Here is a 70,075-nt window from a genome sequence, read left to right on the forward strand (position 1 = left end):
CTCAAAGGCAAAAGGCACTGGGAGGGACCCCCAGATTCCCCAGAGAGTCTGGCAAAAGGCCATTGCCCTAGAACATGCTCCCTGGTGTGGGCAACGCTAATATTCACTCACTGGGGCAATTACAGGACTATTTACTCCTGGGGCAGAGGATGGATTTCTAGTGAGTGAAGTCTGGGAAATGACCTGGGAGTCACCACGCACAGATGTCCGCTCCAAGGGAATCTTGGGCTTACTTGGTGGAGCGCCCCTTGGAAGGGCAAACCATCCATGAGCCCGAGAGCCAGCAGTCTGTCCAAACCAGAAGACTCATCATCATCATTATCATCACGCTGTCTGACACTCCCCAGGATTCTGTACTCCCTCTCTGCCCTCCCAACACAGCTGAGCACAAAGATGGAGACTGTTTATCCTATATCACAAGAGTTAACCCCTGTCTTTGTCCATTGGGGCTGCAGGTTCCGTGCCTGGTGAAGACCCACATCCTGGGTCAAAGATAGTGGTCTTCTAGCTGCAACCTCACAATGGAGGAGGGGGCGAGGGAGCTCTGTGTGGTTCCTTTTATAAGAACACTAATCCCGTTCATGAGGGCTCCACCCTCATGATCTAATCACCTCCCAAAGGCCCCACCTCCAAGTACTATTACATTGGCAATTAGCTTTCAACATATGAATTTGGAGGGAACACAAACATTCAGTGTATAGTACCCCACAACCAAAGACAGTCAGGCTAGGAGCTGCCCAGGCCCTTAGCCTTCACTTATTCCTCCTACTCACCACTGCTGGGAAACTGACTTTCTGCCGAAAGACTGTCCCAACCAGGGTCTGAATCCCTGGTGTTGACAGGGAGGTGCTGGGAGTGGTCCCTTATAGGATTTATTATACATCACATCCTCTTTCATCTCATCCTCTTTCATCAGTCATAGCCATTATGAATCCTTAGGGCACCTGCACCTATATACACACCTCCATCCTTTTCCAAGATGTTTACCTTCTTCTCCTTTGCACTTGCAAATTCAGCTACAAATGGTCCCATGGACTCAGCCCACTAGGGCAACCATTCTGGAAGCTCAGGTGCCTGTGACATCGCCAGCTGCCAACAGCCCCCTGTGACCTCACCACCTGGACAACTCGGCCCAGCAGGGGCATGGCCACTCCCTCAACCAGCAGAAGTGACAGAGGGCCTAGATGACCACCGTGCCCTCAGGAAATGCCAGCGTCTCCAGCATCCCCACACATGATGACAACAGGTCTTCAGACAGCCCAACAGGAGGGTCCCAAAATCAGGTCCCCCTCCTTGCAGTGCCTGATGGTGCTGCAGTGTCAGCTGAATGGCAGGATGTAAGTCAGGCCTCCATCAAGCCAGCCACCTCCGAGGCCATATCAGTGTCTGGGGACAAGGACAAGCATGAAGATGATGCAGAGCACAGCCAGGAGCCCAAGAAGCCCAAAGCCCAGCTTGCCCACCCAGCCCCAGATGCCCTGCAAACATCCAAGAGCCTCCAGAACCCAGTATGGGACAGGCCAGTGCAAGATTCAAGGATGACTCAGAGTCTTCAGACTTTCCAACATGATTCACTGGTTAAGGAGGAGATACCACAAGCGGTAGGTGCCCTGGACAGGAAGCAGGAGTTAGCTCCATTGACCCCAAGTGCTGAGGTACAGTCTCCCCAAAATGTGCCCACTGTGAGCACTGCAGATGCCAACAGCCAGCTTGACACTCCGGCCACAGGCATCACTGAAGCTGTTGAGAAGAAACCTGAAAGTCCGGAGGCCTTGCATCCTGACACTGAAGCTTTGCCATCGGCTGAGTCCCAGGTAGTGACTGAGGGGGATTTGGTGGACCACTCAGGAGACCTGCAGGCTCAGCCAGTCCCTCCCTCCCCAGGGAGCAGTGCCTCCCACTCACCTGGAGCCCCCACGGTGGCCCTGAGGAGGACACCGCTGGACCTCAGCCTGTACATGGCCAGAGAGGAGGACGACTACATGCGCTCCATGACCAGCTTGCTAAACATCAGCTCCCTGGCAGACATCCTGGTGTGGTCTGAGGCCACCATGGGCGTGGCCTCGGGTTTGCTGGCCTTTGGCCATAGCTCCCTGTCAGAACTGCTACACAGCCAGGGCCCCAGGCTGCACTCTGTCTCCAGCATTCTGGGGAACGTCAGGTTGGCCTTCTCCTCCGGGCTGGTCGCAGGCACCGACTTGGTCCTGCGCTCTGTCACCCACATGCTAGAGAGGATGGAGCAGAGGACTGTAGAGGGCATCCACTCGGCCGTGCACTACCTCACCAGCCACCTCACCCCACACCATACTGGCTGCAACTGTGACTAGACCCTGTGCAGGGAGCCCCAAAGGACTGGCTTAGTAACCTCCCAAGGCCCTGAGACCTTCACACCCCTCTCCCTTGCCCACCCCTGCCCTGGACAGCTCTCCCTAGACCAGGCAATAAATCACCAGCAATATTTATTTTCTAAGTGCCGGCCTTATCCCCTGTCCGTGCAGTGGGCACAGGGTGGAGGAACAGGAGCAAATTAGGGAGTTCTGGAAACAGAAAGGTATCCTCTGAACGCTTCCCAGGTGGTCCCATTCAGAGGCTGGGGCCAAGCATGTAAAGAATAGAGTCTGCGCAGGGCTCAGGGTCAGGCGTGGGAGTCTCAGACCTGCAAAAATTGATCCTCGCTGGACTGCCAACCAGGTAAGTGCATTCCTGAGGAAGTGAGACCTGACCCTTCCCCAGGGCCTACTGGCCTAGCGGGCTCAGGTTGCCCCCCTGCTAGGGCCCTCTGAGAGAGGGTGAGGGCACGGAGCCATTCACTTCACCCTCTGAATCTCTGACTCTCCTCCATACAACAGATAATGAATCTACACCATGAAGACATTATAAGACGTAAGGGAAACCATGCAGGTCCTAACACATGGTGTCCAGCATTTAATGAGCCCAAACATTTCAGGTGCCATGTTATGATCCTCCAGCAAGCCAGGGATAGGTGGGAACAGGGATCTAATGAGGGTGACTGACAGTCCCGGTTTTCCTGGGACCAGGAGAGTTCCTAGAATGTGGGAATTCCAGATTTTAAACCAGGCAAACCAGGACAAAGTGGGGCACCCCAGACCCAGGTCTCCTTACATGGCTTTTGCTCTTGTCTATGACTCTGTCACCTTGGAAAGGCAGCCGCCTGCTTTGAAGAGCCACCAGCCCACCTTCTGGCTGGACACAGTGCCACACCAGTCATGTCACTTGGTGAATGAAGTTCTAACTGGACATCAGCCCCAACTTCTGCCCCTGGCCAGGGCTTTACACAGTCACACCCCACACACTTCATGCTGCAGGCCTGGCCATGGATTCATTCGTTCATCCATTAGTCATTTCTAACAGCATCTCCAAAAGGGGCCCTTGGCCGACACCAGCCCATTGATGGATTTTTTTGCCCTATATGGTGTTTCTCAAATTGTGAATTCGTTGCCAATGTTTAAAAACTCAGAGATTTTGCATAAAAATATGGATTTCTGCTTCTCTTGGAAAATCTAGGGGTCTTATTTCTTCAGAGCAACTGGTAGCAAAGCTGCCCGCTTTAGAAGGACCTATCTTGCCTGCATCAGTGATTGATGTCACCTGTCTGGCCCCAGAGGCACACAATTGCCACTCCTCCCCTGCAGGCGGCTCATATGAGGAAATCTGATGCCAGGCCCAAGGGGATACAAGGATAAACCAGGTGTGTCTACCCCTTCCCTCAAGGAGCTGCCACTTTCTGTAGGTGAGATGTTAACTGTTTCCATGCAGTGAAAGCAAAGAATTCAGGAGGGAGATTGTCAGTTCAGATCCCAGTAAGCACCCCCCACCCACTGCCCCCAGAAGCGATTGAGTCAGACCTAAACAGAGAGGAGAGATGGTGTCCCCCCGACAGAGACCAGAGGCGTAAGAACAAAGGCAGCTGTAACTGGTGCTGGGTGTGGGGGGCGGGGATCAAGCAGCTCAACCTGGCCAGAGCCCAGAGCACAGAATGGGCAACAAAGATGCCAGGGTAGACCCCAAATGCTGTCAACAAATATTTTTTGAACCAGGTAAATGCCACTATGTGCCAGCTACTGCTAGATACTGAAACTGCAATGGTAAAAGAAAGATCAGAGGAACAGAAACCAAACCTGATTAGGTGGAGGGATTAGCCAGCTAGCACAATTGCCAAGTGTGGGCGTGGTGGGACCCAGCTGTCTTTCCAGCTCTGCCCCCATCCCCCCACCCCACCCCCGTCTGTGCTGGCTTCATTCTCAGGTGGCTCAGCCACCTTCCTGGAAAGACAGAGTCCCTTGTTCCCACTGGCTCTGGCAGGAAAGTCCCGAGGGAGGGTACTGCTGGGCCTAGCTTGGCTCCCATGCGTTCTACTGAACCAATCACTGAGGCCCTGGCAATGAGATACCTCATTACCTGGCCTGGGCCTCATTCCTACCTCTGGGGCCAGGGTCACTGAGAATTGGGGGATCCCCTTAGGAAGTGTGTTAAAGCTGGCAGAGCTATAAAGAGCACGGCCTTGGGGTCCAGGCTGCCTTGAATCCTGGCTCTACCTCCTACTAGCTATATTACTTTGAATCCCTCTGGGCCTCAGTTCCCTCATCTGTAAAGTGACTATAATAACACCTCCTGCATCGGACTATTGTGAGGATTAAATGAGTTAATGAGTAAAGTGCTCACAACAGTGTCCAGGGCATAATTGGGTGCTATACGCACATAAGTGTTAGCGGTCATTAGGATTATTGTGGAGTGTTCTGTGAAGCCATGTGCTAAGGACTGACTTTCCCTGCTTGTTCCCAGCCTTCCTCTTGCTGTGGGATAAACAGTTGTGTTGGCAAATCTGCCTGGCAACACACCTTCTCTGCAGGTGGGACCCCCAGGCATCCCGGTGCCAGTGCACCTCGGGAGAAGGTCAGAGCTGCACACTCAGGGCCCAACGTGGAGAGAAGTGGGTGCACCCCAGCTCTGGATAAGGTGTCCCGAGTGAGAAAGGAAAGGCACAGCACAGGGGTGTAGGTCACCATGTGTGATGGAGAAAAATTGAACACTATTGGGGAGAGGTAGTTAGTAGAGGCAGAAGGTGTGTAAGGAGACAAAGAATAAGCAGTTGTCAGGATAACGGGGTGCCTGTATGTAGGGTACTCTCTGGTGCTGAGAATAACTCAGTTACAAATTCACCCCTACAAAGCTGCCTTCTCCTCTTCACGCCTTCTCCTTTATTTACCATGGTTAACACCTGACAGTGTTTCTCTAGGATTGATAACGATCTTTCTGGGTGTGGGTTCTGCTGGTAAGAAGAGGATCTGCTTAAAGAAACATTGAGGCTGGGCCAAGAGCCAGCAGGGCGGGCACAGCATCCTAACATCTGAGCCCAGCAGGGGCTTGGCTAAGGGAAGGGCTCCAACAAGTTCTGGCAGACGGCAGAAGGGATACTGTGGCCTCTACCCCAAGGTGGATTGCCCCCTTCAGTGAAGGACTTGTTCCCCCAGCTGCTGTGAGCACTGCCAGGGGACAGCCTTCAGCACCAGCCCCTTCAAAGAGCCACCTGGCCCAACGTCATGCCCTCCTGGGGAGCCCGATCCCGTGACTGGTTTATGCAGGAGTCTAAGGCCTGACTATCCTGGGCCAACTTAGGACAACTCCAGCTCCAGAGCACCCAGGGAGCTGGCTGGGGTGATGTGGGGTCTGCATCACAGGTTCCATCCCCCGTCCACCCACTGTGGCTTTCTTCTAGCTCAGAGTCTATGTTCCAGAGAACCGAACCTGTGACCTGAGACTGCTCAACCCCCTCCAACCCCCCCGTGCATGCCCAGATGTGTGTGTGTGTGTGTGTGTGTGTGTGTGTCCCACAAATTCAAATCACGTTAAAAGTTCAAATTTTTTTTAAAGAATTTTTTTATAATAACAGAAATTTAAGACCACTTTGAATATGGTAAAAAAAATAAAATAAAAATAAATCTTTGTCCGTGTTTTTACTTATTTTGTAAGGACAATATTCTTGTTTAGTCTACAGCCACTTGGCTAATTGGTTGAAGTCACTGCATGACTGTGGTCAAGTTTATAGGTTTGGCTGGATGAGACACAGATTCGATCCAGGAAAGGGTGTCTCCAAAAGAAAGCGATCATAGATTAGGGCAGTCCCCCAGGGAAATGTGATAAACTGTAAAGGTAAACTAAGGTCTTAAGTACATACTTAAATATTTAAATGAAAAACTGGACCCTCTCTGGACTAAGAGGAAGCCCTATTTCTTGGGCCTGGATCTTGAGCTTTGAGTCCCCAAGAATGGGGGAGCACAGCGCCCTCTGCTGGAGGGAAGGCACCACTAGCTTGCAGCAGGAGGGCCACAAGACCACAGCCCTGACATTAGGGGATTTGAGGTCCACTTGTGAAAGAAATGAGTTAAATGATAATTATTTTTCTACTCACAACACTTCTGACACCAAATGTGTGGGTTTTCCACACCAATTCTCCAATTCTCTATGGACACCACCTGGGTGTCATATAATTAAATTCAATTCTGACACTAACCACCTCAAATTAGCACAGACCCCACAGGTTAAGGGCTCAGTCCCACAAGCCTGCACCACCAAAGATGCCAGTTGTATGTAGTGGGCCCCTAGGTTACCCACACTTCTGTCCAATTTTGAAACAGGCCAACAAGTAGCCCCTCCCACTGAAAACTTGTTTTCTTTCCTATAGAAATTTTAAGTTTCCTTCTCCTTAAGTTTCCTTTTCCCCAGTTTTTTAGCTCCTACCCCCTGCTTTAGATAATTACCCTAAAACTTGTGATTCATACTTGTTGATTGTAATCATTGAAGCCTAATGTTCTTTCCTACTCGTTCCCAGCCTAACTCCTGGACAATTAACGACTCCTGAGTGACTGGTTGAACGGCCACAGGCTCTATAGAGCTAACGGATTTAATAATTAAAATCTATTTTTCCTCATTCAGGGGACTTGGGGATACAGAGGATACCCCAGCAAGGTTGCCAGTAGGTAGGGACAGCTCGAAACCAAAGCCAACACGGTCTTCTAGGCAGATCTCGAGACCCCTTCCTCTCATCTGAGATCAGATAGGGCGAGAGTTCCATGAATCTCCCAATATGGGGATCATGTCTCTCAAGGGGAAAACTAGGGAGGCAGTTAGAGACAGGCATCGGGTCTCTGCATTCCTGCACAACCCACAGAATGCGACCGCCCAAAAGACCTCCCCTCTCCACCCAAAACTTCCCCTTTTTATTGATTATCTACCCCTATGAGGAACAAATGGGTACAAAATACCCAACTAGATTAAACCAGCCACTCACACCTGCGCAGTAAAGGCCACAACGACCTTCATTTCACCTGGGCCTCATTATACCATCATTATAATATCATACATATACGCGGAAGTCCGTTACTATATAACAGATTGCATTCTGGGAAGGAACATGCACAGTCTAAAAAGATGAGGTAAGAACCCCTCAGCTGCCATCTCGCACTCCATGTCAACCCCCAGTCCAGGTCCTTCCTGGAAATGACTGATGTGGGGGAGGGGCGAGGTAGTGGGTGGAAGACTCAAAGGTAGTACAGCAAGGGGAAGAGAGAAACAAAACGGGAAAGGGATCCAATAGTACATTTTATCCCTGTCCTAATACTTATAACACTGTACTATGGAAGCTTTCTTTCTTATCCGATTCTGCACTAACCTCTGAACTTTTGATGGTATCAGCTGGGTAACATTCCAGGTACAGAACAGGCCCTCAAACGATAGTTGTTTAAGGGTCTATATGAGTGATTGAACAAACAAATCAGCAAATGCGAGTCCTGAAACCCTAAAGTGGACATACAGAATTACTACGTATCTCATAAACTGACAATTCTGGAAAAAGACCTGTAAAACATTATAAGATGCCTTTGGCCACTTTATTTCAGACACATCATCCACTCTGTAAAAAAAAATTAAAAAATTAAAAATTAAATAAATAAAAATAAAAAGATGAGGTAATAGCCTCTTGTCAATCACAGGTGTCAATCATGTGGTCCCACGGAAAGGAACAGCCCATTCTAGGGAAAAAAGGATAAAAACTCCAAGTCCTCACCAGTCCGATCCCTTTGAGCCTCTTGAGCTTTGGCTTTGCTCTGGGCCCTCTCCAAATCCTTTGGATTGTACTATTTCTCCCAATAATGCCACCTTGGGCCCTTGAACCATTCTCTGCTTGGGTCCACTCCTATTTCTTTGGAGTGTACTATCTCTTCTAATAAACTACTCTTTCACCATTTTATTTCTGTGTCTCATTCAATTCTTTGCGCGAGACACCAAGAACCTGGACACCTCACCAAGAAGAGCCCATTCTCCGGTAACAATTTGACTACAATTCATGGGTTCCCATGACTCCCTACTCAGGTTGGATAATTTGCTATAACAGCTCACAGAATTCCGGAAACAACCTTACTCACTATCACCAGTTTATTATGAAGGGTATTATAAAGGATACAAAAGAACAGCCTGATGAAAAGGTACATAGGGCGAGGTCCAGAAGGGTCCAGGGAGCAAGAGCTTCTGCCTCCGAGGAGTTGGGGTGCCTTACCCTTCTGGCACATGGATGTGTTCAACAACCCAGAAGCAATCTGGACCTTGTTGTTCATGGGTTTTATGGAATTTCCATTAGGTAGGCATGACTGATTAAATAAAATATTGGTTATCGGTGATTAACTCACTCTCCATCCCTTCTCTTCCCAAAGGCCAGGGGTGGGGCTGAAAGTTCCAATCCCAAGGTTGGTTCCTCAGGCGAGCAGCCCCCATCCTCCAAGAGTTACCCCTATCACTCAGGAAATTCCAAGTGTTTTAAAAACTTCCAGGAACCAGGGGGTAGAGACCAATATATTTCTTATGTCACAGGGGTTCAGAATATACCCTGAGATGCCACCAGTTGAGCTGACAAAGGCTGGAAATATGTCACTAGGAAGCTCTGAGGAGGAAGAGCAGGAGGTCAGAAGAGCACAGACTCTCCAACTGGAGTTGCTTTGAGCCCAACATCACGGCCATGATTGTATAACAGTACTCCAGACTCAGATCACAGCAGGCCCAGAGCCCTCCAGGAAGCACCCAACCATGGCAAAGGCCTTCAAGGGTTAGGCTTGGCTGAGGGGACTCTAGACAGGCAGTATCCATTGAGCCGCCATTGGCTTGCCCTATGGAGTCCTCCAAACCTCAGTTTCCTCACCTATAAAATAGGGATCAATAATGCATATTAAAAAGAAACAAACAGCATTTAACAGTAAGCATGTGACAAATGTCAGTTTTCTTCCTTTCTTGGGGTGTTCTGCTTTGCCTGTGTATTAGTCAGAAGTCCCTTAACTGGAAGTGACAGAAACCTAACGTGAAGTAGCTTACTTAATTAAGCACCAATGGATTGATGGGCTGGGCGGAGAAGGGCTAGGAGGGAACTAGCTTTGGAGACATCTGGTATCAGAAACTCAAAGCTGTAAGAACTATTTCCATCGCTTGTGTCCTCTACCTCCCATGGCAACTCTGCCTCTTGAGGAAAGGAGTGAAGAAATAAAATGGGGTCACTATAGCCAAGCTGCTATATCACTAAAATCAAGAAGGTTGAGCCCTGGTCGGCCTGGTGGCTCAGGTGGTTGGAGCTCCATGCTCCTAACTCTGAAGGCTGCCAGTTCGATTCCTACATGGGCCAGTGAGCTCTCAACCACAAGGTTGTCAGTTCAATTCCTCGAGTCCCACAAGGGATGGTGGGCAGCACCCCCTGCAACTAAGATTGAACACGGCATCTTGAGCTGAGCTCCCTCCGGGATGGCTCAGTTGGTTGGAGCGCGTCCTCTCAACCACAATGTTGCCGTTCAACTCCCGCAAGAGATGGTGGGCTGGGCTCCCTGCAACTAGTAACAGCAACTGGACCTGGAGCTGAGCTGCGCCCTCCACAACTAAGACTGAAAGGACAACAACTTGAAGCTGAACGGCACCCTCCACAACTAAGATTGAAAGGACAATTTGACTTGGAAAAAAAGTCCTGGAAGTACACACTGTTCCCCAATAAAGTCCTGTTCCCCTTCCCCAATAAAATAATAATAATAATAATAATTTAAAAAAGAAGAAGGTTGAGCCCTGAGGAAACTATTCTATTCTTGTTTTAACTAGCCTGAGAACTTGACCGTTTGAACTTTCCAGTCCTGGGTCAATGTCTAGATAGACATCAGACCTCCAGATAACCTGCTGATTACACTCTGAAAGACAGGAAGAATGTTCATGTATCCAGACCACTGGTCATCGACAGGATTACCATCTTGGACCAATCCTGAGCCTAAAAATGCAGGATCCATTCTTCTCAAGAACATACCTTTTATTATAAGAACCCTCAGTTTTTCTTCTTTGGCACTCTCTAGGTATTGCCTAGTTGTGTTTCTGGTTTGCAAATCCTAAGACTCTTGAATAAATCTTTATCATTTATTTCTAGCCAAAGCCTCCAGACTCTTTCTGAGTTTGTTCAACACTCTCCTCCAGGCTTCTGCTCCTTGCAGGAAATGTGGCTCCAGGCCCACAAGCTCACAGTTCCACGACGAAGAGGAAAGGCCTGTTTCCTTGCTCCAGTCTGATAGATCCCCAGGGGAAGGATCTGGTTGGCCCAGCCTGGATCACATGTTGGAAATCCCTCCTCTTCGGTGCTCCCAATACCATTCTGACCAGGCATCTGTGCACACCGAGCCACACCCCTCCCAGAGAGGGGAAGAAGGGAGCCGAGGCAGCCTGTCCCCTCCTGGCACCCCTAGGTCCGGCACTGTAGGTGGCATTGTCTTAACCTTACCCACTCCAGCATCTGAACACTCTTCAGCAGATAAAAGTTACCTTTCCCACAGAAACAGGCCAGGATTCCAGATGAGGTCAGATGTTTGCCCAGTCCTAGGCTCTGAGCTCTGGGGTGTGCTCACCCAGTACACATAAGTTTGTCTGTGACTGTTCTACCCATAGTCAGAACTTCCCTTTAACAGAGTGCTTTGGAAAGATCTGAGGCATTCTTAGGTGAACTCCCCTCAACTCCACAGATTAAAAAAACACCTCTGCATCTCTGAATTTTAAAATCGACCAGTGAGAAAATAGGATTCACCTAAAACACCTAGATTCATTTCTGATGGCCTTTATTTTATTAGTACTTGTCAAAATACAGTTTTTGGTGAGGAAAACCACCTCCCACAGATGGCCTCTACGACGTTGAGCTGGAACAAGACAAGCAAGGTCCTCTGGCAGCGAAGGTGGCTGGGATTGCCCCAGCCAAAGGTGGGTGAGTCGAGGTAGAGCAGGGCACAACGGCAGGTTGCTGCTGGCCCTCTGCGTGAGGTTCTGAGTCTCTGCTGCCTCCCAGCCTGGGCTGCGGGATTCAGCAGATGATCACAGGCTGTGGTGTGCAATAGACATGGGCAGGGGATGGAGCAGCCTAAGAACAAGGCCCACACTAGAAATTCAGGGAGGTGGTCAGGCAGGCCCCTTCGTCCCCACTCCCTGGACCAGAGCTGGCTCCTCAGCCCAGGCAAGGAGATGGATGTCATAGCACAGACGCCTTGGTTAGACGCAGGACTAGAGGAAGGCATGAGCACAGCCCAGTGTCTACACTTCCAAGGCAGGTGGCCAAGCTCGGCAGAGATTTTCTGGGCGATTGGAGGGGTGGGGAATGAAAACACCCCGCGCTGCCACCTGCTCCTTGGCCTGGTAAGAACAGAAAATCAGACAATCAGACGGGTGACTGCGAACAAGGACCTCTCTCTGCGAGAGAAATCCTGGCTGGCTGCAGCCACACTTAGGCCACAACGGGGCCCTACACGACCGGCCTGGGGCCAGGCGGCGCCGTTTCCTCCGCTGGGGCTGGTCCCCTTCCGTTGCAAGGAGATACAGCTCCGGGATCACGGCCGCAGCTCCAGAGCAGGACACACGGCGCAGCCTGGCGGGCAAAAGGCAGCAAGGACAGGGGGGCCAGACGGGGGCGTCACCGCCCCCGCCGCCTCCGTAGCTACCACGACCTCAGCGCCTGGGCTGGGAGAGGGAGAGTCTGTGCCGGTTGCTACGCAACGGCCCGGTGACGTCAGGCGATTGAGTTTGGTTTCCAAGGTAACTGGCCCGGCAGCTGGGCTTGGAACTATTTGTGTACGTCCCCAGAGGGGCTGCTGAGCCTCCCGGGTCTGGCGCAGCTGAGGAAATGTGCTCCCAGCCCGCGGGCAGGCGGGGGACAGAACACAGAAGCCCTTTCAGTTCTCGGAGGCCGGCGACCAGAACGGGGCAGGGCCGAACCGGCAGGAGGACGCCCCTCCTCCGCTCCCTGCCGCCAGGGTTTTCTCCCCGCTCCTGCGGGTGAGGCCCCTGGACCGCCAGGTTTTGCCCTACTTATAAACGCTCTCCTGGGTAAACTCCTTGAAGAAAGGGGCTTCTGTTTGCACCAGCCAGGCCAGCACTGCTACCCTCAATGGCACACAGTAGGCATTCAGCACCGCATTCCCATGGGACTGTGGCTGACCTTTCAGAGTTGTCAGACACCTCCAGCACTCAGAACCTCTTGTCAGGTTCTGGTCTCTAACACCTGTGTATCTGTTCTCTCTGCCCTGGTGAGCAGATCAGCAGATGGGCTCCATAATTTGGGGCCACAATGCAAAAACAAAATGAGAGGCTCCTTGTTCATAAATGACTGAGGAGGACCGGCCAGGTGGTTAGAGCTCCATGCTCTTAACTCCGAAGGCTGCCAGTTCAATTCCCACATGGGACCAGAGGGCTCTCAACCACAAGGTTGCCGGTTCAACATCTTGAGTCCCGCAAGGGATGGTGGGCTGCGCCAACTAACAACGGCAACTGGACCTGGAGCTGAGCTGTGCCCTCCACAACTAAGACTGAAAGGACAACAACTTGACTTGGAAAAAAAAAAAAAATGACTGAGGAATAAAGTAGGAAACAGGCCCTAGCTCTGCCCACTGAGAGTGAACTGCAAGAGAAAGTAACAAGTACATGGGTAAATTGAGGCAGATGGTATCAGTCACAGAGGAGAGAGGAGGTTTGAACCTAGTTGAGGGACAAGACACAACAGGAGCAGAAAGACCATCAAGTGTGCAAAGACAAAGCAGTGACCTAAATTTGGGCCTGGGGGGGGGGGCCCTTAGGACTCTGGGCGCTGCAACTGGGTCTTGCTCTTTGTGGCACCTGTCACAACAGGACATCATCCAAGCTTCTCACAGTCTTCTCCAAGGAGCTGCCACCACCTTTCCCCAGACCAATGAGCCAGGCCAGGCTGAATTGAGGGTCACAGAGATCCAGGCCCAGGCCTCAGAGAACCGGCCTAATATTGACATCCAGAGCAGCTGTCTGCCCAGGAGCCAGGCCACGCTCTGCCTGTCCTGCCCAAGGGAGGCATCTCCCCAGCCCTGTAAACCCTAGCGTCTTGTCAGCAGTCTGACAGCTAACCAGGCGCTATGAGGGTGGGAGGCTTGTGGCATCTGTAAAAGAGTGGCCTCAGCCTCAGGGCTGGCTTCCCCCACCCCTGAATGAATCTCCACAGCCTGATCAGCAGTTGGGAAAAGGCTCTAGCCCTTGTCCTCTCCTCTCCTCTGGGTGAAGCAGGCTCCATGATTTCTGATTCACATGCAGAATCCGTTCAAGAATGCACCTGGGCTCACCTCCCAACCAGATTCCTCAGTCTTTCCCAGACGATCCCTGGGGAACCAGCCCTGGGCCCAGGCACCAGAGCTGGTAAGCAGAACCAGCTACATAATTTGCCGGGGCCCAGTGCAAATTGAAAATGCAAAGCCCCTTGCTCCAAATGTATTGACAATGTCAAGAAGGTGAATGCAAAGCATTAAGCCAATCATGGGGCTCTGTGTGACTGCACAGGTTGTACGCTCATGAAGCCGGCCCAGCTAGTGAATCCTAGATACCAAGCATACCTCTTTCTTGGGCACTGTTCCATCTCTCAGGGTCCATCTGTTGGTCTCTCCCCCACACTGCTGCTGGCTACTTCTTAACCATCCATTCAATACAATCTGGGCATCCAGGGGGTCTTCAGAGAGGCCCACCAGACACCACATGGGGGGATGTGCCCAGTGCTTGCCCATCAAAGGACCAAAAACACAGAATCCTTTCAGAAATGCTCATTTTTGCAAATGCTGGATGTTTGGTTTTCTATTCAGCTGAAGAACACTTGCTCTTGAAGAAAATATAGGAGAGGTGTCTACATAAGGTGATTAAATATGCTTAGCAGCTGATTGATGAGAATTTGGCACTGACCAACACTAAAACAATATATAAGAATAAAAGTCAAGGACATGTTTGCAGCCTCCTAAGGTCTTCATCCTACCCATGATTCATCTCACTCTGCCCTCAGGGTATGAGGAGAGAGAACTCCTGCCCCAGCCCTCTGGTTCATCTCCACCTGGGATCCGGCCCTGCAAACTCCCTGCCTGGGTTTCTGCTGGGCTCTCTGCACCACCCGGCTCCTCCTTCCAGCTTACCTGTCAGTGAGTCCCCAACTGCAGCCCGACTTCTCCCTCTGCCTGCTCCTGCTGCCTTCCTGACCCTTCCACAGATACTGACCCCAGGAGAGCTCCGATAATTCTCTTCTGCACATGAGCTTTCTGTGATGTCTCCTCTCACCCACTGAGGCACCACAGGTGTCTCTCACCTCTTTAAACACCCTTTAACACTCATTCTTTCGTTCACTCAACAGATCCTCAATGAAGGCCGATTCTGGGCCCGATGCTGTTCTTGGGGCTGGGCATAAAGCAGAATAAGACAGGCAGACACCTCTGTCCTCACGGAGCTCCAGCAATAAATGCCAAAACATCAAACTTGGGCATTGTGGGGACAGAGCCCCAAAGAGCAGTTTCCAGGCTCTTGGCCTCACATAGAAAGGTGCTGACTCAGGTAATAAATGGCCATCAACTGTGATTGGATGACCATCAGCTGTGGCTAGTTGGCCGTCAGCTGTAACCAGTGAGCCATTGGCCACTAATATGACTGCTATGGCTACGCTAGCAGGAAAGAATGGGGGCTAGCAAGAAGATGGTGGCTGAGCTAGTAAGCAGCGGAGTGTGGATTGTGGATTGCAGAGAGGCGGATTGCAGCTAGCAAGTGGAGAGTGGGTCGGTTGGCAGAAAAGCGGACAGCAGGTCACACGTTGTGTGAATCCAACCTCCAGTAAGACTATAGTGGTATGACTCCCCTACCTATGGTTCCGTGGGTGTTCCTTTTTGGCCTAGCCACATCCTGTGTTCTTATGTGGGGAGCGGGAGCTGAGACCCCGCAGGCCGCCCCGCACGACAGAAAGTTCTATTAAAAAAACAAAACAAAACAAAAAACCAGGATGATACAGTATAGACTATCTGATCGCGACTTGGGGCAGCTACTTTAGATCAATTGCCTTTAGTCAAGGAGTCTCTCTGGGAGGCAATAGAGGCTGAATAAGAGGCCAGGCATTCACCAGTTTGAAGGACAAACATTAACCAGGCAAATTTAAAGGCTCTCAGGTAGGAAGGAAGTTGGGTATCGGGTTCAAGGGAACAAAAGGTGAGTTTAGAATGGAGCTGAGTGATGGGAGATGAAGTCAGAAGCAAGACAAGATGATGCAGTGCCTGGAAAAATCCAGGAGAATTCGGCTTTTATACTGAATGAGGTGGGAGCCATTGGACAGCTGTAAGCAGGGCAGTTATGGACTCCTTTAGAGCATCATTCTGACTACTGGGCAGAGAATGGATTCACCACCTACTGTTCGGCACATTTGCTCCTTGGCCTGATTTTTTAGTTTTAACCTGTGTTTGTGCAATAGCCAGCCTGTCTGCTACGTGGGGTTGGAATCCAGCCCTAATACTGAGCAGGTGTTCAATAAACATTTACAGATCCATCAGGTGACACTTGTTTCTGCAATGAACTTCTGGACTCTTGCTTCTGAAACCAGCATCAGCACCACCTGGGAGCTTGTAGGAACTGTAGAATCCCCACCCACCTCTCCTCAATCAGAACTTGTAATTTAACAAGATCCCCCAGAAGTTCATATGCATTGTAAAATTTGAGAACTTCTAAAGAGTAGAATAACAGGAGGGCCAACCAAGTTGGCATGGAAAACCGGAGGTGAGCTAGGAAGTGAGCCCAGGTACACACATGGGCTCATTTGGGGAGTCTCCCTTAAAAGTGAGAATCATCCTTTCACTGAGTCTGCGAGGAGACAGGACCAGTAATAAAGCTAATTCTTACTGGGTGCTTTCTATGTGCCAGACACTGGTTTCTCAATCTTTTGTACACATTAGCTAAGTTAGTCTACACAACAGCCCTCTAAACTGGTACTATTACAGTGGCCATGCCCATTATTGCAGATGGAGAAACCAAGGCCCAGTGAGGTTGGGATTATTCCAGAATCTTCAGCAGATATGCACTCATTTGGCTATACCTGGTGTTTGCAGCGGGATCTGTTCTGATTGGTCGCTGCCAGTCCTACTGGTTAGTCAATGTTTTGAATGTCGCCCTGGTTACGCAGCTGGATGGAGGAGGCAGGATCCAAACCGTGCTGGAGCCAGGCTGTAAACCACGATCTTCTATCCATCTAGCCCCGTCACCACCCAGAAACAGCACACCGCAGGGACAAGCAGTGTGTCAAAGTGCTTGTAAGCTCTAACGCACAGTATAAATGCCAAGTACATGGATTCCTCAGGGGCAGAAGAGAAGATTGTTAAAGCTGGAGAAGCTGAGCTGTGAGAGGGCAGAGGAGAGGCTACTGTGGGGAAGCAGCATGCTCTCTGCCTGCTCGAGGGGGTAACTGAGTCAGAAGGAAAGGTTTGGCTTCCCTGAGTGGCTTCCCTTGGCTTCCCCCACGATCATCCCCTGGTGTTTCCAGATTGCCAGACGCCATTAGAAACTAACCAGGTTAGCCCGCGTGCTTCTTCACGGACTGACCGGGGCCTCCCGATATAGACCACCAGGGGGCGCTGTCCCCCAGCCTTTGTCCCACTGGACCCCACCTGCTCACAGTAAATGAACTTGGAAGGAACCCTAGGGACCAGGGATTTTGAGCCGTGGAAAAGGAGGGAAGGCAGGATGGAAGGGGGACTTATATCCACTTTCAATCCCCCAAGTACCCTCATGGAAGAGCTCTTGTTTCCATTTTACAGATGAGGAACTTGAGGGCCAAAGATGTTGGTTAAGATCCCTCAAACCAGAAAGCTAGGGAGAGGCAGGGCTGGGTCATTTGATTCCAACCTCAGTTCCCAAAGGGACCACAAGTAGATGTCAGCTCATTTGACCCTATTGTCTCACTGGTGTCCCTGCTTCTGTTGACCCTGTATTCTACGTAGTGGCCAGAACCTCAACCACAACTGTGTTCCCACAATTCAAACATCCAAGTGGGTAAAGGCAGTCCCTTCTTCATCATGAACCTTTTGAAGTCATGAGAGCATGCTTCATTGTCCTCTGGCCTTCAGGAACCCCACCTGCTACCCAAACTCAGCAGCCTCCCCATTCAGGTACAGCCTGGGGTCTCCTGCTCCCAGAAGCTGGCTCTTGGCCCTCAGAGTCGTGTCCTAGTCTACATCTCTTCCCCACTCCAGGGACACCACAGGTTCAGGCTTTGCCTCGACACCCCACGGCACAAATACACAAGGGGACATTTGAACCAGGAAGAGCCTGTGGCTGAGGCCAAACCAGGCACCAAGGTTTTTATTCTCAACTCCCACCAACTCCATTTATGGCCTCTAGGTCCAGTTCCTTCCTCATAAGTCAGAATTGGAAAAGGCCTCAGGAGTCACTGGGTCCAACTTACTTCAACACTTTCGTTTTCTACAAAAAAAACCACGGCGTGCCGCCTCCTCATGTCCAGGCAGGTTCACGAGACCAGGGCAGGGTAGGCAGCGTCCTGCACCGGTCGGAAACTCCAGCCCTGGGGCGGGCCCTTGGCACGTCGGGCCCTGGGAGGCCCAGTTCCAACACCTGTAAAATGGGGCGGGAATAGGGGACCGGTTTCGCGGCTTCTTCTAAGGGCGGGGCCTTATCTGGCCCCGGGGACCACCATAAAGAGCATCTATTTCGGCCCCCTTCTTCGGTGGGACCCATTCCTTCCCTCTGCCCAGGGAGCTGCGGGCAGCTCGCGTGTCTGGGCGCACGAGCGTGTAAACGATCTTGTGTGTGCAGGAGCACATGCGTCCGCGCCATTGCCGGGTCTGTGCGCGCCCCCTAAGGGCCGGCCACCACAGGCTGCCGCAGCTGCCAAGTGGCCGTGTGCAGCGCTGCGTGTGCCCCGCGTGTGGCCACCCTCCCCCGCGGCCGAGATCACGGGGTGTGCACCGCGGGCAGGCTGGCGCACAGCATCCAAAGCACGGGGGCCCTGGCTCCCGGTGCCCAGCCCAGCCCAACCTTCCCCGCCTGGCATTTTCTGTCTTCTTCGGCCTCCCTCTCCACCCGCGAAGAGCGCTCCGGGGCAGGGCCCGAGAGCAGCCCCGCCCCGGCAGGCCAGCGAGGGTGGCAGGGCCGCCCCCACCCCGGCGCCCCGGCGCCCCGATGGGTTTTTCCATGACTGCATCCGGCCGCGGGCCGCCTTTGTTCCCGTTGTCCCGGGCGGCAGCCCGCCTCTCCCCCGCGCGCCGGGGTTTTTCCAGGGCTCAATTGGAGCATGGCAGAGCAGCCTCCCCGCCCCCGGTCTCCAGAACCCAGGCTCGGGCGGCGCCCTCCTCAGGAACCTAAGATCACCTGCGGGGAGCCGAGCACTCTCCAGACTGCCGCTCGGTCCCTCTGGTCCCCGCCGCCAAGACTTGCGGCCACTGAGCCCCACATTTGTGCGCAAAGTTGACGGTCTCTCGGCCTGCGCGCCTCCGCGCTTCGTGAGGCGCTTTTGGTTCTCCGAGTCCCTCCCCGCTGCACGTTGCGGGACGGGGATCAGGCGAGTGCAGTCTGCAGATCCGGAGCCGGGCCGCCTATACCTCCAGATTGTGGAAGGGGCCTCACGTTTCTTCCAAGGGGCAGACGACGCAGTCCCGGCGTTAGCAGTCCCTACCTCGGAGGGGAACCCAGGCGCGCACACACGGCCTGGCAGAGCGGGGAGATCACCGGGGGTCCACCAAGCTCTGGCAGATGCCAGGTGGAAACGCGCCAGCCCCCGCGGGAAAATGGGCACACTCGAGGGCTGTAAGCGCCAGAGCTCTGGGACTCCTGTATTCCCGGAATCCCCTCCCGGCCTTCAGGAAGGACAGATAGGCAGGCAGAAAAGGTCGGTGGAGAGATGCGGGGTCGGGGGAATGTTTGAGGCAGTGAGGGCAGGCCAGAAACCCCAGACCACGCCTCGGGCAGATCCCCATGTATGCCTTAGGGACTGTGTGTCCGGGGCTCCGATCCTGTCCGTGCTGAGCTGCGTTCAGTTTGTGCATATCTCCGCCACTAGCGCAGCTTTCCGGCTATTACCCGGCCATGTTGGCGGGAAAAGTGGAAGAAACGATGTGTTTGCTTTCCAGTAAGGCTTGCTAAACCCTACCAGAGAAGCCAGAAAGAAGAGTGGTCTCCAAACTAGGATACAGGGGTGAGGCTGCGTATGTGCAGAGGAAGGGACTAAGAAAGAGGGTGTCTGGTTCTGTGGGGGTTTTGGAATCCTTGCTGGTCTGCTTCCCACAGCCCAAACAGGAGGTGGCCTCACACAGCTAAAGAGGTGAGGGTGTGAGGAGGATACAATACGGGACACTTAGGTCTATGGAGACCCAGAGTTATCTTCTCTGTAGGGGGTGGGAGGGATTGTCCCTAAAGCCCTTTGAGTGCCAGCAGCTTTCCCCCCTCCCCTGTGCATTCTCCTGTTTCCTAAGCAGTAATGGGGAGCCCAACTGCTCTGAAAGGGCCCTTGCTCCAGATGCATCTTAGTCACCTGAGCCTGCTTTGCCCCTGTGTTGAGGTCCACTCGCTCTCAACCCTCTTTGCTCTTCAGAGGCTGAACACCCACCTCCCCAAGCTATACCCATGAGGAAGCCTTGGTCCCACAAAGCTGGGCTCTCTCCTGCTCACAGACTAACTCAGATGCCCTTTGCCCTTGTGAAGTTGGTGGGAAGTTCCAGAAGCTGAAACAGAGCCCCTTGATTGGGCACCAGTCCATCAAATAGGGGAATTTTCACTGAGTTAACAGCTATCCTGCAACACCAGACCCTCAGTGTGTACAGCTTCTCACCCAGCGCTGCCACCTAATATATTGACTGGAACTGTCAGACAAGCAGGCCTCCCCAGACCCACCTAAACATATTGAGGTGAGGGTGGCATAAGCAGGATGCAATCCAGTTCCCCAAATGATGGCATTTTGGCTTCTCCTTTCTTCTCTCCACACCCTGCACAGAGGTGCAAATCATTTTCAAGATCTTCGTCAACACAAGTGGTTCAAATAGTAAACCACACAGTTTTACTTATCCTCCCGGGTGGGGGTTGATAATGGGGAGGGCAGGTTAGAAAGCATCTGCTGGCATAAGCATCCTGCTTGCTGTTCCTTTGTCCTCAGTCGTCTTGTCCACCATTTACCCTTCATTCTCCCTGTTCTTGCCCAGGCTGAGAATCTTAAGCCCAGGCCTTCACCATTATCCCTCAGTTTCCTCAGCTATAAAATGGGGATACTAGTGGTGCCTACCTCCCAGGGTGGTAATATGAGTTAAATGAATTTACATGAATTTAATACATGTAAAGAGCCTGCATGTAGCAAATACTAAATAAGCATTCGGTATTATTAGAAGTTAAGCAATTTGTCCAAGGTCATACAGTGAGCAGCTGAATTTGATATCAGTCCAAACCACCTGGCTCCAGAGCTCAGGTACTTATACTGTGCTCGTGAAATTGAGCACTAGCAGAACCGGGCAAGGGTATTCATGTACATAGCTCTGTAAAGTAGGACAAACTGCGGGGGGTTAGGAGACATTTTTGTAGGGAAGAGCCCATTCGTAACGTTGATGTCTGACCTTATTCCCACTTTGTGGCTATTACAATTGTTTTATGGGGGTTTTAAATTACATAACGTCAATAGAGAAAATTATGAAATCAGATAATCACCTTGATGGTAGAAAACTTGGTTCTTCCAGCAGTGATGTGACTCCTAAAACATTTCTTCATTTCCATATTTGTTGTCTTGCTCGTCTGTGCCCAGCACTGTAGTGGATGCTGTGGGGGTAGGAAGACCATTTTACCAGGAAGAGATCTCACTTCACTCTCTTCCTCAGGAGACAATAGGTATGTCTATGGCACAATGATACCTTTAGTTGCCAAAAGGAGTAGTTCACTTAACTAATGGTGATATCTGACGAGCACCTGTGGTCTTCATGCCCTTGTGTAACCCCCTCCCGAATGTGGGTGGGACTTATTCCAACCCATAGAAGGGGACAAAGGTCATGGGATGGATGTGATTATGTGCACATGAGTATGGTACACAAAATTCTAACCACCTTCTGCTACGATATCTCCTCCACTGCTGGCTTTGAAGACCAAGCTGCCATGCTGTGGCCTGCCTTACAGAGAGGGTAAGATTCTGAAGTACCAGCTGACACCCAGCAAGAAACAGGCCTCGGCCTGAGGCTGACAAGGAAGTGAATTCTGCCAACCACTCCGTGAGTTTGCTAGCAGATCCTTCCCCAGTCATGACTCAGATGAGACCCCAGCCCTGGCCAACACCTTGACTGCAGCCCTGCAGAAGGCCCAGTCAAGCCTTGTCCAGACTTCTGTGAGAAACTGTGATGTATAATAAATAATACTATGTTAAACTTCTATGTTTGTTGTTATATTATTATGCAGCAATACAGAACTAATACAGGATCTATTAGGTGAAAAGTCCCGCATGGGACTTTTAGGAGATACACAAAAGTGTAAGGAACCCAGCACTTCAGGAGCTTCCCGGCAGTCAAGGTGAGAAAGGAAACAGCATGGTTTCACAATTTAACAAAAACGAAAGTAATCTTCTAAAGAGGTAGCTTGGCTCCTGATTCTAAGAATTTGTCATATGGACAGTGGACTCTATAAACAGAGCAAACGGCCTGGACTTACCTGCAGTTCAAGATCCCTCCTTATCTTGCCTTCCTTCCTGCGTGACCTCTTGCCATGTCATGCCCTCTTGTTTGCCGCCCTCTTTCTGGATTGCTCCTCTTGCTTTTCTGCCCATTGACTACTACATTTCAGGACCAGCTTGGCCCTGTCACCTCTTCTGCGAAGCTTTCTTTAGTTCCGTAACAGAGTCAACCTCTTCCTCCTGATCTCTCAAATCTTTGTTTTCAAAGGCATTGTGTTGTATTATTCATTTCCAATTTTGTATTGAACACCTACTAAGTGCTATGCTTCCTGTTAGGTGCAAGATATACTGTCACAAATGCAGCAGAGGGCTGTTCTTGGGGTCTGCAGCCTGGGGGTGGCACTGCAGTCATGGGCCCATCTTCTCCACGTAAGGCCAGGCCCTCTCTGCATCCTTGGAGCTCAACACCACACAGCAGCCACAGGCCTCATTGTTGGTTAGGTGAATGACAGAGGCTGGGCCGGCCTTCCTCTTATTACCTCTTGATGGGTTGCTGGCTTCCTGATAGCCTTTTGGGGATGAATTAGCTGTAAAACTTGAGGGTTCAAGTAGCTGAATCGGTTGGATGTTATGATGTAAGAAAGTCCACCATTCAACACGTAAATGTCCCCAGAAACCGACTTAGTTTACCTGTAATTGATATGGGGCTCCAGGAGCTGACTGTAATTAATCAGTAGGTTCAGCAGCATTTTAAGGTTGTTCCTGGTTTATTGTCACCAGGTTTCAGCAGTATGGAGACAGGGAACATCTTGTACCAGTGATAGGAGATTTATGCATCTAATTTATCTAGAAAATGAAGGACTTTAGCAGCAAGTTAAAAAGAAAGGGGGGCAAGTCAGGGCATTATTATTTCTGGTTGCTTGGTACCACCCCTAGGTGTTTATAAGACGGGATTTCAATTCCCTTGTAACCAGTGGCAGCCTCAGTTGACAAGACTACAGAGAGTGCTGCCCGCACTGTCAGGTGGAGTTTGGAAATGTCTGAGGGCCCCGGAGGGCATAGACTGTGGCATTTGGCTGTTACCATGGGGCGCAGCCCACTGCATCCTCCCACTGTCCCCCTACACACTCACACACAAACTTCCTGGCCATCCTAGGCAAATAAATGCATGGCCCCCTATGTTCAGTTACCTGGAAAGTCTTCTTCCCCAAACATCCTGGCCCGAAAGGAGGGATGGCGTGCTGCCCCAAGGTCCCCCTCAGTGGGGTCCTGCCAGCCTGTTCTGGGGTTGCCCTCTAGATCCTGCATCTCAGATGGATTTTCCTGGCTGTGACTCATCCCTGTACCTGGGGCTTCTGTTATTATCTCTGCTCAGAATTTCCAAGCCACTCTAAAATCCTCCGATGAGAACCCCTGCCCCACCCACAGACATTAGCCAGGGCGTCTAGGGGTCCTTTCTGCAGTATGACTAGGTTCCTGGAATCCGCCTAGAGTTCTGCTTCATTCCCTGGAGCTTGTTTACGGTGGACTGCAGTCTCTCCCCTGGGTGTTGTGGCCTTTCCCAAGTGTTGAACCTGTCTCTACTTGTTTCCTCACTGCCCCAGTTTGCCCTCCTTCCCTCCTGGGCAGAGCTGATGTCCCCTTATTAATTTAAGCTGCAGGGGACATGGTCTCAGGAATGGTCTAAAAAGTTGCTCTCCAGCCCCAAAATTTAAAATATTCTCCTGTGAACTGTGCCCTTTGTATCAGGGCTCTGCCTGCTCCATCCTCCCTAGGACGGCACCATTTTTGGTGTCCTGTCTTCATACACATTTTTCTGTTTGATTCTTGGGATTTGGTGACCTGAATTTTGGTCTGCTGTCTTGGCTGAGAGCCTGGCATTACGCTGGCTCCCCCTTCACTCTTGGCAGGCAGTTACAGAAGGACTGCCTGCTGTTGTCCCTATGTCTTCAGGGCCCTGATCTGCCCAGCCCAACTCCTGTCCCAGGTTGTTGTTCCATTGGGGCCACTACGATGATACCTCTCCAGGCTCTGATCTCCTCCTCAACCAGACAGCTCGGCCCCAGGCAGTTTCCAGTTGATGGTATGGGATTAATAAACACTGCAGGAGGTCTTTGTTCTTAATAAGGAAAGTTCTCTTTTAAAAAAATATAGCTATGAACATGCTAAAATGTTCAAAAACAAAAAAAAAAAAGTCTCTCCAATACCCTTGCTTTCCAGTTCCACTCTGCGTGGGTAACTATTTTTGGTGTTTCTTGTTTCTTCCAGGCATTTTTCTAAGTACTCACCCTCCCCCGCCCCCACTACCCAACAAAAAGCCCTGATTTGTAATATTTGCCAATTTTTGTGGAGTAAGTACTCCCACCAAAGCTCATTTCAAGCTTCCAACGTGACGTCAGTGAAGGCTGAGTTGAGGAGAAATGTGCACAATTAGCTAAGGATGAGAGCCAGCTCCAGCTCACCATGGTAAAATTACATGCACGTCATTAAACACACAGCCAGACACACACACGTGGGATCATAGGACACCTACACCTTGCTTGTGATATTGTACTTAACCAACTTCGTAAGACAAAGCCAAGTATAGCAACCACAGCGGAATGGATGTATCCACCCATCTGGTCCTCTTGTAAGACTACCGATTGGAAAGGTCTGTCCGACAGTTGTGGGGAAATGTGTGGCAGAAAACTTTGAAGGGTCATCAGGTAAACTACGGGGTAAGTGATTTTAAGAAGCAATTAGTGGGGTGTCATTTTTTAAAAATAAAAACCTTGGTTTGAGTAAATCTCAAAAAAACAGTATCTTCATTTCTAACGGAGTAATTAGGAGTTAAGTGAACCCTTAATATAGGATATAAACTGTTCTGTCGGGGATGGAAGGGCAATCTCCTAGCTCTTTTTAAAACTTCAGATGATTGATCAAATTTCTCTTCCAGAGAGAATTCAGGAATCTACAAAATCTGGAGAGAGGAGTGCAATGAGAGATGTCACATGCAGGCGTGTGACCGTGTGTCCGTGAGCTTCCTCGGTCTTTTCAGAAGCTATGAACAACCTCATCCTGACATCCGCCTAATTACCCACCTTGGTGGCTGCCCAGGACTCCCTCTGAGCTCCATTAGGAAACATTTGTTTTTTTGAAAACAGGCACTTGAGAAGAGGATTTCAACTCCCTGTGTTTCTGAGTGACTTCCTCTGTGATTGGCTTGTCACTTTGCCTCCTGGCAGTTCCATCAGGCATTTTGAGCTTCCAGCAGTCTTTGTCAGACGGGGGACAATTAGAGCTGGTGTCCACCTGGGCTCTGTTGGTCTGGGTTATTCTCTGCAAAGCTGCTTCTGATAGATGAAATGGAGTTTTACATATACTTTAGATGAGAAGGTTACCCCTGGGGCCCAAAGTGGCCTCATGTCATGCTGGCCACTGTGAACCCCTCACCTCCCAGTCTCAATCCTGGGAACAGTCAGACAAGGGAACACAATGTTGAGATTTAGAACCAAAAACCATTTGTTTATGGGGAAAATGATAGCTTTTAAAGTACCCATCTCATGCCTGGAACCAAGCAGGGGATTCATTCTAAATGCTAAGGAGTGCGAGTGTAGGGACCGCTAGATGCATCCCACTGGCCACTGTTCGGCAGCAGGAGGTGACGGATGACTGACAGCAGGACTCAGGGTTCCCCTAGAAGCAGGTGGCTGATCCCCACCTTAGGAAGCACTCCTTCAGGCCCCATCTTTTCCAGGGATACATCTTGGGCAAAGCCATCGCTAATGATACAAAGTTCACAAGACTATCAGCTGAGAAATCTCTTCAGCTTCTCATAGATACACAGGACTATGTCGTTTCAGTTTGTTTAGGGAGCAGCAGGAGGAGAAATGGATCATTCTGAGGGCCAGGTAACTCCCTGATGAGCTCGGGATAGGTAGCCCATCTATCTTGAAGCGGGGAGGAGGGGTTAAAAACCTAGACAGGAAGGAGATTTGGTGCCTGAAAGCCCCAGGCTGATAAAGAAATGAGGCTAACCCCGGGAAGAAAGGTCACGTTCTTCAGATGTATTCACCATCCTGCCACGTTCAGGATTTGGGTTTTAGTTCACTGGCGGGTATGTGTTTCAGAACACCTTTGGGGACAGAAGAAATGAAACCATTTCTTTTTTTGGAGTTCAGGACTGAAGTGGGTATACTCACATTGTCAGGGTAAGACACGCCTCATCCATTTAGGCAGAAGGGCAGCAATGCAGAAGACTGCACTCCTCCCAGCGAGAGAATCCGGCACATTCCAAGGCTTTCTGTGGGGAGAGCAGGGAGTTCCAGAATCATCTAGGAGCAGGTCTTCTAGGGCTAGCAGAAATAAAACTCAGCCCTCTGCAATGGGGAACTTCACAGAGAGCAAATCTGGGGACAGGGTACCACACAGAGCATAGAGGTCCTGGGTGGATTTGTCACTCAAGGTCAAGATAAAGGAAAGATCCTAGATGTATAAACACATCAAGAAAAAAATGGGAGCAGAACAGACTGACAGGAAAATATACACGGACAATCTTTTTTTTTTTTAAATAGTAAATCTGAAAAGATGCTGGTGAGGATGTGGGGGAAAGGAGTACTTTTAAACACTGTTGTTGGGAGGTACTTTGGGACCACGTGGCAATACTGAGAAAAGCAGAAGGTATGCATATCCCAGACCCAGCCATACCGTGCCCAGGTGTTTCCCACTGAGGTCTGTAGCACAGGTGTTCCAGGAAACAAAGATATTTATTGAAGCACAGTTTGTAATGGCAAAAAAAAAAAAAAAAGTGAAAACAATTTGTGCCTCAGCAAAAGAAAGGACAAAGTGAATTCTAAGTTGCTCATGGTAGATAGTCTATACTGCAGTTAAAATGAATGTATAATCTCAAAAACATATTGAGTTAAAAAAGCAGGTTGCAAAATGGTCCACACAGTGATTCCTTTCACATGAAGTTTCTAAACACACACAAGAACACTTCTGTTCTGTTTAGAAATACATTTATAATATGTAGCAGAGAACAGACATACATGGGGATTATTTTCACCAACCTCATGAGAGTGGTTATCTCTGAGGAGAAAGGGAGGGAAAAGCGACATAAGGTTTTAGCTATTTCCATAAAGCTTTATTTCTTAAAAGAAAAGCTGAAGAAAATAAGGCAAATTATTAGCATCTGTTTAATGTTGATGGTAAATACAGGTGTCCATTCATATTACATTTTACACTGTGTGAGGCTAAATAATGGCCCCCAAAGATGTCCATCCATGTCCTAACCCCAGAACCTATGAATATGCTACCTCATGTGGTAAAAGGGAGTTTGCAGATATGACTAATTTTAGGATTTTGAAGTGGGGAGATTATCCTGCATTATCCGAGTGGGCCTAATGTAATCACAAGCGTCCTTATAAGAGAGAGGCAGGAGGGTCAGAGTCAGAGAGGAGAATCGACAATGGACGTAGAAGTTAGAGGGATGCGCTTTGAAGACGGAAGAAGGAGCTACAAGCCAAGGAATGCGTATGGTCAAGCTGGAAAAGGCAAGGAAACAGTCTTCCCCCAGGGCTCCAGAAGGAACATAGCCCTGCCGGCACCCTGATTTTAGACTTCTGACCTAAAACAACAAATCTATGTTGTTTAAGTCACTAAATTTGTGGTAACTTGGTAGCTTGGCAATAGGAAACTAATAGTTCTTGTTGGGGAATGTTTCATAGTTTACAATTTTGTTTGCTTTTCTTGGATGGTAGTGAGTCAGGAGGTGGTAGTAAGGCCTACGACCATCTTCCTGCTCCTCTCCTTTGGAAGAGGAAGAGCTCTCCAGGAATGCTTCTCTCAGCCCGCCGTTGTACTGTGTGCCCATCTCAGGTGGGCCCTGGGGTTCTGGAAGCCCTGGGTGTCAGAACATGTCCAGGCTGTTGGGGTGAGCCACTGTGGGGGCAGAGCCCCAGAAAGTAGTTTCCAGGCTCTCGGCCTCACATAGACAGGTGCTGGCTCAGGTAGTAAATGGCCAACTGTGATTGCATGGCCATCAGCTGTGGCTAGTTGGCCGTCAGCTGTAACCAGTGAGCCATTGGCCACAATATAACTGCTGTGGCTACGCTAGCAGAGGGAGAAGGAGGAGAGAGAAAAAATGGGGGCTAGCAAGAAGATGGCGGCTGGGCTGGCGAGTGTGGGCGGTTTGCGGACAGTGTGGATCCAGCCTCCAGTGAGAGTATAGTGCCGCCAGAGAGAATATAGTGATATGACTCCCCTACCTATGGCTCCGTGGGTGTTCCTTTTTGGCCTCACCATATCCTGCGTTCTTGTATGGGGAGCGGGAGCAGAGACCCCGCAGGCCGCCCCGCACAACAAATGGCGCAGCGAGCAGGGTCTCCCGCATGATACATGGCGCAGCGAGCAGGGTGTGGTGCCGTCCAAAGCTCTCCGAAGAGTGGTGGAGCAGTTTGTGTGTATGAACACTCAGTCTCAGGAAGACCAGGAGGAGCAGCTGCCAGAGAGCTGGACCCCCGTGGAGGGGTGGGAGGACGTGGACGGTTCTCCCACCAGCACAGGAAAAGCCATGCAGCTGCTGGAGAGATGGAGCCCCGTGGAGAGGTGGAAAGATGTGGACATTTCCCCAACCAGCACAGGCCGGAGAAAGCGAAGGTCGCTGCAGCCCTGTGGGCCGGGGAAGTTCCTGCTCAGGCAGCCCGGATGCAGTACTTGTAGTCCCAGGAGGTAACGCTTGCTGAGTCCTCCGTGGGAGATAAGGGCGAGGTCAAGGTCATCCCTCACCCCCAGGACAGCCCTGGCGAATGACTATGGACTATGGGGAATTGCCTTCCATCCCTAATTTAATGGACAGCTTGACTATTTGTTTGGGAACATACCACCATGTAGTGGAACTGGGGGATATTTGCTTTTGTGTCTTGACTGGCTACCATTGAGAATATGTAAGCACCTTGATTGTGAGTCGCTGTTGTTCCAGCAGGGTACCCTGAGAGGCCCAGAGAGAGTGGCAGTGCCCTGAGAGCCCTGGCCGAGCCCAGGAAGTGTGGCTGTGCCCACAGAGAGTGGCAGTGCCCTGAGAGCCCTGGCTGAGTCCAGGAAGTCTGGCTGTGCCCTGAAGATGCCCTGGCTGTGCCCAGGAAGTCGGGCTGTTCCCAGAGAGAGTGGCAGTGCCCTGAGAAATCCTAGCTGTGCCCGGGGAAACTAGTGGTACCCTAAGAAATCCAGGAAGTCTGGCCGTGCCCAGAAGCACTGGTGGTGCCCTGAGAAACCCTGGCTGTGCCCAGAGAGCCTGGCTATGTCCAGGATATTGCATTCACCCCCAGGTTCCTCGCACAGGTCCCCTCGCGCGGAAGACGCTTGTCATGCGGGAGACCCTGCTCGCTGCGCCATTTGTCATGCAGGGAGGCCTGTGGGGTCTCTGCTCCCGCTCCCCACACAAGAACGCAGGATATGGTGAGGCCAAAAAGGAACACCCACGGAGCCATAGGTAGGGGAGTCATACCACTATATTCTCTCTGGCGGCACTATACTCTCACTGGAGGCTGGATCCACACTGTCCGCAAACCGCCATCCACACTTGCCAGCCCAGCCGCCATCTTCTTGCTAGCCCCCATTCTCTCCCTCTCTTCTCTCTCTGCTAGCGTAGCCACAGCAGTTATATTAGTGGCCAATGGCTCACTGGTTACAGCTGACGGCCAACTAGCCACAGCTGATGGCCATGCAATCACAGTTGGCCATTTACTACCTGAGCCAGCACCTTTCTATGTGAGGCCGAGAGCCTGGAAACTACTTTCTGGGGCTCTGCCCCCACACTCCACCCCTACAGGCTCTCGCCTCACAATCTACGCAACAAGCGTCTTCCGCGAGGGGACCTGTGCGAGGAGCCTGGGGGTGAATGCAATATCCTGGACATAGCCAGGCTCTCTGGGCACAGCCAGGGTTTCTCAGGGCACCACCAGTGCTTCTGGGCATGGCCAGACTTCCTGGACTTCTTAGGGTACCACCTGTCTTCCCGGACACAGCCAGGGTTTCTCAGGGCACCACCAGTGCTTCTGGGCACGGCCAGACTTCCTGGACTTCTTAGGGTACCACCTGTCTTCCCGGACACAGCCAGGGTTTCTCAGGGCACCACCAGTGCTTCTGGGCACGGCCAGACTTCCTGGACTTCTTAGGGTACCACTAGTTTCCCCGGGCACAGCTAGGATTTCTCAGGGCACTGCCACTCTCTGTGGGCACAGCCACACTTCCTGGACACAGCCAGGGCTCTCAGGGCACTGCCACTCTCTGTGGGCACAGCCACACTTCCTGGACACAGCCAGGGCTCTCAGGGCACTGCCACTCTCTGTGGGCACAGCCATACTTCCTGGACACAGCCAGGGCTCTCAGGGCACTGCCATTCTCTCTGGGAACAGCCCGACTTCCTGGGCACAGCCAGGGTATCTTCAGGGCTCAGCCACACTTCCTGGACTCAGCCAGGGCTCTCAGGGCACTGCCACTCTCTCTGTGCCTCTCAGGGTACCCTGCTGGAACAACAGCGACTCACAATCAAGGTGCTTACATATTCTCAATGGTAGCCAGTCAAGACACAAAAGCAAATATCCCCCAGTTCCACTAACACCAGTTCCCAAACAAACAGTCAAGCGGTCCATTAAATTAGGGATGGGAGGCAATTCCCCATAGTCCATAGTCATTCACCAGGGCTGTCCTGGGAGTGAGGAACGACCGTGACCTCACCCTCATCTCCCACGGAGGACTCAGCAAGTGTTACCTCCTGGGACTATAAGTCCTGTATCTGGGCTGCCTGAGCAGGAACTTCCCCGGCCCACAGGGCTGCAACGACCTTCGCTTTCTCCGGCCTGTGCTGGTTGGGGAACCATCCACATCTTTCCACGTCTCCGCGGGGCTCCATCTCTCCAGCAGCTGCATGGCTTTTCCTGTGCTGGTGGGAGAACCGTCCACGTCCTCCCACCCCTCCACGGGGGTCCAGCTCTCCGGCAGCTGCTCCTCCTGGTCTTCCTCAGACTGGGTGTTCATACACACAAACTGCTCCACCACTCTTCGGAGAGCTTTGGACGGCACCATACCCTGCTCGCTGCGCCATTTGTCATGCGGGAGACCCTGCTCGCTGCGCCATTTGTCATGCAGGGAGGCCTGTGGGGTCTCTGCTCCCGCTCCCCACACAAGAACGCAGGATATGGTGAGGCCAAAAAGGAACACGCACAGGGCCATAGGTAGGGGAGTCATACCACTATATTCTCTCTGGCGGCACTATACTCTCACTGGAGGCTGGATCCACACTGTCCGCAAACCGCCATCCACACTTGCCAGCCCAGCCGCCATCTTCTTGCTAGCCCCCATTCTCTCCCTCTCTTCTCCCTCTGCTAGCGTAGCCACAGCAGTTATATTAGTGGCCAATGGCTCACTGGTTACAGCTGACGGCCAACTAGCCACAGCTGATGGCCATGCAATCACAGTTGGCCATTTACTACCTGAGCCAACACCTTTCTATGTGAGGCTGAGAGCCTGGAAACTACTTTCTGGGGCTCTGCCCCCACAACGCTTGTCGCGTAGATTGTGAGGCGAGAGCCTGTAGGGGTGGAGTGTGGGGGCAGAGCCCCAGAAAGTAGTTTCCAGGCTCTCGGCCTCACATAGACAGGTGCTGGCTCAGGTAGTAAATGGCCATCAGCTGTGGCTAGTTGGCTGTCAGCTGTAACCAGTGAGCCATTGGCCACAATATAACTGCTGTGGCTACGAGAGAGAAGGAAGAGAAGAGAAGAATGGGGGCTAGCAAGAAGATGGCGGCTGGGCTGGCAAGTGTGGATGGCGGTTTGCGGACAGTGTGGATCCAGCCTCCAGTGAGAGTATAGTGGTATGACTCCCCCATCTATGGCTCCGTGGGTGTTCCTTTTTGGCCTCACCATATCCTGCGTTCTTATGTGGGGAGCGGGAGCAGAGACCTCGCAGGCCACCCTGCATGACACCCTGCATGACAAATGGCGCAGCGAGCAGGGTCTCCTGCACGACAGTCTCCCACACGACAGTGGATTCAGCCTCCAGTGAGAGTATAGTGCCGCCAGAGAGAATATAGTGGTATGACTCCCCTACCTATGGCTCCGTGGGTGTTCCTTTTTGGCCTCACCATATCCTGCGTTCTTGTATGGGGAGCGGGAGCAGAGACCCCGCAGGCCGCCCTGCACAACAAATGGCGCAGCGAGCAGGGTCTCCCGCATGACAGCATCCCTAAGACACTCTGGACCCCTTCATCCACCCCCAAAAGAGACCAGTGTCGAGAGGCTCTTCCTGGGACTGGAAAGTCCAGATGTCGGCCGGCCAGGCTCTCCTCCAAAGCCAGAGCACCTCTGCAGTGGGGGAGGGGCAGCATTGTGCTCAGTAGAGCCTGCAGCCCTCTCCACCCCTGGACTGGGTCAGTGGCCTCCCAGGCACCATCAGCAGGAGGGAGCAGCCTGGGATCTGAGCTGCTACGGGTGTGAAATATTCAGGAAGGGGGCACTTGTTGAGCAAGTTGGACTTCAAAGGAAGGAGACTGATAGGAAAGTGGGGTAAAATGCATGCAAGGCTCCTGAGATAGTCTCAAGAAAAGAAACGTGCACACACACACACACACACACACACACACGGTAAGGGGGGCTGTGGAGGGGAGAGAAGCTGGAAAGGGTGGGGGGGTCCAGGCCGCAGGCTGTAGTGGAGGCTGCAGGGCCCAGAACACAGCATGGGCTGAAGAGGAGAGGCCTTGGGCAGGAGGAAAGATGGTTCTTCTCTTTCCAGATCTGGAAACTTGGCAGGAAATACATGTACAAGGGGACTGGGGTGCGGGTTGGGGGCTGCCATGTCAGGAGGGCTCCAGGTCTCACTCCTCCTCCAACCAAGGCAGCTCAGCTTTTATATTCTACAAGGAAGCAGCCAAAAACCTGGCTCCATGGCTAAACAATAAAATAGGTTAGAACCAGAGAGTGGCAATGGTTGTGTCTCTGTGACGTAAACTGGCTTGTACTCAACATGACCATGTTTCTGACCAGCCAGGCAACTCTTGAGAAGCCCTAAGAGAAGAGGCCAGGATGAGGATGTGAGTGGAGAAGAAATGGCAGGGCCAAGGGACGTTTTAGGAGAAGCAGAGGAAATGACCTGCTCTGTGGGGGGTGCCCACAGACTGATGAGAAAGAGAACCTTGAGGCCTGCGCCCCCAGAGCTGGGCTTTATCACCGGGACCAGGTGCTCCAGCGGCAGCCGTATTACGGGAAAGGTTCCGAGTTAGGGGTGATGGGACACAGTAGCTGGAAATCTAGGCCAGGGTAAATCTGCTTTCATGGCTGCCTTGAAGATGCATATGTCCTGCTGGGGAGAGGCTCGCTGGAGAGCCCGGTGCCACTTTAGGGAGCTTAAGGGAGACAGTAAGAGAAGGCGGGAACTCAGTGAGCTCACTCACAGAGGAAAGTTCAGGTGATGTGGCAGCTTTCCCATAAAAAGGGTATTCTCCCAGTCACCTTTCCTTGTGGCAGTGGTGTGAAGGTTCCAAGAGACTGAGACCTTTACCCTAGGAAGGCCTGGGACGACAGCCCAGCACCATGGCGACAGCAGGGTGGGTGGCAGGGGAGGCAGAGCTCGGGAAATCCTAACACAGTCTGTTGATCCCAGCCTCCTGTAAGGGACTTCTCGCCCAGACATATGGCTCAGCATCGAGGTTCTGGTTACCTATAATCCAACCTCTAGGCTACTTCCTGGGAGCCTGCTGCCACCTCCTCTGCCAACTTCTCTCCACCGAGTCCTGGCCCATCTCCTGGGCCTCACTCAGCCCAAGGTCCCACACACCTCAAAGCAGGAAACTGAAGGGGAAGGCCCTTTCCATGTGTCACAGGGCCAGGGAGGGACTGAGCTAACCCTCAGACTCACCCCAACTCAGAATATTTCTTATCAACTGCATTTTTTTATTAAGGTACTGAAATACAAAATAACATTCTGGCACAGTGTGTTGAGAATTTAAACAAATATAACATAAACCAGGCCCAGAAGAATTGGGTATACAGTCAAAAAAGAGGAAAAAATTATGAATGCATTGTTTTCTTTTTGTTTAGCAACAGTACTGCAATGAGTATTTTTTTTTCTTAATAAATTTTATTGGGGAACAATATGTTTCTCCAGGGACCATCAGCTCCGAGTCGTTGTCCTCCAATCTAGTTGTGGAGGGCGCAGCTCTCAGCTCCAAGTCCAGTCGCTGTTTTCAATCTTTAGTTGCAGTGGGCACAGCCCACCATCCCATGTGGGAATTGAACTGGCAGCTTAGTTGAGAGCTCGCATTCCTAGCAGCTCATTCTCTTCACTCTAGTTGTGGAGGGCGCAGCTCACTGGCCCATGTGGGAATCGAACCCGCAACCCTGTTGTTCAGAGCTCAAGCTCTAAAAATCGGAGCCATCCAACCACACCTGCAATGAGTATTTTTGTAGCAATACATTTTGGATACCTTAAAGATTCCTTCCAGGAACTTCTAGAGGTGAAACTGACAAGTCAAACGGTACTGGTAATTTTAAGGCTTAATTTTCTTCCAAAAGGCTCTTCCAATAATTGTGCATTCCTAGACGTAATTAATGAGAAGACCCGTGCTCAACAATAGGCATTCAGTTGCTGGTCCAATAGGCGACAAGGGGAAATGTTACCTCACATGGTTTCCTTTTGCCTTGCTTTGAGTATTAAGAAGGTTGAAAATTTTCTTCTTTTATTAACCATGTGTTTCATTGTTTTGATGGCTCTGCCTGCTCACATCCTCCGTCCTCTTTGGTGCCCCATACTTTATAAAAGCCCTTTGAGATTAAGAATATTTGTCTCTGTTGCCACCTAGTAGGCTTTTTTTGTTGTTTATTTCTGTCTTGGGTGAGGCACTGATTAATCTTTTCAGGTATAAACAGTAAGAATAGAAAGGAATTCTGGTGGGGAGGGAGAGGATTTCATCTCTGGGAGGACAAATTAAGTATGTGAGGCCCCAGTTCACTAAGGGTAGCTCCCTGTTGGGGCAGGAAGGGAGAGAGAGAGAGAGAGGGAGGGAGGGAGGGAGGAGAAAAGGGGGAAAGGGACAGATGGCAGAAGGATAAGCATGGCAGGGGAGGGCCTGGCCAGACCCAGGGTGTAGACAGAAGATGTCTCTAGGTTGGTCCTGTCTGGTGATGGTTCTGGAAAGAAGCCTGCCATGGCCAGCAAGACCAGATTATCTCATCTCAAAACCAGCATAGTGTCTGAAACACAGAGAAGGGGACAGAATCTACACAAGGGGGCTGTCCTTGGACCCAGCTGAGGTCACAACTGTCCACTATATGCCCGGAAGTTCTGCCTGATCACAAATAAAGTCACAGTGACACCAGACCACGGTCCAGTCCTCAGTTTATACCCATTCCTAACAAGTGAGGGGCGCTGCCCAGAAGGGGTCTTTTCCTGTTGTTTCTGCTATACTTTTCGACTCCGACGCTGCTGCTGTGTTCCTGTTTACCAAGCAGGAATTGTAAGAATCACTGAAAAGTTGGTAAACTTGCCTTTCTCCTACATCCAAAAGTTGAAAACACCTCCAGCATGGTCTGTCTGTGAAATTTAAAAATTATCCTCTAAATTGTCAAATTGTGAGTTCAGTGCTTGCACGGCTAAATTTGAAAACAAAGGTCAGGGTGGGGGGTGGGAGATAAGAGTAGGGGGATCAAATATATGGTGATGGAAGGAGAACTGACTCTGGGTGGTGAACACACAATGGGATTTATAGATGATGTAATACAGAATTGTACACCTGAAGTCTATGTAATTTTACTAACAATTGTCACCCCAATAAATTAAAAAAAAAAAAAAAAGAAAGCAAAGGTCAGAGGCATTCTTTGTAACTTACCTTAGACATTTCAAAAGAACAATCTTTGGTTAATACTAAGAAGTTACAGAAATAGACTGTTTGGTCACTGGCTGATTACAATGGAAAAGCCAAAAGTTTTCCTAGAGAAAACAAAAGGAGGGGAGGCGTCTAGGCTGACCACCGGTATGTGTCACTGAGATGGGACTGGAAGTTGAGGGGGCTTACCTCGCTGTCTAAATCTGGGTGAGTGTTTTGGGGTGTGAATGAGCAGGCTCTGAAGTTACACAGCTGTTTCTGATTTGCAGGCTTTTCCTGGTGGGCATATTCCCATGGCATGACGGTCTGCATTGGGCAGCCTGCTTCCTGCGAACCTCCCGTGTGGAAACAGCGTGAGTGCGTCTCAGGGCCTGGCATTCGGGGTTGCTGGGCAACCCAATGTGTCTGGGTGTGTCCCCTCAGCGCTGCTGATATCTGTGGGTACAGTCTGCACGCTGGCTTCTGGGCTGTGACTGTCCCCTCGTGACCAGGTCTGTGACAACCCCTGTCCTCTAGTCTCGGTGAATACACTCATAAAAGCACAAGCGCTGCATTGCTGGGGTTCCTCCCCCAAACTGCTGCCTCAGGAGGTTGTGGTTGAAACTGGAAGTTTCCATTTGGCTGATGGTGTGCTCACCCCTCTGTGTCTGAGTGTTGGACTATTCAAGGCTATGGCAGGGCCTTGCTTGTGGCTGAGGGTGGAACTGGCCCCTGCAGGAGCCACTGTCCCTCTCTGGGGGCAGGCCTTGGGCAACAGGTGAATTTTGCAGCAGTGATGGTGCCTGCCAGACACTTGTCATCAACCTCACATGGATCTTTTGAATTCAGTGTTTGGCACCAGCCCAAAGTCTCTTGGTACCACGGACAGTGATCCCTCTAGGCAAAAAGGAAACGTCTGGGACTGTAACAAGGCAGACTTGTGAGCGCCCAAAACTGGTTCTGAAAGATTTACAGAAAAAAAAAAAAAAGACTAAAAATATTTTGAACAATGAAAGCAAAATCTTTGAAACAGAGAACTTTTTAGGGTGGTTCCTTTAGACTTCTGTTCTATTTGGACTTTGAAGAGATCTGTTTTAGTATTGTAGAGGTGAAAAACTGGGTTCATTAAAGGAGGTATTTGTTCATGCCTCTGCACAAAGAGGTGGAGACAGAGAGCTGGCTCCTGGGGTCCCTGGGGTTCCCCCCCTTTCTGTTTGTTTCTGTTTACATCTGTGTGTCTCTGGGCGTGTCCCCCTGGGTTGTGCACACCCAGGCTCCTCTAGGTGTGTCCCGTCTCTGCGGCAGATCAGGCAGCAGGGTGTTTCTACACTGCGGGGAAATTCCAGGGCAGATCCTGCCTCAGCTGCGGTGAGACAATATTTCCTTGGGAGGAAACCAGCTCTCAGAGCCAAGAATGAAACAGTTTCCACTCCTGGAGGGAGAGGGAGGAGGGAGAAGAGAGAGGAGGGAAGAGACAGGAGGGAGGAGGGAAGAGGCAGGAGGGAGGAGGGAAGAGGCAGGAGGGAGGAGGGAAGAGGCAGGAGGGAGGAGGGAAGAGGCAGGAGGGAGGAGGGAAGAGGCAGGAGGGAGGAGGGAAGAGGCAGGAGGGAGATGGGAGGAGGGAGATGGGAGGAGGAAGGACCAGGGAGAGAGGAGGAAAGAGGCAGGAGGGACGTGGGCATTGCTATAGGAAGGCGGAGCTGTCCTCATGGAGGCCCCCCAGGAAGGGAGCCGCCCAGGGCCTACAGGCCCCTGATTCCCTGAAGCCTCCAGACACAGTTTAAATTTAGACCCGCTATTCTGGTCCTTGCAGCTCCGCCTCACCCTGTAGCCTTCAGCTGGCCAGTTTCCCTAAGCACAACTCCCGGACCCAGGGGTGGATTGTGTAGTAAGCTTTTCTCTCAGAGGCAAACAATGTCCTAATCATTGTTTTGTGGAGCTGTGTGTGGAACTGTGATGTGGAAAGGAATGGAAGAAAGATCAAAGCCAGAAAAATCCACCACCCTAACTCATATTTCCAAACCTGGGACCCCCATATCCACATGCCCTGAAATGTATTTGTCCCACAGGCGTTCATGGAGAGTTGGCCACGTGAGCAACTGCGATGGGAACCCACTGAGTCTCATTCACTGCCTAGTGGAAATTCAGACAAGAAAAGGACTGGTTAAGTGCACTGGGGAGAGTGCTATGGAGTCATGCAGGGGAAATCAACGTCACATAAACTCAGTTCTCCAGAATGGAAGACCCAGGACAGCAGGGACGGCTTTGCTCACTGCTGTATCCCCAGCTCCAGCCCCATGGCTGTATTAACTGAACACTTGCTATGTGCCAGGCACTGTATTAAGTACTTTAAATGCATTATTCAATCTTATCCTCACGTACTTGAATCCCAGTTTTCTGTGAACTCCCATGCATGTACGTGAATCTAAAAATCTCTTTTCTCTTGCTAATCTGTCTTTTGCCAGTTAATTTGCAGGCTCCCAAATACTGAACATAAGATGGTGGAGAAAAAGGTTTTCCTTGCAGACAATGTCAAGTTTGATCTGGAGGGAGAAACACTGGTGCTGCATCCTTCAGGTGGTGGGGGGACCTGCTGACCCCTAACCAGTTGGTGGTGGTCAGGATGGATCTGTACTAAGTTTTCTTTCACCTGGTCACTGTGCAACTATAGTGTCCGAGGACACTATAATTTTGCAACTGTGTTTCTATCACACAAAGCTAACTTACATCGGAACCTCTTCCCTCAGCCTCTTCAACACGCTTCCAGCTGAAAGAAGGGCCGCGCCAGGAAGGGACACTGTCCAAGCAGCAGGTTGGCTGGCCATAGAGAGCAAGTGGGCATTTACTTTGGGGAATATGGTGTGCACTGCAGCCCTGAGCTCTGTGAGCCTGAGGGGAATCCCTTTTGGCAGGACTGACTCACACTAAACAAACTCATCAAGTACAGATGTAAAAACCAGAATGCTATCTTCTTATTTTACAGAGAAGCCTGTCTGGCCAACAAGATACTCTCATTTTGCAGGTCTGTACAGTCTTTCTCTATCCCTTGGTATGTGAGTCTGGCAGGAAACTATACTAAAGTGGGAAGGTTGCTGCGTGGGCCTAGCATCTGTTGGTGAATGTCAGTGGCCCAAAGCGATGAAAGGGTCGGATGTCCATGAGAAGAAGGCCCCTGCTGGCCATGTAGACCATAGGACAAAGCACATATTCTTCAGCTCAGTTATTCAGAGCATGACATGTAAATACTGATAAATTTAGAACTGCTCTGACTGTGTGTGTGTGTGTGTGTGTGTGTGTGTGTGTGTGTGTGTGTGTGAAGCCCGCCTACCCAGCCCACCCCTCGGGAGCTCTGGGGAGCAGGTGGAATACTTCTGACCTCTTAGCATCTTTCTGAGGTGTCCCTGGCCAATGGCTGCTGGCCTGCCTGAAGTCCCTGGTGAGAGAAGCCAGGCAGGAGAGCTTGTTGGTTGCAGGAGGGTTCAAATAGTAAAAGGATGGTATTTCTTATAAAGAGCCCCAAGCTCAAGGGCAAGGTGAGTATCTCTGGATAGACAGAGATCTTGGTACCCTAACACTTGGATTTAGGGGCACCACAGATAAAGTCTTCTACCCAAAGACCAACCCCCCTTTGACTCCCCTGCCCCAAATTCTACTATGTAGTCATTTTTTGGATTAAGGTACTATAGTCCTATGGGGCCCCTTTGGAATTCTGGGTATGAATAAATGAATCCAAGAGTTACCCTGAAATTTCTGGCTGTGTCTGGGTACTCCTGTTTCTGTGGAAAGGCATTCTTTTTCAACAGGCTGCAGGGGGAAATGACCAGAGAAATAAAAGGAAAAGAATGAGAAGGGAGCTATTTATATGCAGATAAAGAGCAATTTCCAAGAAAATATTGTTAAATAAAGAAGCCAGGTGCAGACCAGGTGCCTAAAATCTTCATATTTAAGTAATAACCGGCAGGGTTCCAGCACATTCCTTTTGGCTGTAAATGTGCTGAGTAGCTCTGGAAGGAAAGAGAGCTGGTCAAGTTTGAGGCCGAGAGGCAGGAAGGAAAACTTCTTACCACATTCTCTTTTCAACTTTTGAATATTGTCCCATGTGTTTGTGTATCAATTCAAGGCACAATTTGTTTTTAAAACTGCATTTGGCCTGATGTTAAACTGCAGATGCTTCTGCCTCTAGCTCTAAGACTCAGGTCTGCTCTTTGCTGCCAACACATTCCCAGGTCATCACGGACCAGGCAAAATCGCACGTCCGTGGCCCAGGGACAGAGGGCCACTGGCAAGGGAGCAAGTGTGAGTGGGAGTGGCACACAGGTCCTCTGGCACGAGTTTGGGGCACAGTCCATATCTTCACTTACACCTCATAGATCCCAGAAGGAATAGGACACCAGGCATTGACCATTGACCCCCGCAGATGGCAGTGTGCGGCCAGCCTTCCCAGGAAGGGTGCCAGCCACACAGCACACCAAGAGTGCTAGCAGGGCGACTGTGACAGCAGGAGCACCCTAGGCAGGGCTGGGCAGGTTTTGTCATCTTTTTGGAGCCACAGGCCTCTCTGGAATCTGGTGAGGCCTCTGGAACCTTCTCAGAGTGAAGTGTTTAAATGCATAAACTAAAATACCCAGGATTAGTGAGGGATATAAATGATAAATGTCTAACTATTACATTGTTTTGTACACCTGAAACTAATTAAAAAAAAAAATTAAAAAAATAATAAAATAAAATACCCAGGATTACAAAGCAAGCAAATTATTTTGAAATACAATTGCCATGTGTGCTAGTAATTCTTTATTAATGTATTAAATCAGGTCCTGATATATACTATGATTTTGAAGTCTTGATATGCCTTTGGGATTTTGATGATTTTAAATTAGTTATTTTTCAAGAAACAAAAGACTCAGGAAGAAACTTTTACCTCCCCTCTAACGGCCTAAAAGAATTTAGATGAGGGCCTGTCTGGGAAGGGAGCTGTCCTCATAGGTTATTGTGGTTTAATATGAACTGGTGTGTGATAGACAGGGAGGAACCAGCAAGGCCCATTTGATCAGTCTTCTCTGTGTCCCAGGGTTAAAGGGAGCCCAGCAAACATTTGTTTATCAAACTTTTGCTTTTCCATCCCCATGTGAATTGCTTCCTGCCCTTTGAAGTCCCAAACCGCCCCCCACCCTTCTCTTTGGCTCAAGGTGACATATAAGCCTCAACTACTTGATTTGTCCCAGGGTCTCATATTCCCATGGAACCCCAGTACACACATATTTTGATCATTTTCTCCTGTTAAACTGTCTCATGTCAATTTGATTGTTAGAGCAGCTGGAAGAATTTAGAAGGGTAGAAAGAAAACTATTTTTCCTCCCCCACATGAGCACAGATGATATTCAAAGTATCTGCAACAACTGTGGTGTGACACGAAAATAGCTGTGACTTCTGTTGTTGACAAAGTTCCAGGACCCGCCCATAATACTGTGGTGCGAGGCCTACACACACAATGGAAGGAAATGCTGTATTTCAATGGAAGATTAGGGAAAGTAGATTTGTAAATTCTTCCCATCCAAGTTCACCAACTCCCAGGACCTTAACTGCACACTAAGAATCTGAGGAGTGGAAGTTTAGAGGGGCACCAAGTCGGGAAGAAAAGATGGATTTCTAGACCATCCCTCCAAACCAGTGTTTCCTTTTTCCATTCATAGTAGGTGTGGCAGGGGACATAGAGGGCGGTCCGGAGACTGGTCTGGGACACTTTGCCTTGGCTGGAAGCCAGTGTGGAGTTTGCATGGATGGATGCTCCACCTGACATTTCCAGGCTGTCCAGTGACAAAAGAAAAGCAAGGCACGGCTGGGAGAAGCATTCAGGGCTCCCCTGCCTTCTCATTCCTCCATCTCTCCTCCCAGGCCACCCTGGTTCATTTTGAAGGGGTTCAGAATGAGCCTCCCCAAAATGAGCCACTTAGGCATGTGAACTGTTTCGAGCTGAAGGTCACCAAGACCCAGCAGATTGAAGAAAAGCTTTTGCCTCCACTTTACCTAAAAGAATGTAGACAGAGGGCCTGTCCCAGAAGAGAAGATCACCACGGATAACTACAGAGTGTGAGCCAGGTGTGGTGGGCTGGAGGGGGCTACTCACGGCCTAGAAATCACGTTTCTGTGTCCCATTGTCTCTGCAGGACCCAACAAATATTTGTTTACCGAACATTTGCTCTTGCCATCTTCCTGTGAACTGTCTTCCTCCTCCATGAAGTCCAGGATCCCTACCACTGCCTCACTTGAGTAGGGAGGGTGTGAAGTACTTGACATGGAGGCCCCTTACCCTCCTGATCTCGCTCCTTTGGATTTCCACAGTCTTTCAAAGTCCTGTAAAATATCGCTGCCAGACAGTTCCAGGAGCCGCAAGTAGGGGCTGGGCCACCCCATCCCTTACGCCTGACACACACTGGTGTCACTACCACCACCTGGTAGTGTTTGGACATAACTTCCTCATGCGACTAGTGCCAGCTCCCAGAGGAACCTTCTCATCCCATGCGTGGCCACACAGAGAGATCTGGAGAGGGAAGGGGAGCACAGCCCCTCCTCTCCACCCCTACCTTCCCTGAAGTGCCTCTGCTGCCTGAGCAGGCAGACATTTCTCAACCTGCCCATAAAACCAGTTTCTCCAGGTCCTTGCAAGATGGTTCTATAGGGAAGAAAAATTTTTCCTTCTAACCTTCTAGGTTCTTTGGCTGCTCTAATCATCGAATTAATATAAGACAGATTAACAGAAGAAAAACAAATCTAATTTTGTATATACGGGAGCGCCATCAAAAGTAAGACCCAAAGGGCAGCCAGGTAATTGAAGCTTATGTAACATTCTGAGCTGAGGAAAGGGGTAAGCATCCATCAGATACAAAGGGGAGGAAGGCCTTTCACAGGAAGGCAGAGATGTTTGGAAAACAAAGGTTGCCCTGCTCTGCAGATAAGTTTCTTAGGTAAAAAAAGGTATCTCTGGTAATAGCTCTCTTCCTGGTACAACCCCCCCTTTCCAATGCAAATTTAGACAGTTGAGGGGGAGGAAAAGAGCTTTTCCTGAATCTGCTGGGTTTTGATTGCCTTTAGCTCAAATAATTCTCATGCCAAAGTGACATCTTTTGGGGTGGTAAATTCTACTCCACTTCGGGACTTACCTATTGGGTGCCTCCCCCATCCAATTGTGGAACAAAAGCCATTTGTCAAAAATGGGAATAGATGTTGTTGAAGGTACAAGGGGAATCAAACTCTCTTACATTTTTGTATATTAAAAATTTACATAAATTTTTAAAAATTTAAAGCAGTTTGTTCTCAAGACAGATGACCTTAAAAGTACATATCAAAAGAGTCTCTTGGTTCATCATCACTCACAACAAATTTGAAAGTCTGCAGAACTACAAAATCCTACATGGGTAGAAACCACCACATTCAAATCATTCCCTCTTATACTCAGACCTGATTATAATCCCCAGTTTTAAAAAGTAGCCATGTAGCCATTTGGAAGATTCTGGAATAAAGGTCAGTATGTTCACTAAGTCAGTAGGGAGTTCTGCATCTGCCAGCCTTCTTTTCTCCATAGTAACAACTGGACCTTTGACCAGGCACTTTTCCCAGCCTTTGAAATGTGTTAACTCATAGAATTCATCAACTTTAGAAACGTACCACTACTATCCCCACCTGTGAGAGGAAAATGAATTGTAAAGAAAGTGACTTGCCCTAGTCACACAGCCAGTGAGGGGAGAGCCCAGCAGGCCACTGACCTTGGGGGCACAGTGCCTTCCCACACTGTGGCCAAGCCCCAAGGCACATTCCCATCACAGACTAGAGACTTCTTCTCAAATCTTCTGAGGCACATCCACACAACGGAATATTATTCAGCCATAAAAAGCAATGGAATACTGATATGTGCTACCACCTTGATGAACTTAAAAACATACACTAAGTGAAAGAAGGCAGGCCCACTGAGCACCTATTATGGATTCCATTTACATGAGCTGTCCAGAACAGGCAAATCCAGAGACAGAAAACAGATTAGTGGTGGGGTTGGGAAGAGAGGCAGATGAGGAGTGACTGCTAATGAATCTAGGGTTTCCTTTTGGGGTGATAAAATGATCTGGAATTTGTGGTGATGGTTGCTCAACTTTGTGAATGTATTAAAAACTGAGTTATATGCTTTTAAAAGGGTTGGTGTGGTTTTTTTTTAAAGAGATAATTTTTTAAAAACTTTTATTTACTTAGGTGTGTTTTTCCAGGACCCATCAGCTCCAAGTAGTTGTTTCAATCTAGTTGTGGAGGGCGCAGCTCAGTGGACTATGTAGGGATCAGTCAGGTAACCTTGTTGTTTAAGAGCACCACACTCTAACCAACTGAACTAACAGGCCGCCCCCCCCCACCAAAAACAAAGGGTAAATTTTATGGTATGTGGATTACATCTCAAAAAAAACATCTTTTGAAAGTTCTCAATAATTTGGTCTAATGAGAATATTTCATTTTAGTCAACCAAAGCTAATGAAGGGTAGCAGAATATACCACCCCTAAATATACCACTTTGGCATAAGGATGATTTGAGGCTGAAAGCAACTGAGAAGCAGAGACAAGAAAAGTTCTCTGCCCTCCTCCTATTTGCCTAAAGGCAGGACATAAATTTGCAGAGTTGTCCTCCCTCTCCCCTCTCTACCAGGAAGGACAGAAGTTAATCACTGGATACAACTCTAAACCCTTATCAGCCTGGAGATGGCACCAGAGGAAGCTTCATAACAAGCCTTGCTAAAACTAGCCCTTACCTACCATTAGTTCCACATATATTTACCTTCCCATAATTTTTCACCCTAGATACTCAAGTCCTTTTCCTTTGTCTGGTCACTTCTTTAAAAATGTGTTGTTCTCTTGTTAAGATGCTATAATAAGCCCAAGTTCTAAGCACCGCCTTTGAGTTACTCATCACTGGGTGCTCCCAAGTGTATCATGAGATGCACATTTTAATGAACTTCTGTTTATTTTTCTCTTGATAATCTGTCTTTTGTTAGTCTAATTTATAGGGCCCCAGTCAGAGAACCTAAGTGGGGAGAGGAAAGTTTAGTTTTTTCTTCTCCTATAGAAATCTCCATGGTCTGCTTCCTTTCTCCATCTCAGCTCCTGTCACTCCCGCCCCGCCCTCTAAGCTCCCACGCCCAGCCTTTCTGGACTTCTTCAGTACAGCTTTGACGTGCCTTTTCCCTCTTCAGCATCTGAGAATCCTGGGCTCAGCTAAAGCATCACTGCCTCCAGGAAGCCTCCCTAGTCTTTTGCCTAAGTCAGAGCCACTGCCACCTGGTGTAGCACCTCACTATCCTGCATTCACTGATGTAAATGATGTTGGGTCTGGCGGCAGTTTCTGGGTGTGGGCCGGGATCGTGTCGCGTGAAGCCGAAGAATGGACACACGGGCCAGGGAGAGGCAAAAAGTTGTAAAGGAAGATAGCTTATTAGAGGCAGAAGAGGTTGCAGCACCCAAGTGGGAGGGGGTACCCGAAACTGGGAAGCCCACTAGCTAAGGCAAAAGGCTTTTACTTTTATACTTTCCCCTGCCTGCTTGGGAAGGGGGCTGGAGCCTTCTAATGGAATTCATCTATTAGGTTTGTCCTGTTTGCTCATCCTGAAGGGATTAACGAACCAGCCCATTCCTATCTATCAGATCTGCTCCTTTGTCGGACAGAAGGGATTTGAGATCATCTATTAAACTCAAGGCATATTCTCATGTCTCTGTCCTGGAGTGAAGGAGACATTCCAGGACCTTTAGTTTCAGGATACGGCTGCTTTTTTGTTTATTCCATCAGAGACCCTCCTGTCTACCTAGCAATCATACTAACTAACCAGTCTCATCACCACCCTGGTAGTTTGGCTTCCTCAAGAAATTCTAGGTTCCATGAGGGCAGAGGTGGGCTTTCTTATTCACTATTCTATCCCCTGCCACCAGCAACCCAACAGAGAAGGCACAAATCCACTGAACAAAGAACACAGGGCTCAGATGCAGAGGGGCCTGGTGCTTTGAGAGGGCCGGGCTCCTTCCCTCCCAGGGTCCCAACTGACATCCAGCCAGCCCATCCTCCAGGCCCTTTCAAAGGTGGGGGGGCAACCTCACATGGATCCATTTCCCCTCAGCCCTTTACTATTTACTTCACATAACACATGTACCTGATGCATCAGGCAAGCACCTGACTTGTTTCTGAAGTTAATTTAAAAACTTCTTGGGGCCGGCCAGGTGGCTCAGGCTGTTGGAGCTCCGTGCTCCTAACTCCGAAGGCTGCTGGTTTGATTCCCACATGGGCCAGTGAGCTCTCAACAAGGTTGCCAGTTCGACTCCCACAAGGGATGGTGGGCTGTGCCCCCTGCAACTAGCAACGGCAATTGGACCTGGAGCTGAGCTGCGCCCTCCACAACTAAGACTGAAAGGACAACAACTTGAAGCTGAACGGCATCCTCCACAACAAAAACAAAGATTGAAGGGACAACAACTTGACTTGGAAAAAAGTCCTGGAAGTACACACTGTTCCCCAATAAAGTCCTGTCCCCCTTCCCCAATAAAAATCTTTAAAAACCTCTTTCCTTAAGTTTTAAGCAGTCTTGGATGTTATCTGTGGTGGAAATGCTTGTGATCTGCAAGGAGATGTATTAATGTTTTCTCAAAGCAACCACCTAGTTGATCTTGCTACTTTTGAAATGTAGAAGAGCAACCAAACATAACTGCTGCCACTTACTGAGCAACTACTACGGTCTGTGGCCCAGTCACTTTACAAATATCATCTCCAATCAACACCCCCCCACCCCAACTCTGCCCGGACATGTTCTTACCCACGTTTTACAGAAGACAGAATTAGGAATTAAGTAACTTGGCAAAAGCCACAAGCTAGTAAGTGTTACTTTCTTTTATAAAATTTACAAAAACGCAATTATTTAGGAAGCTTTTCAGTTTCTGGAACTTTTTGATTGTTCCTGCCCTGCCCTCTCTACCTTGAACTGAATCTAATCTGCAAAAATGCGTTCCTCATAGGCTCAAATGAGCTGGGGAAACGCAAGTTAAGGCAGTTATGACCTGACAATGTGCTACAGTAGGAACAGAAGGGGAGACAGGAATGAGGCGGCTTTCCCTCCCACCCCCCAGACGTGATCACGAGTCACGTGAGTTTTCGGGGATCACTAGACGCCAACATTGCAGAGTCGGGGTGCTCCAGACGTCACCGAGTGCAGCCCCCTCAGTGCACAGGCCCGAGCTGCCCCCGAGACAGCGAGGACCGGCACTTCCCGACCCCTCCGAGCCGCTGGGGCTTTTCCATCTGCACCAACAGCTCGCTCCCAATTAATCAAAAAGTGCCATCGGTTACCTGTATAACAGGAACCAAACAACGCACAGAAAAACACGGGCTGGAACCAGGCCAGTGTATTAAACAGTGGTTGTCTTGGAAGGTGGGTTTACTATTTTTCCTACTTTCCTGTACTTTAAGTAATTTTGTGTACTTAACCTTTCCGTATTTCAGTTTCTCCATCGGTACGTAGTTAAGAAAATGAAAGCACTTAAAAAATGGCCTGGTAAGTATTCAGTGAATGTCTGCTGTCAGTTCCTTTGAAATTACCAAGAACATGTATTACGATGAAAAATATATTTTTAATGTTTGACTGATTACAGCTTTTACGAATGTCTCTTTAATGAAAAAAAATTTACTTTTTTTTGCATCGGTGTCCTCATCCCTCTCCCAAATCCACATCCCAATGTGAGGTAGCAAGTTGCAACTACTGGAATCATTTGCGGAGGGGTCTGCCTTTTCGTTAAGAAAAGCCCTGGGAACCACATTCCAAGACTTTCTAAATGGCTACATCACCCTGCTCCCGCGCTGACGGGCGCGGAGCGAGAAATGAATTTGGAAGATGGCCTCAGCTTTCCCGGAAGCGAGCCCGTCCCTCCGCACTGGTGAAAAGGGCCCCAGCTCCGCCATTACAGTGCGCGAGGCAAAATGGAGGCGCCTAACCCTCCGGCTGCGGCCGCCAGCGGGGCGCCTGCGCCCTAGCGCACCCGTCCGGCCCCACCCGGCCCACGAGGCCGTTAAGGCCGTTAAGGGAGGGAGAAGGGAGGGGAAGGCGCGCTGCACCACGCCCCAACTCGCGCCCGAGCTTGCGGTTCCGGCGAGCCCAGCTCCGGCCCCGGGAGTCCAGTCCAGGCCGCTCCGGACCGCTAGCCGCTCCGTAGATGCTGACCGTGCTCCGTGCTTTCCCTCCAGCCCTTTGTGTCCTGGTGCGCGTCGGAGGGAGCGCGGGAACGCGCGCCGTGCCGTGCGCCTGCGCAAGGGGGCGGATGGCGCGCCCTGCCGGGAGTCGGGAGTGGGCGCTGCTCCCGGCCGCCCCGCCCCCGCCCCGCCCCTGGCCGCCATTTCGTGCTCCGGCGCGCGCGGCCTCCGCGTGATGGACGCCCGGAAGCCCGGACAACAAAGGCCTGAGTGCAGGGGCTGCGCGGATTGCACGTCTTTGCGATGCCCGCGGGACGAAATTGGCGTCGAGAGGCTGCTGCTGTGCCTGACTGTGGAGGGAAGTGGGCGCCTCTACCTCCTGCGAAAGGACCTGCGCTAGAGCGCGCAGACGCTCTCGGATGCCCATACTTGTGTTTGTAGCCGGCATGCACGAACCCGTGGGTTTCCACGTATTCCTGTGTGCACAACCTCGAGGACGTTCTCACGCTCGAATATGCGCGCACTTGTGTTTGCACTGCCTGGCTACTTACCAGGTCCGGTGTGCATGGACTCAGTGCTCATACGAATCTGGGATGTGCTCGGACACGTCTATTCATGAATCTTGTGTGTGGCCCATCCTCAATAGCGGTGGGTGTGCAGAGACCAGGAGTGCAAGCTCTGCCTCCCCCCAAAGTCAGGGGTAACCACGAAAAGTATCCCATTTCTGGCCTGTTTTGGGTTGATCCGCTCTTGCAGAGTTTACTTGCAAAGCATAACCACTGGGCCGCTACCCTGTGGTAGTCTCACCCTTTCCTGTGTTCTTTCCTCCCGCTCATGGGGCTCCTACTGTGACCCTGACTTTGCACTGGGGGCACATGGTGACAGTGCGGCCTAATGAAGGAAGTAGACCGAGAAAGGGGTAGTTAAGGGCATCGTGATGCAGCTGTGAAGGAGGGGCCTGGCCTGCAAAGGTCAAGAAAAGCTTCCCAGAAGAAGCCATGAGCCACGGCCAGCATGGTCAGCCAGGTCCAGGCCCCAGAGGGAAGCGGTGCTCAAGCCCCAGAACGTGGTTCTAGGAGGCATTTGAACAGGAGATAGACCAAATTCACTTTTCTGGGAGGACGGGTTTGAAGCAGAGGCGGGCAGGTGATGGAAAGGACGCCTGTTTGTGGAGCCCAGGCTCAGCAGGGAAGTGGCCTCCCCAGGGAGGGAAGGGGGAAGAAAAGCAGGATGGGGGACTGTGGTCTCAACAGCTGTTTACAACTCCTGCTGCTTCTGGCTCTTCTGTGTTGAGCACACTCTTCTCCCCAGTAGAGGGACACAGAAGCAAGCCCCAGAACCCCCCTTTACCAGCTGGGCGTAAGGACAAGCACCTATTATTGATGAAGGTGATGTTGGATCTGTTGACAGTTTCTGAGTGAGGGCAGAGATCATGTCTCCTGAAGCTGAAGAATGGAAACGGACCAGGGAGAGGCAAAAAGTTTAAAAAAAAAGGATAGTTTATTAGAGGCAGGAGAAGAGGTTGCAGCTCCCGAGCGGGAGGAGGTCCAGAATGGGGGGGGTGCCCCGTGACTGAGGCAAAGCTCTTACTTTTATACCTTCCCTTGCCTGCTTGGGGAAGGGAAGCTGTTTGAAGAAGGGAACCGGAGCCTTCTAATGAAATTCATCTACCAGGTTTGTTCTGCTTGCCCATCCTAAAGGAATTAGCAAAGTAACCCACTCTTTATCAGATCTGCTCCGTTTGTCAGGCCAAAATGAATTTTATGATTAACCTCAAGGCCTTGTTACATTATGTCCTGGAGCGAAGGAGTGATTTCAAAACCTGAAGTTTTAGGATATGACTGTCTTTGTTTATTCCACTAGGGACCTCCCTGTCTACCTAGGGACATGCTAACTCTCTTGTATCATTATCAGTGGGGATGGAGGGAGACACTGCCTGTGGAAAACAGCCCAGGCACAGAGTAAGTGTTCAGTAAACACAGGATGTGGCATCTGAGCAGGACTGGCTTTAGAAGTCCCCTTGTGTGGCCCTCCTTTCCCTTCCATCAAAGAACCACCTGTCTGTGTATCTTGCATCTGGTTATGGGTACCCTCTTGTTATGCTAGCTATTTCTAAGTTCATTTAAGGGTATAAAAGTCCGTCTCCTCTAACATACCTCTACATTCCCATTGAGAACCCTTCCATAAGATCCCCGATATGTTGTCATTGAACCCCCTTTTGAATATATCTCAAGATGGAGAACAGGCCACTTCACAAGACAGCCTTACAAGCTTAACATGTAACGTTTACCTTATGAGGCCCAGAACTTTCTGATCTGAAATGAAGGCTTTTTTTTCCTGTCACCCAAAAGATAATTTCAAAAGAAACTGTCAACAGATCCAACATCACCATCAATAATAGGTGCTTGTCCTTACGCCCAGTTGGTAAAGGGGGGTTCTGGGGCTTGATTCTGTGTCCCTCTCCTGGGGAGAATGAAAACTGTAGGGGGTTCTGAGGTGGGACTGGATGGGCGCGTGGGGAGTGACCTTGTCAGGCACAGCCTAACATCCCCCATCCTTCACACAGTTGCCCCAGGTCTGGGCATAGTCACAGTCCATGCTATTGAGGGTAGGCAGAGCTGATCCCCTGCTCAGAGGCGCCAGCCACTTTATGCAGAAAAAACCAGCAGGGACCCTTCTCAGAAGGGGACTGTGGGCACAAAGGATGCCCAGGGCTGTCCTTAGGGGTGAGGTGATCCTGCTGAACCCTCTCAGCAGCCACTTCTGGGCAGCCCTGCCTGCCTGGTAGGGGGGGACTGGGGATAGGCAGCCTCTGCAGGCTGGAGCTTCCTAGGAAACCAAGCCTGAGATCTGCTCTAATAAAGTAACCTCGAAGTAGGGGAGATGGTCCTACTTTCCCTCCTGCTGAACAGGCAAGTTGTACTGGCTTCCTGCTCAGCATTTCACCCTTTTCCCAAAGGCCCAAGGACCTGGGTGATGTCATCCTCAAAGGCCCTTCCCTGGATTGTGGGCTCCAGAGGTGAGCCACCACCCCATCCCTTGAGCAGGGGGCCAGAGCTGCCTCCTCTGACATCTGCTGCACTGGGCTTGGGGTCCGTGCCCAGGAAACACACCTGGTGACGTTCTCTGGCTCCCAAGAGTAAAGCACAGGGACCTAGAAGGCGCCACCCTTGGGTGGCTTCTTATTTCCAAAGGGTCACATTTAAGAGTGAGGAGGGGTCCCTGGAGAAATGAGACTGTTTGCAGAAGAATAAATGCCACCTTGTGCCTGCTGACTTCCTACAGAGGTCTGTGGGCTTGTTCCGGGCCTGTGTAAATAATTCAATGGAAAACTCCAGAAGGGAGGCAGCTCACGTGATCCTGACCTTGCCCGCCAGCAGCCAGGTTATATTAATAAAATGTTTCCCCTCTGAGCAGTCAGTGACGGGGTCAGGATGCCTCAGTCACAACCCAGATAAATAAGACATCGCTCTGGGCTCCTGGGGAGGGATCGCTGGGTAGGTGGGATTTCTTCTGGGAGACCACCCCTCCCGCTGCTTCTGCGGTCCTGCTCAGAGGCTCCAGGATGTGGCGCCTGTAAAATTGCAAAGCCTGGGTCCTGGCTGTCCCAAACGTGTTCTGCCCCCCCCCCCCCCCCCGCAGGGCAGCCCGGGGCCCAGGCAGTTTGCTGGGGGTAGGGGGCGGGAAGGTTTCCGGCCGGCTTCTGCCAAGCCAGGCAGGGTGTCCCCCTCGGGCAGCAAGGAAGGAGGACCACCGAGCACGGCCCCTGCCCCCTCCCCCACTTCCCAGTCCAACTCAACGTCGCATTCCCTGCCATCCCAATCGGCACCTGAGAAGTTGGGGGTTGGGCGGATCCCGGGCCCCAGCCCTGGGCGGTTCCTCCTGGGTTCGACCGCCCCAGTCCGGCCCTCCCGTCTGGGAGGCGGCCTGGGCGGGGAGGAGGGAGCAGGGCGCAGGGCGGAGGGCGGAGGGAGGAGGGAGCGAGTGGAGCCACTGCCCAGAGGCCGCGCCGCCGAGGCACAAACATTTCCTTATGTGGTGGCTCTGAGGGCCGAGGGCCTGGGCGGCGCCCGGGGGGTTGCTGGGGACGCCAGACACGCCCCGAGTGATCGAGGCCACCCTGGCTCCCAGAGGCAGGGCCGCTGCCCACCGGGATCTCCGCCTCATCTTGTGGACTAGACAAAGAGGAAAGTCCCCCTGCCCTGTCCTTTGTCCCTTGGAGCAAGTCCTACGTTTCCCCAGGAGGAAGTGGCTGCTGCTTCTCCAGCCAGACCCTCTTTCCCGACTTACCCTGCATTTGTGGAGAAAGATGCCTGAGATCTGAGGTTCAGGCCAAGTCCTCAGGCCTGGGCCAGGAAGGAGAGCAGGTGTGGGCTGCCTGCTCTCCTTTGCCGAGGTACCACCCCGGCCCTTCCCTGGCCCATTAGCACAATGCAGCACCCTCTTTGCCTCGGGAGCTATATTTGGCCTTGGGGTAACAGAGGGACTCATGGGAGGGACGCCAGGGAATGGAAGTGGACGAGGGGCATCCTTTTAGTTCCAGGCTCTAGTCCTCCAAGAGCACTTGACAGCTTGGGGTGGCTGGAGCTGCCTTCTCACTGCAAGGGCAGGTTTCAAGGTCTCCCTGCACTGCTGGGGGCAGGGAGGACAGGGAACTGAGCAGGTGCCCGAGCTTTCCAGAGCCTGATTAATGCATCCCTAGCTCTGACATCCCCCTCCCGAGGTTCTGGGGTGTCTGCTCTGACCCCCAGAACTATCCTTGGGCCAGTATCTCTCTTCTCCAATGTTACAGCCTTTAAGCAGAATTTAATATCTGATAGGGCAGCTTCCCCCATGGGATATTTTTTAAGTAGGGCTTTTAGCAGGGCATTTGCTCAGCCTAGTGAATCTCTAATTGGTCTAGTTTCAAGGAGTATAATTTGAGGCTGCATCTGAGAGAAAATTCCTGTATTGGAGGCCTTCGCGTGCAGCCCCACCCCCATGGGCTGAGGGAGAAGAAACTCCCTGTGCCCGGCCCTCGCCCTCCCCACCAGCTTCCCGGTGACTCCGATCAGTCCTCATCCCTCCTCCTGTCGCCCTTGATCCCTGGCTCCCTGGGGTCTGTTCCTGTGTCACAGGACACTCACTCAGCTGCCTTCCCCTGCCACTGCTCTTACTACCCAGCATGGGAAAATCAGCTCCAGCCTCAGCGTTCCCCTCAGCCCCAGGGCACTCACCCCATCCCGGTTCTGTGGGAATGGCCAGGATGCAGGCCCAGCAGTTAGAGAACCACTCTTCTGTAGGCTGCGGGGTTCTGGGAGCTGAAGTCAAGAACGCTGTCAGTAAAATGACAATAGCCCTCCTGGCCCCAGGCACTGAAACAGTACAGCACTGCATAGACTGTCCAGTTCTAAGACTCTCTTTTCACACTGAGGAGAGGTCCCCAAGAAATCTGAAGAAGGGAGATGGGGAAATAGACACTCAAAACCATGAGACACGCTAATCCAAACACTGACAAAATGTCCCAGTCTCAGAGTTAGATGTGACCTTAGTCGTCACCTCATTCACCCCAACTACTGAGAGCAGAAATCTTTTGCACTATTCCTGGATTGTTTCCAGTGGCAGGGAACTCACTACTGGAGTGTGTTCTGTCTTGTATAGAATTGAAATCTGCTTTCTTTAATGTCCATCTTCATGGTTCTTGTCTGCCTGCCTGTGTTCTCTGAAGGCAGGGTCCCAGCGAGTCCCACTGCCCTCCCACAGTGCTGGTGGAGCATAGTGGCGTTCAATGAATGTGTGGTCCGGATGAATAATGAAGCAATATTCAATGTTTGTCAAAGTGCCACCTCGAAGCCATCCACTCTGGGCTAAACCACACGAGCGTTTCCCACCATCTCATCTATGACACAGTTTCCTGAACACTGTCCTTCCCAGCTCGCTACTGCATCCAGGTTGCAGTGTTTGTTCTAAGGAGTGGACCCCTGAAGCAAACTCAACTCTCCAGATGTGCTCAACTGGCGCAGAAGGAGAGTGCTGTGTGCTCTGTGCTGTCATCCACACAGCCTGGCCCTGTGAGGCCTTATTTTTAGCATCCTGCTGTGGTTGCATCTCTCTGAGCCCCAGGCTGGTCCTTTGTGTGGCACAGCTGTAGCTTTAACTTTCACAATTTTAACAAAGAGAAGGGCTCCTTGCTGTACATGGCAATAGCGCCTTGCCCTGGGATGGGCCCCTACTGTCATCTCAGGGGTCTAGAGTGGGGAATGGGCAGCGCCAGCCCTCCCGGGTGGAACCTGTTCATGGGGCCAGGACTCTGGATGTGGGCAAGGATGCCAGCCTGTGCCTTTTGCCAAGGAAGAAACACCTGGCTTTGGGGCTCTCCCCAAGCCCCTAAACTGAGACCCATAATTGGGTACTCAGCAGGTCCCTGACTATGGTTAGGGTGCTAGGGTTGCCAGATGCTGTGGCTCAGCCTTGCTCTCCCACAGCTGAACAGGTTTGGGGGAGCTGTGAACACAACTCCGAGTTAATATGTGTTTGTTGACTGACGCCTGGGTGGCTAGGAGATGGGGAGCAATCCCAGGCGAGTGTCCACACCTTGGACACCTGCTCCTTCCATCCCCTCCTAGGTTGAGCACCAGGGCAGACTCACATCTCTCGCCCTCAGTGTGTGGGTCTGATGAAGGGCCGTGAGAGGAAGTCCTGGCCCTGGGGCAGCCTCGGGTAGACCAGCAGTCTGGCCAAGACCAGGCCTAGCCTGAACATACAGACTAAAGGCAGGTGGAACGTGAAGTCCAAAAAGTCCTACCAGGGAGGAACAGAGAGGTTTCCCTCCCATGAAGGGGCTTTACGCCACACAGAGTGCCTTCCCTCTAGAGTGACCTGCCAGCCAGGGAGGGGCAGGCATCCTCCTTCCCGGTCACCACAAACATGATGGAGCAGTGGTGGGAGCTCAGGCAGGGGCCTGGCCAATGGAGGAGGAGCGTGGTGGGGGAGGGACGGATCATTGCTCCTGCTCAATTCCACTGCAGATCATTGTGACAGAGAGGAAACCCCAGAAACCAACGAGGCCAGTGCAGGGCAACTGAAAGGAAGATAAAAGTTACCCGAGGCTGAGAGGAAAGGAAGGCTGCGGAGAGGCCCCTGGGTGGCCCATGTGCCAAGGAGAGCAGGAGCCCACTCCTAGACCGCACCCTCACACCCCCGGCCCTTCGCCCAGCCTGTGCACACCCCTTCACTCAGTCCTTCCCACTGTGCTGATGCTAAGTGGAGACAGGTGCCCCTCTCCCTGCTCGCTGACACTGCTGTGGATTTGCAGACACCTTCAGGCCTAGACCCTCGGGGCCTGTCCCAGGCCTTGGCGAGCACGTGAGCCCCTGGAGCCCCTTGGGGCCATGGAAGGCAGGCTGTATGTGTAGGGAAAGAGTCCTGGACAGGTTCTCAGGGCAGGGGTTGAGGTCCAGCTCTGACCCTAGTTGGCTGGATGACCTCGGGCAGATCTCAGCTCTGCTGGCCAATGTGTAATTGCTCTGATTCTCAGAGGATGGGCCATGTGAGCCTTCCCTAGGTGGGAAGCAGGGAGGAGGTCAAGGCCAGAGCTTGGGTATGAAATGTAAATGAGAAACCAATATGTAAATCAGTTAATGTTTGTTCCTTCTTTTCTGACAAGACCCAGTGTGACCCAGATGCCCCCAAAGAGTGCCTGTGACATGGCATTTGGGTGTCCTCACAGAAAGGAGCGGTCTAGGCATCTGGGGGGTACAGCAACATTGACCTGCTGGGGACAGGGGCCCAGCTGGAAGCCAGCCCTTCCCTGCCTGAGCCCAGGGCCCTTGGTCCCTTGCCGGTGAAATGCACAGCATTCTGCCCCTTCTGCAGTCACTTGTGTCCTGTGTCAAACACAGACTGTCAGTGGTATCTGTCCCCCCAGGCTCAGAGTGGAATGTCTTTCAGTCTGGGACCCAGGTGGCCCTGTGGGGCTGGGGACTAATATGGTAAAGACCTTTGAGGAGCTGGCTGGCCACCCAATATAACAGGAACAGTTGTGGCTTTAGATAGGGGTCTCTGTAGGCCAGGTCCCCTAAGCTCTTTCTAGCAAAAATACCTTGGGGTGAGAGGAGACCAATCTTGGGATCCTGTCTCAAAGGATGCCAGGCACTCACTCAAATGTTGCCAGGCAGGGTAACACCAGCATTGTGGGGGAGGGGTGGCTGTTTCCTGAGGCTGCTGGCCAGGCAGGCAGCTGGGCCACTGGGGCCCTGGGGAGACCCAGATGTTGTCTCTTTTCAGCTCCGTTGCTTCCCAAAGTGGGAGGAGGGAGACTGGAGAGGCCACAAGGAGGAGCCAAGGGGCCCCTTGGGGTTTACTGAGGAGCAGTCAAGGAGGGAGAGTAGGGGACATCTGTTTCCCAGGCTGCAGGCTTCAGGGAGCAAAATGGGCCAGGACGGGACTCAGAGCACCACCTTCCAGGCCTCCCTCCTGCAGGAGTGGGCTCCGAGGTGTCCTGGTAGGGACTGAGTGAGGAAGATGGGTTCTAAGACCCCCACACTGAGTGAGCCCCAATCAAACCCTAGTTGTGGGAGACGTGAAGCCAGGAAAGGAGGGTCAGCCCCTAAGGGAAGGTAGGGGGACCCACCCCCCAGCTCCTTCTCTGCCCTGGCCTGCTGGAGGGCACCAAAACACCTGAGACATAGACCACCTGGCAGTTTCAAACCCCATTCAAGCCCTGGATGAGGACAGGGACCCCCATTTTACTGGGACTCTTGTTTTCCACTGAAATCAATGAGCCTCAGTTCTTGAGGGTCCTTGGAGTCCCCCTGAAGCGCTAGGTAAGAGGCTGCGAAGAAGGAGGCATGGGGAAGGGCTTACAGACCTGGGGGGCTGTCTCTGGGCACTGTGCCCCCGCCCTGGGGGCTTGCACATCTGATTGCACCGCCCTGGAAAGCCCCCTTCCCTCCCCTGGCCCCACCCCTCCTCTGGGCTCCCTCTCCCCACCATCCAGGTCCCAGAGATAAAAGAGCCCCTCCCCACAGGGCATCCCACTTCCTGCCTTGGTCACTGCAAACAGCTTAGATCCCTGTCCCCAATGAGGAAGCAGGAGTGGCTCTGCCACTGTGCTGGCTCCCACCCTCCCCCACCCCGGGTTCCAAGCACCTGATTCCACATTTATCCGTGACATTGACTCCTCCCGTCAACTGAAACCACTGACTTGAGTCCCTCCATGTTAACCCGAGTGCCCTGAGCCCACCTCCCTCTTGACTCCCTTTCCTCACAGCCACCTTCTTGAAAGAGATGTCCCCATCCCCATTTCCTCCTCCCTTCCTCATTCCTCAGCCCGAGGCCCGGAACTGCTCAAAGGCTCGTCTCTGCAGTACTGGTCCGCCTCCTCTCCTGCTCCCTTGAGCGTCCACCTCTCTGACCCTTCCTGTCCTCCCTGCGTCCCTCTGTCTGCCTGGATCTCAGTGCTAGAGTTCTTTCACCAAGAGTGGCGGAGGGTTGGGGCCAAGAGCACTGGCATCAAACACCCTGGGTTCAAAGAAGCCTTATTGCCTACCAGCTGGATTGCCTGGGGCAAGTTCCTTCACCCTCTGGGCCTGGGTCTCAGCTGCAAAGTGGGTAGGACAACATGGAAGCAACCTCCCAGGTCTGTGAGGATTTAGAAGCACATGCCCTCCCTTAGCACGGCTGACACAGGACAACTGCTGCTCGGAGGAGCTGAAGGGAGCCCCGGTTCAAGGTTTGCCTGGTGGACCCTGGCACTGGTACTGTCTGACAGCAATGGGCCAGATAACCAGGGTGAGTTTACAGAGGGCTTCACAGGGCTTCCGGCCATTGGGCTGCTCTGGGGATCCCAGTGATCTGAGAAGTCACACACACACATACCCCATGATTACTCTTCCTGAGCACCTTTGAGGGGCTCAGTCATTTGTACAGAATACCATGTTCTTCCCTCTGCTTCTACTGCTCCCAAGGTCAAAGTCCCCCAGCCCACCCCACCCTGGGCATCTTTATCCAGAACCTGAGGCCCCGGGACATAAAGGGTGAAGGCTGGCAACAGATGGGTTAACTGCTGGCCTGGCTCCTGGAAGGGATGCTTCTTAGGGCATGCAACTCCCCCGTCCACTCCTGGCCTTTCTTTGGTTCCCAAAGCAGCCAGCACCCCTGCCCTCTTCATACATTCCCCTCTACTCCCTCTGACCGAAGGGGACAGAGGGCTCCCCCAGGTGGCCAAACGTTCCAAGGCCAGAAGCTGGGGAGTCTGCAAGGCCCGCTTCAAACATCTTGCCCCTTCAGCCCCATAAATATATCTGCCTGGTCAGACCAGATGTTCTAGTGTGGGGTTGGGAAAATCAGGTCACTTGTATGTGCATTCACGTCTGAATGAAACAAGCAATATGTGCAGTCCAGTGTTGTAAAGTGTTCTGAGCCAGGCTGTGGGGAGTTGCTCATAGCCATGCTAAATGCTGGTGGAGTAGACTGTCTGCTGGGCCTAGCCTAACACTCTGCTTTGTGTCATGGGTCACAGGACACAGAGACCTGGGGACAGGAAGCAGAGGGCAGAGGCCCAGCTAGAAGCCCAAAACACAGCAGCACCAGTGATCACAACCATCTATCACGTGCCTTCTGTGTGCCTGTCACCCTGTCCCAGGCTTTCCATTCTTATTTACTTCTCACAACAACTTAGGAAATAGGCATTATTATAATCCCCATTTAGCAGATGAGGAAACTGGGCCTCGGTGAAATTAAATCTCTTGTCCAAAATCACACAGTCATGTAGGTGAAGCCTGAATTTGAACTCACAGATGTCTGACTCCAAATTCCTTCCTCTTCTGGAAGCCTGCCTATGCACAGGAAGATAATCTGGCAAAATCAATAGAAGGACATGAGCATACACGGAGATGCTCGTGAATGAGGATGTGTAGCTCCTTCCTGCCCCAGGAGCACACGTGCAGGTGCTCAGCAGAAGCAAGTGGGACGATAGGCCAGTTATACCAGCACCGCGAATACTCACATGTGAGAGAAAGGGAGAGCCAACCAGCTGTCCTCCAAGGTGCCCACCCAGGCCCTGATAGCTTCCGACGTCTGCTTGGATACTGGTCCTTCCAGAACACGGACTCCTGGACACCAGAAAGTTCCAGTGATGGGCTGCAACCCCCCTCAGCTCACTGGCAGGCTGAGGCCCAGCGTTCTCAACCCAAACAGGTCTGGTGACAGCCATGCACAGCCCATACACGAATGTGGGCTCAATCACACATCCCTCACACACACACATCTTCTGAAGACAGAACCTGCTGCCACCATCTGTTCTGTGCACACACAGTTCAACTCTTGACCTCTTGGGCACACAGTCCAGCTCACACTGACAAGTGCACAGCTCTGAGAGAGAAAGGGAAGAAAGATTGAGCTAGCTGGGGTACTGAAAATCCCTGAAGCCTCATAGACATCTGGGGCCTAAGCCCTGGGATCAACCCCTTGGATTCAGTATCTGCCCTCAGGTAAGCTTTCCACCTTCCCAGGCCCTGCCTGAGACTGTCTTGGGCCCTCCCATTTTAAAGGTTGTGCCGAGGCCTGGAATGCCCACGATGGCCACCAGGGGGCGTGTGAGCATTGAATAATCCATTCAGCCCAGCCTTTCCCCCCAAACCTCCTTCATTCACTCCTAAGTATGTATAATGTCAAGCATCCATTCTGTGCCAGGTGAAAGGAAACGTTGAAGAGGGGAAGGTGGTTAGGACAAGGGAAGAGGCACGTACCTACGCTTCAGTGGGACTGGAGGTTAGATGGGGAAGGTGTTGACAGGAGGCGCTCGGTCAAAAATAGCAGCTAGAATTCATTGAGCACCAACTGTGTTCCAAGCTCTTCTAGATTTTGATAAGCACTAACTCATTTAATCCACAACTGTATGAACTAGGTGCTTCCATTATTCTTTTATTGTGGGTACACAGTAAAGCAGGCATAATGAGTTACTGCGTGGAGTTGTCGTAAGGATTGAATGGATCAATATGATTATGTGCAAAACACTTGGAACACTGCCCAGTTGTTATCATTGTCCCCATTGTACAGAAGGGAGAACCAAGGCAGAGTTAGCAAGGAGTGGTTTCCTTGCTGGTTCCACAGTGTGGGCTTATCCAGTTACTAGACCCCCTGATAGGTCCAATTAGGGAGTTCTGGGGGCAGCGGGGAGCCACTAGAAAATTTTAGCAGGGAACGGACAAGACCTAGTTTGCATTTCATGCTGGCTATAGGGTGGGCCAGCCTGGTGGTAGAGGATTGGTTAGGTGGAGGCTGTCACCATGTGTCCAGCTGTGATCAGGATGACAGCGGAGCAGTAGAGAAGACATATTTGAGATATTAAGGAAACAGCCTGGAGGGTCTTGGTGACCAATTTCATGGCAGAACTGGGGGAAGGAGGAGCAGAAATCAGTGGATGGGGAAGCAGAATAGGGAGAGGGGAGGGACACGTGGGGCATCAGAGGGGAGAAGCCTATGGGTCCCCAACCTGCCCTCTAGCCTTGACCTGGGAGAGGGCTCCAGCTCTACACCTTTAGGGCTGAAGGTAAAGGAAAAGCAGCCCTCAGATCTCTTTGCCCCATCTTTCCTGGAGAGCCTTGTGTGGTGTGAGGGCCAGGAACCCTAAATTCTGGCTCCCCTCTCTTCAGGGCCTGTGGGGCTCAGGGCTCCCTGAGGATGGCACTGCACTGGTCTCTCCCCTCCTGCCTGGCACCCACAGGGGCAGGACCTGTGAGTCCCACCCACCCTCTCTGGTTGGCTGTCCCCAGCATTGGGACAATGATAACATCCCCCTCCCCTTGGACATGGAAGCGTCAGTCTCACAAAGCCCTCTCTCCTCTGCAGGATCTCCTTTAATCCTCACAACTACCTGGCAGTGTAGGCTCTTATGATTTTGGTTTCACAACTTTAGGAGTCACCTCTGGGGTAAGAGACTTGCCCTAGGTCACACAGCTTGCGCCTGGACCTGTTCCCTTCCAGGATTTTGCTGCCAATCATGGGCTCTTATCCCCTCTACTCCCAGCACCATCATGCCCTTGGTGGCCATCTTGGGGAGATGGAGGCAGCTGTACTCTGCAACTTGTACTCTGCAGCTGTGTCTGTGCAGAGCTGAGAATGGGGCTGAGAGGGGCATGGTTTGGAGTCATCAGGACTCCTGGGGTAGAACGTGGGTCCAGCTTCTCTCCCAGCTGGGTGGGGTACAGAGCCTCCCTAAGGGTGGGGGTGGAGTGGATCATGCCTGGGCAGGCAAGTGGGGACAAAGAGGGCTCCAGCACACCTGGCCGCCAGGCAGCCAGAGCCCGCCAGCACAGATTCAAAGTGGGGTTGAGGCTGTGATTGGTGGCTCGGGTCCCTCGCTCCACCCCTTCTCTCTCACCTCCCAGGAAGCCGGGAAAGAGGGATGAAGTTGAGAAGGCCCCTCACTTAAGTCCTTAAGCACCAAGGGGTGGCCTCGCTGGCAGTGAACTCAATTAACTCCCTCTCGTGCCCCAAGCGCTGCAGGGCCCGTCTGGCTTTCTGGCGCCGCTGCCGTAAACGTCGGTGACTCCGAAAGCTGCCAGGCTTGGGTGGTCCGGGCCTCAAATCATCCACCCACCCTGACCTGTCCTGCAGGCTCCTTCACTCCCAGTCCGTCCTCTCTGAGTGTTCCGTTCTCTGACCCCTCTCCCAGTCAACTTCCTGGGCCCTAGCCCCTTTCCATCTGGGCACCCCTGGCTCACTCCTGCCCTGGAACCCTGCCCTTCCGGCCTTCCTGCCCGGGCCCCGAACGAACCCGAGCGCACCTGGGCCGGGGGTGGCGGTGGGGGGAGCTGGGTGCACAAGTTGCCGGTCTCGGCGGCGGCGGGTCTGGTGAGGGGGTGCTGGGTAGGAACCCGACTCCGGTCCGCGCCCCGCCCCCGGCGCAGATGGCCCGGGCGCGGGCAGGTCCCGGGCCGCGGTTCCGGGCTCGGGTTTCGGCCGCTAGGGGCGGGGCCGGCGCGAGGGGCCCGCTGAGGCCGCGGCCAATCAACCGCCAGGCCGAGACCCCAGCCACCAATCATGGCTCCGCCCGGCCGCCCCCTCCCCGCCGCGTTCTTTGTTCCCAATCCCGCTGGCGGCCCTCGGCGCGGCGCGACCCTGCGGCCAGGCTCCCGGCCTCCCGCCTTGCGACTTCCGACCCGCGTGGACCCGGTTGTGTGCACGCGCGTGTGTGCAGGGCCGGCCCAGGCTTGTCCCAGGGCACTCCGGGCCCCGCCTCCAGGGACTGACTTGCCCGTGGCCTTGCACACTCGGGTGCCCGCGGCTGCCCCAGTGTGAGCCTGGCCAAAGCCCCAGAAAAGCTTTTTTGAGAGGATGAACTTTGACCATGGACGGGGCGGGGGGCGGGGGGGGGGGGCTTTGAGTGAGCACCGGGACCTGGGCATTGGTCCAGCTCATTGCTCACCTTTCCTCCCTCTCTCTTGCTTCCTTGCCTTTGCTCAGGCTCTTTCTCTGCCTGCTGCCTTTCAGATACACCCACCTAATGAATCCGGATCCTTCCTTCCAGACTTACCATGGGGTTGATTCTCTGATGCTCCTGGGAGTCGCACATGACCACTCACCCAGCACCTGGTCCCCTCTAGTTTGGATTTGGGCATCTCAGCAGAGGCCCTGAGAGACTCACTCAGCAACCCCAGCACCTGGAAGAGGGTGGTGCTGCTCCATGCCTGTCTTTTCAAGGGGGCAACAACAAGCTCTCAAACACTTTGGGAGTCACACAGCACTTTCAGGCCTATCCTTGGTTCCACCTGAGACAGGCTTGGTATCCCAGGCCTGTTGTAGGATTAAAAGAACTAAAATCTGTGGTGAACAGAGTCTGATAAGGAATCATGCACCCGTGCATGCCACAGCCCCTGCCACAGCATGGACTTGCCCTTCCAGAGCCCCTGCCACTTCCAGATTCCCAAACCCAGCAGACACGCCTCTTATTCTCCCTCCCACTCCTTGCAGTCCCCTTCCTTGACCTTTGAGCCTGCTCTGGATTCCATCCTCAGTCCCCTTTTCTTCCCTCCACCTTCCATGAGCTCATCCACTCCCAGACTTCCACCTACCCTGCCCTGATCTGTCTCCTGGGTCCCTGGGAGACCTCCACCTGGACATCCCTGGAGTATCTCAAACCCAGTTTGTCTTAAACTCAAGGTCCCCTCATCTTGCCACACTCACTTCTGTATCTGTAAAGGACTCACATCCTCCATTGCCCAGGCCAGAGACCTAGGCGTCATCCCCACCCGCCTCGCCCACCATCCCAGCTCAACTGCCCCACTCCCCCAGGGCCGGTGCCTTGGTCCACGCTTTCCTACTTTTTGCCTGTCCTCCTAATCAGCCTCCTTGTTCTCTACAGCCACAGTCTGCAGGGCCTGCTGCTTGCAAGGGTCCTTCTCCCATTGCACTCAGCATCCAGTCCTAACTCCTGGGTATACCCAACAGGGCCCTGCCATCTGGCCCTGTCTGCCTTCCTGTCTCGGCCACAGGCACACAGAATTACTTCAGTTCAAGCCCTTGTCACACACTAGGAGGTTGGGAGTGGGTCTACTTTTCCAGAGCCCCCTAATAGAAGTGGTCCAAGGCACTGGGGCAATCAGAGGAACAGTTAAGGCTGGGGAGCTGACTGCTTCAGCAAATAGGCTCTGCAAACAGGCACACTTAGGTCTGGGCCCTGGCTTTGCACTTGCCTACTTTGTGACTTTGGCTCAGTTACTCACCCTATCTGGCTCTCATGTCCCAGATGGGTTTAATATGGCCTCTTTGAAGGGCTAGAGGAGAACTTGAGACGCAGGGCCAAGAATGGACAGGGGCAATCTCCCATCCCAGGTACTCCCCAAAGCTCCAGCTTCTAGATCACCTAGGGGAGAGGCAGGACCTGAGATGCAAGAGCAAGTTGGGAGGCATTGGGGGAGGAGGAAAGAAGCAGGAGAGGAGGGGGGGAGGGGAGGCTGACAAAAGAGACCAGCTGCTGTTTGCACACAAACCCCAAGTTGATAATGAGTGGAGGGGCGGGGGCGGGGCAGGGAAATGTCTTGGCAGGAGCCTCTGCCAGCTGAAGAGTCTGCCCAGGATCATCGTGCCCCTCCCTCCACCACCCCCTACTCTGGGCCCCCACTACTCACACCCAGCCATGCATCTGCTCCTAGGGTCCAGTCTGGGTGATCTGGTCTCCTCAGCCCAAGACTCAAATCCTCCCGTTCAGCCACGCACATCTTGAGAGCAGCCCCAGGGAAGCCTACGGGAAGGGTCAGAGCCTAATAGAGCTCCTGGGCATCAGAGGACCAGCGAGAAGGCCCAGACTCCAGCCTCTGAACTCCTGGGCAGATTGAAGGCCCCTGGAGGAGCTCTGGAGAAGAGACGAGGCTGCCAGATGTGAGGCATAGAAGAGTCCTCTGCCCCTGCGGCCTCCCCCTTACAGGGGCAAAGCGGCATACCATGGCTGGGGGGTAAGCCAGGATGCTTCCAACAGCCCCTTGGCTCCCAGTAATACCAGGAAGGCCCTGGGTGGCCCACCAGATGGGATGAAGATAAGGCCCAAGAAACACTGATGGGACCCTTGGTATTAGGAGTGGGACCCCCTCCCCAACCACTTGGTCACCCTTGCCTGGAGCATCATGGAATGGTTTCTCTTCCTATGGCCCTAGGGAACTGCCCCATCTCCGCCTGCCCCCAGGGTCTGGCTGGCCTGTTGGAATCTCCCCTGGGCCAAGAGCTGCCCCATGCCCACAGCCAGCTCCTGCCATGTGGACTGTGGGTGCAGCTGACAGGCTGTGCCAGCAACAAGAGTCTGTGCTCCCACTGCTGCCATGTGCCAGCCTAGCAACCGCTCCCAGGGGCTGGGAGAGGCGGTGCGGGGAGGGGACAGCAGCGCTCATGCTCTCCTCCTCCCCACTGCCTCCTCTTTCCCTTGATGCTTGAGCTCCCTGCCAACACCTTCTCCAGAGCAGGGTCAGCCTGGCGCCTGTCTCCAAGGATGGGGCAGGAGTGTGGCAAACCACATCGCTGGGCCTTGGGCTTCAATGGGCCAGTCCCTAAGGAGCCAGAGGCCAAGCTGTGTGTGGAGCAGCAGAGAGGAAAACACTGTGTGGACCCTGAGGCCCCGGGCAGAGGCCTGTGGGAGAGAGGACCATTCCCTTCAGTTTCTTTCTCACCTCTCCTTCTCTGAAGGAATGGGATTGGGTGCAGTGCGAGGGAAGATAGGGCTGTCCAGGGAGGCAGGAAAGCTAGGCAAAGGCTTGGAGATGGAATGACAGGGGCACAGGAGCAGAGGTTCACAGTGAGAAGAGGCGTGGGGTCAGGTGATGAAGGGGCCTTGAACACCAAAGTAAATGAGGACTTTATCCTGGAATCCGTGGGAGCCACAGAAGATGCTGAGCAAGGAGAAACAAGATGGCCAGGACAGTGGGACGATCATAGCCACAGTCCACCGAGAGGAGGAATGACACCCCAGTGGGGATCCAGCCCAGTCCTTGAACCTCTCTGGGCCTCAGCTCCCTCCGCCGTAATTCTGGGGCAATAGGAGATTGCTCTCATGAGTTGTTGGGGGCGTTGGATGATGTCATGCACGCAGAGCTCTCCTGAAAATACTATTTTCAGTAGCGGGAAGAAAGAGTGGCTTGAATGGGGGCTCAGATCCTGAGTCACAGGGCGGCCTCCATGTGGTCAGAGTGCACCATTGCTCATGTCCATTCCTGGGAGGTTTGGGAAGTAGTGGTGTACCCAGAAAGAATGTTGATGGGCTCCCAAGGGTGCCCCCGCACAGCACTGGCTGTGCAGCCGGAGTCCAGAAGTGCAGGATGTGTTCCTGAGCCACGTGCCGTGAGAGGGCCTGTGGGTGGGTGAGAACGAGTGCTGTTGGAGCAGTGGCCTAAGAGGTAACTGCTTTAGGATCTCCAGGGCCCGCCATGAAAGGCCTGGGTACCACCAGGGAAAAGGTGGGGTGGGAGCAAGAAGCCAGCCACCCACAAGGTTCTAGATAGTGAATGGGCCTTGACGTAAAAAGGCCTTTGGGGTGTAGAAGAATAAAGTTGTTTCTCCCACACCCGCATGTGTGTGCACGTGTGCCTATTTTGTTGAGCCTGAATGATTGTGTGCTCAGGGACATTTTACCTGAGCTGGATTCCACGAGTGAGCACAGGGCCGGCTTCAGCAGGGGCTTCGGGAACATCAGGCCCAACGGGTAGAGAAATGCCCACGTAAGACCCCGAGGTCAGTGCCAAGGAGGCCGGCCCGGTGCCACCCCGAGAAGGGACCAGGCTGGCTGGGGCCCACGGCGTTACCCGGCCCACCCTCCCAGGCCCAGGCCACAGAGGAGGCATTGATGGGAAAGATGTGCCTGGAGGCGCTGCAGCTGGCGCAGCATGGGCATCGCTGGGCCTCGGAGGGGGAGCAGGATGGTCCCTGTAGCATCCGTCGGGCTCCAAGCCCAGTTCTGAGCATCTGTGGTTGTGTGGGCACCCAGGCGTCTTCATCCTGAGGTGCTTCTCTGTGGCAGGCAGGGGGGCCTGACTCAGTGCCCGCACACCCCTGGAAGGAAAAAGCAATGGGCCTTCCTTCCCAGGAGTTGGCAGGAGGCAGAGGGCCTCCCATCCACCCTTGAAGCCCACAATGGATGGTCTCTGCCCTGCTGAGACTTCTTCAGTGACCCTCCAGCAGCAGGCAGTATTGAAGCACCTATGCCTGACCATCTCTCTGGCCTTGCTTTTCACCACTGGACTCCCAGTGGACCTTTCACTCACTGGCTTGCCCCCACTTACCTTTCTGATTCTTTGCTGCCAGTGTCCTAAGCTCCCCACATCTTCACCCACCTGGCCTGCCTGGCCAGCTCTCAGGCTTTACCTACCCCTCAAGCCTCAGCTCAGGCTTGTCTCCTCCACAGAGCCTTCCAGGGTTGCTGCAGGCCAACTTAGGCCCTCCTAGGCGCCCCTTGCATTTTGTAGGCACCTCCAGCATAGTTATCTTAATTATCATGCTAGATTATAACTGTTCACGTGCTCCTTAGAGGTGTAACTCGCTCAATATCTTCCTACTTGTTTCCTCCCCGGAGATGAGTGTGGAGGGGCCATGAGGCAGTGAGGGGACCAAGGCTCAAGGCCGGTGCCAGGCATGGGGGTGGCAGCTGGCCTGTCACCCCACTGCCCCTCCATATAGGACCACACAGCCCCAAGGGCCCTGCAAACCCACACCCCTTACAGGCCTGCAGCCCTTCCTCCCTCCCCATTGTCTTTCCAAGGGTTTGTTAAGGTGGTGCTCCCTGGGAGGGGGGGCCCTGGGAACACTGAAATAGGAGCTAAGACCCCAGAGGGAAAACCTTCAGTCCTCCCCTTTTGCCAGTGTCCAGCTCTTCTGGCCCCATTGAGCCGCTGGTGATTCCTTAAGTACAGAAGCTCCCCCAAGCTTTCCCACCCCCAAACCCAGAGTCCTGGAGCCGTGCCAAGCAGAGGTTACACATGTCATTTAAGACCCACCTCTGCTGCTTACAAGTTAAGGGCCTTGGGCGAGGGGCCCATCCTTCTGAGCCTCAGTTTTCTCCTCTGTGAAATGGGCATCCTTAACAGTCCCTGCCTTGCAGGTGGGTGCGTGGACAAACAGAGCAGCACAGGAAGAGCTGCTGTGGGGCCGGGCACACAGTGCATGGAAGTTGGCTGTTATCACTGTGGTGGTTACTATGTGTTGAACCCTTTCTTGGCTGAGCCGTTGGGATGGTGTTTGGACCCCAGCAGAGAGCCACTCAGTATGTGCTCACTAAACCCAGGGACATGAACAGGATGGGGGTCAGCCCTGGAATGCCGCACCTGTGCTATGAGCAAACAGCATGCATCAGGGAACATCTGGCAAGACACCAGGCCTTGTTTCTCAGGGACTTAAGTGTCTATTCCTGGTGGGGCCAAGCTCAGGACCTGGCCATGCGCCCTGGCTGAATGAAATTCTTCCTCCTCCTTTTCCCAGGAGGGGAGGACAAGGCTGGCCCTCCCTGTCCACTCTCCTCCCCCAGTTCCCCTTCTCTGTTGCCCCACCATAATTAGGCTCTTTGCAGCTCAGAAGGAGGTGTCTGTGTCTCCTCTCCATCCCAGTCTCAGCTGGCCCAGGGTGGGGGTCTCTCCTGAAGCAAGGCGGGAGCCCTGGCCAAGCCTGTGGTAGGGTTGGGCCCTCTTGTCTCGCACTGCACGGCCCCTTGCTCAGTGGTCAGCTGTGCATGGGGCTCGGCAGGGCCCGGACAGGCTGCTCTCGTCATTAGCGGTCCGGCCTCGCTCCAAGTGAATTAGCTGGTCCTCCGGGAGCGAGTGCTGAGGCCTGCAGGCTCCTGGCACGGGCCAGTGATTCATTCACCACAGCCTCACCCCCACCAGAGGCCAGTGGCATCCCTGCCCCCAGCCCACCAGCCTGGTTGGCGGCCGGGGAGCAGGAGGCAGCTGCCCAGAGCAGCCCTGGCTGCCTGTCCATCTGCCCCTATCATCCTATTAATCAGGTTGCTCCCTGCTCCCTCGGGTCACGCTGGCCGCCATCCGCAGTCCCCTCCCACATGCAGACCTGGTGGCCCTGGATCTGCGCCTGGCCCTGCTTCCGCCAACCTGGCCCGCTCTGCCAGGCTCTGTCTTCAGCTCCCTTCGTCCACTGGGCACCTTGAGTGACCCTCGGGAGTCTCTCTCATCCTCTTTCCCCCTCCCTCTGTGCCTTTCTGCCTTCCTCAACAGAGGCCCTGGGATCCACTTAACTGGTCTTGATGAAAAACAGAGGCTCTGCCCAGGCATAGGAGGCTCCCGATAACTGCCCAGGGCCGGTCCCTGCCAGCCTCAGGGTAGGTCTGGGCTTTAGGACTAATGTGGATGAGGAAGGCACTGCCTTCTGCCGCATAAGCCCCTAGAAACCCACACACGTCCTTCAATGACCCCTGCCTCATCATTTTCATTTACTCAACAGGAGACAGGTGCTCAGAAGCAGGTGTGGATGAGTGAATGAATGAATGAATGCCTTTCCCGCACAGCAAATATGACTTCTCTTCATCAACTCATGTAACTCACGTTTGCTCAGACCGCTCTGGCTTGAAAACTGTTCCACAGCAGCTGCAGAGTGGAAAGCACCTACATTTCGCAGCCAGAAGAACTGAATCCGGCCCCAACCTGTTGCCTATGAGCCGCCTCTGAGCCAACAGGTCCTCATGGTCACATGGGGCCGATCGCCCTCCCCCAGGCTAGTTCTGAGGATTAGAGACCATTTGTCTTGTACATAGAGCTACCACCCAAATGGCAGCCAGAGAGGACTCTGCCCCAAGGGTTCTCCCTGGGGGGCCTCCCTAGCACATATGTCACATGTGTGTGCAGTTTCCCCTGCATTGTTCTCTAATCCTTGATGGTTGCTCTATAATTGCTCTCAGATGGTCTCATCACAACGCATAGCATCTGCAGAACAGGTGACAGTTTACAGACTGTAACTTCTTCCTCATCCCCTTCCCACCTTTACAAAAAGAAACTGAGGCTCAGAGAGTCCACCAGTTTCTCTAAGACCACACAGTGAGGAAGCAGAGCTGGCCCCTCCCCAGCCTATGAGGCCTGCTGGTCCCCAGCCCACTGTGTCCCCACTTCCAGGCAGGGGAGGGAGGCACCGGGAGGGAGCTCAGCTGGAGGCAAGGAGACTACCTAGGATCTGCAGGCTGATGGGGGACGTGGGCATTTCACTCAGCACCGGGCAGGCGGGTGCATGGCTGTCCATGCGGGATTATGTGCTCACCTGTGTGTACAGGGGTTGAGGCTGACACCAGGCGACCCCGGAAGGGAGTTTCTGGAGGGATCATGCCTCCCAAGGTGGGATGTGAGGCTAGGTTAGTTCCACAGTCCCTTTCTGTTCTTAGGCTTCGGTAACTCAGAAACTTCTAGAAAAAGATTGGGCCAAATGAAATGTTTCTACTGGAACTGAGGTTCCATTATCACCAGATAAGCTGCATTATTCGCTGTTTTATTTATTCATTTACTTAGTTAGTTTTGGTCAGAAAACTGGAGCATCAGGGAGGTACCTGGAAATGTCCCAGAGAGACAGTGAGGTGAGAATGGGAGAGGAGGCAGCTAAGCTAGGAGCCTCCGGAGGGAGCGGC

At 52.3% G+C, this 70,075-nt stretch overlaps 2 protein-coding genes and 2 long non-coding RNA genes across 4 annotated transcripts; 3 read left to right on the plus strand and 1 right to left on the minus strand.

The window, feature by feature from the left end:
* The first annotated feature begins 718 nt into the window (after positions 1-718).
* On the plus strand, positions 719-2,327 carry TEX44 (testis expressed 44). Its single transcript, XM_019739732.3, has one exon. The coding sequence runs from the start codon at positions 1,185-1,187 to the stop codon at positions 2,325-2,327; it is 1,143 nt and encodes a 380-aa protein (XP_019595291.3). The 5' UTR covers positions 719-1,184.
* A 6,769-nt stretch (positions 2,328-9,096) lies between these two features.
* LOC109451453 (uncharacterized) lies at positions 9,097-21,729 on the plus strand. Its single transcript, XM_088794372.1, has 6 exons — positions 9,097-9,115; positions 11,197-11,277; positions 12,203-12,342; positions 18,087-19,219; positions 21,116-21,198; positions 21,449-21,729. The coding sequence occupies exons 1-6, from the start codon at positions 9,097-9,099 to the stop codon at positions 21,487-21,489; spliced, it is 1,497 nt and encodes a 498-aa protein (XP_088650498.1). The 3' UTR covers positions 21,490-21,729.
* A 15,314-nt stretch (positions 21,730-37,043) lies between these two features.
* LOC141567521 (uncharacterized) lies at positions 37,044-38,251 on the plus strand. Its single transcript, XR_012490210.2, has 2 exons — positions 37,044-37,169; positions 37,871-38,251. It is a non-coding gene; the product is annotated as an uncharacterized LOC141567521 (long non-coding RNA).
* A 12,901-nt stretch (positions 38,252-51,152) lies between these two features.
* Positions 51,153-52,223, minus strand: LOC141567523 (uncharacterized). Its single transcript, XR_012490211.2, has 2 exons — positions 51,827-52,223; positions 51,153-51,571 (listed from the first exon to the last, which is right to left on the minus strand). It is a non-coding gene; the product is annotated as an uncharacterized LOC141567523 (long non-coding RNA).
* Between the last annotated feature and the right edge of the window lie 17,852 nt (positions 52,224-70,075).

This window comes from Rhinolophus sinicus, chromosome 17, assembly GCF_057876585.1.
Source record: "Rhinolophus sinicus isolate RSI-liver-muscle chromosome 17, RSI-T2T, whole genome shotgun sequence".
In the NCBI taxonomy this organism is placed as follows: domain Eukaryota; kingdom Metazoa; phylum Chordata; class Mammalia; order Chiroptera; family Rhinolophidae; genus Rhinolophus; species Rhinolophus sinicus.

Excerpts from the sequence above, each read along its gene's own strand:
- LOC109451453 (XM_088794372.1), top strand. Across the intron at positions 11,278-12,202 it reads TGGGATTGCCCCAGCCAAAG|CCCGCGGGCAGGCGGGGGAC; the intron begins GTGGGTGAGTCG and ends ATGTGCTCCCAG. Across the intron at positions 12,343-18,086 it reads TTTTCTCCCCGCTCCTGCGG|GGAGCTGCGGGCAGCTCGCG; the intron begins GTGAGGCCCCTG and ends CCCTCTGCCCAG.
- TEX44 (XM_019739732.3), top strand. The coding sequence starts at position 1,185 with ATGACCACCGTGCCCTCAGGAAATGCCAGCGTCTCCAGCATCCCCACA.